Source organism: Monodelphis domestica, chromosome 1 (assembly GCF_027887165.1).
Source record: "Monodelphis domestica isolate mMonDom1 chromosome 1, mMonDom1.pri, whole genome shotgun sequence".
Classification (NCBI taxonomy): domain Eukaryota; kingdom Metazoa; phylum Chordata; class Mammalia; order Didelphimorphia; family Didelphidae; genus Monodelphis; species Monodelphis domestica.
The window spans coordinates 352,597,977-352,670,065 of NC_077227.1; the positions used below are offsets into that span (position 1 = coordinate 352,597,977).

General features: G+C 36.7%; 1 protein-coding gene across 2 annotated transcripts; it reads left to right on the forward strand.

Moving 5' to 3' along the window:
- The first annotated feature begins 13,533 nt into the window (after positions 1 to 13,533).
- Positions 13,534 to 50,657, forward strand: G3BP1 (G3BP stress granule assembly factor 1). 2 transcript variants are annotated; one of them, XM_007473913.3, is made up of 12 exons: positions 13,534 to 13,764; positions 37,109 to 37,222; positions 37,584 to 37,665; positions 38,337 to 38,510; positions 42,587 to 42,677; positions 43,631 to 43,724; positions 44,778 to 44,982; positions 46,393 to 46,494; positions 46,660 to 46,771; positions 46,974 to 47,102; positions 47,183 to 47,313; positions 49,555 to 50,657. In XM_007473913.3, the coding sequence occupies exons 2-12, from the start codon at positions 37,128 to 37,130 to the stop codon at positions 49,759 to 49,761; spliced, it is 1,422 nt and encodes a 473-aa protein (XP_007473975.1). In that variant the 5' UTR covers positions 13,534 to 13,764; positions 37,109 to 37,127; the 3' UTR covers positions 49,762 to 50,657. The 2 variants fall into 2 exon arrangements, with proteins under 2 accessions (XP_007473975.1, XP_001369530.1); XM_001369493.5 differs by having other exon boundaries at positions 13,592 to 13,764; positions 47,204 to 47,313.
- The last annotated feature ends 21,432 nt before the right edge of the window (positions 50,658 to 72,089 follow it).

A 72,089-nucleotide genomic window follows, 5' to 3' on the forward strand; every position in this document is an offset into this window, starting at 1 on the left:
AATTCCAATGGAAATTATGGTGATTATATTTAATATAGAGAGAAGGAATTAAGGAGAAGAGAGAGGGAGAGGAAAGAGTTAATTTAAACTGCTCCTGCTCAGGCTAAGCCAAGCAGGAGTTAAAAGCTTTGGCCAAAGGGGCCTCCCTGAGCCAGGAAGTCAGTTTTATCACTCACCACATGAAGGTCTCAAGGAAGCTGTCTGAGGGAGCTCCTCCAGGCTGCAGTTACAGGATCAAACTGGCGCCCAGGCTGCTCACAGGAAGTGATCATCAAGATCCACCTCTCCAGGGAAAGAGGGTGTTTTTTTCCCATTTGAATAAGTTTATTTAAGTCAATTTAGAAGATTATTCTTTATTTACAATAATCACATTATTTCCCTCCTTCCCCTCCACCTACTCTTCCTGCAGCCAACACCCAATTTTTATTGGGTATTACATGTGTCCTTGATCAGAACCTATTTCCATGTTGTTGTTTACACTAGGATGTTCATTTAGAGTCTACATCCCCAACAATATACCTTCAACCCATGGATTCAAGTAGTTGTTTTTCTTTGGTGTTTTTACTCCCAAAGTGTTTCCTTTGGATGTGGATAGTGGTTTATCTCATAGGTTCCTCCGAGTTGTTCAGGTTCATTGCATTGACACTAATAGAGAAGTCCATTATATTTGATTGTACCACCGTGTATCAGTTTCTGTGTACAATGTTTTCCTGGTTCTGCTCCTCTAACTCTGCATCAATTCCTGGAGGTTGTTCCAGTCCCCATGGAATTCCTCCACTTTATTATTCCTTTGAGCACAATAGTATTCCATCACCAACATATACCACAATTTGTTCAGCCATTCCCCAATTGAAGGGCATCCCCTCATTTTCCAATTTTTGGCCACCACAAAGAGAGCAGCTATGAATATTTTTGTACATGTCTTTATCTTTATTATCTCTTTGGGGTACAAACCCAGCAGTGCTATGGCTGGATCAAAGGGCAGACAGTCTTTTATCACCCTTTGGGCATAGTTCCAAATTGCCCTCCAGAATGGTTGGATCAATTCACAACTCTACCAGCAATGAATTAATGTCCCAACTTTGCCACATCCCCTCCAACATTTATTACTTTCCTTTGGTGTCATGTTAACCAATCTGCTCCTCAGAGTTGTTTTGATTCGCATTTCTCTGATTATAAGAGATTTAGAACACTTTTTCATGTGCTTATTAATAGTCTTGATTTCTTTAACTGAAAATTGCCTATTCATGTCCCTTGTCCATTTTTCAATTAGAGAATGGCTTGATTTTTTTGTACAACTGGTTTAGCTCTTTATAAATTTGAGTAAGTAGACCTTTGTCAGAGGTTTTTGTAATGAAGATTATTTCCCAATTTGTTAATTCCCTTCTAATTTTGGATGCATTAGTTTTGTTTGTACAAAACTTTTTAATTTGATGTAATCAAAATTATTGATTTTACATTTTGTGATTTTTTTCTAGCTCTTGCTTGGTTTTAAAGTCTTTCCTTTCCCAAAGATCTGACAAGTATACTATTCTGTGTTCGCCTAATTTGCTTATAGTTTCCTTCTTTATATTCAGGTCATTCTCCCATTCTGAGTTTATCTTGGTGTAGGGTATGAGATGTTGATCCAAACCTAATCTCTCCCATACTGTCTTCCAATTTTCCCATCAGTTTTTATAAAAAAGTGGGTTTTGGTCCCTAAAACTGGGATCTTTGAGTTTATCATAGACTGTCCTGCTGAAGTAATTTACTCCAAGTCTATTACACTGGTCCTCCTTTCTGTCTCTTAGCCAGTACCAAATTGTTTTGATAACCACTGCTTTATAGTATAGTTTGAGATCTGGGACTGCAAGTCCTCCTTCCTTTGCATTTTTTTTTTCATGATTTCCCTGGATATCCTTGATCTTTTGTTCTTCCAAATGAACTTTGTTATGTTTTTTTCTAATTCTGTAAATAAGTTTTTTGGTAGTTCAATGGGTATGGCACTGAATAGGTAGATTAATTTGGGTAGGATTGTCATTTTTATTATGTTAGCTCATCCCACTCATGAGCAATCAATGTTTTTCCAATTGTTTAGATCTAGTTTTAATTGTGTGGAGAGTGTTTTGCAGTTATGTTCATATAGTTCCTGTGTTTGTCTCAGCAGATAGATTCCTAAGTATTTTATATTGTCTAGGGTGATTTTAAATGGAATTTCTCTTTCTAATTCTTGCTCCTGAGATGGATTGGAGATATATAGAAATGCTGATGACTTATGCGGGTTTATTTTGTATCCTGCAACTTTGCTAAAGTTGTTGATTATTTTGACTAGCTTTTTGGTTGATTCTCTTGGATTCTATAGGTAGACCATCATATCATCTGCAAAGAGTGATAGCTTGGCCTCCTCATTGCCAATTTTAATACCTTCAATTTCTTTTCCTTCTCTAATTGCTACTGCTAGTGTTTCTAGTACAAAGTTAAATAATAGGGGTGATAATGGGCATCCTTGTTTCACTCCTGATCTTATTGGGAAGGTTACTAATTTATCCCCATTGCAGATGATGCTTGATGATGGTTTCAGATATATACTGTTTATTGTTTTTAGGAAAGGCCCTTCTATTCCTATACTTTCTAGTGTTTTCAATAGGAATGGGTGTTGTATTTTATCAAAGGCTTTTTCTGCATCTATTGAGATAATCATGTGATTTTTGCCAGTTTGCTTGTTAATATGGTCAATTATGTGAATAGTTTTCCTAATGTTGAATCATCCTTTCATTCCTGGTATAACCCTTGTAATGTCTTGCTGGAATCTTTTTGCTAGTATCCTATTTAAGATTTTTGCATCTATATTCATTAGGGAGATTGGTCTATAGTTTTCTTTCTCTGTTTTTGACCTGCCTGGTTTTGGGATCAGTACCATGTTTGTGTTGTAAAATGAATTTGGTAGAACTCCTTCTTGGCTTATTTTGTCAAATAGTGTGTATAATATTGGGATTAGTTGTTCTTTGAATGTTTGATAGAATTCATTTGTGAATCCATCTGGACCTGGGGATTTTTTCTTAGGGGGTTCATTGATGGTTTATTCAATTTCTTTTTCTGATATGGGGTTGTTTAGGTAATTTATTTCTTCCTCTGTTAGTCTAGGCAATTTATATTTTTGTAAGTATTCGTCCATTTCACCTAGATTGGCATATTTGTTGCTATATAATTGGGCATAGTATTTTTAATGATTGCCTTAATTTCCTCTTCATTAGAGGTGAGGTCTCCCTTTTCATCTTGGATACTGTCAATTTGTTTTTTTTCTTTCCTTTTTTTAATTAGACTGAGTAGTACTTTGTCTATTTTATTTGTTTTTCAAAAGTACCACCTTCTAGTCTTATTTATTAAATCAATAGTTCTTTGACTTTCAATTTTATTAATTTCTCCTTTGATTTTTAGGATCTCTAATTTAGTCTTCATCTGAGGATTTTTAATTTGTTTGCTTTTTAGTTTTTTAATTTGCATGCCCAATTCATTGACCTCTGCCCTTCTTAATTTGTTAATATATGAACTCAGGGATATAAATTTGCCCCTGATTACTGCTCTGGTTGCATCCCATAGGTTTTGAAAGGATGTCTCATCATTGTTGTTTTCTTCAATGAAGTTATTAATTGTTTCTTTGATTTGTTCTTTAACTAGCCGGTTTTGGAGAATTGTATTGTTTAATTTCCAATTAATTTTTTATTTACCTCTCCATGTACCCTTACTAATTATTATTTTCATTGCATTATGATCTGAGAAGGTTGCATTTATTATTTCTCCCCTTTTGCATTCATTTGAAATGTTTTTATGCCCTAATACATGGTCAATTTTTGTGAATGTACCATGTGCTGCTGAAAAGAAGGTATATTCCTTTTTGTCCCTATTTATTTTTCTCCACATGTGTCATGAGCAAAGTCCACCTTTTCCAGAGACTCCAAGGTATCCCGGCTGGTGGCGAATGATCAGTCAAAATAAATAACATAAAATAAATAACAAAAGGAAGACAGCTTAATCATTATGGCCATGGGACTGCTTTGCATCTCCAAGCTGCTCCGACATTCCCAGGCTTGGGATTTATTTTATATCCATATTCTTGGCATGCAGGTATACAAAATCAAAGAGAGATAATTGGAAAGGTGATACATTAACTTTTAACAAGTCACTTGATTAACATTCTATATTTTTGTATTGTGATTACAGACAGAATAAAGGTTGCACACAAGATAAATGATTTAATCACAGGTGGCTTACTAGGGAGTTTGAGTTATTGATTTGTGTAATTGAGTCACTGAGGCATATTGAAGCTTAGTGTACCTGTACTGTACCTGTACATATTGTATGGGCCTCTATGATTGATTTGTGTGCTGGCTTCATGAGAAAGTTTTGTGGTTGGCCTGTAGTGGCGGTTTCACTGGGAATTATGCACCTAAATAAAAGTTAACCCATGATAGTCTTTTGGGATTGGGTTTGAGGGTCTGATCTTTTGGTGATGTTTTGGAGAATTAGGGTACAGGTGTTTTGCTCTTGGATTATTTCTTTTGAGACTAGGGGGAATAATAATCATGTCAATTCATAGATAAGGGGCATCGATGAAAGAAGTCATGCAAGGGAGATAGAGTGGGCAGTCACATCTCGCCAAGGACCACTCTGTAGTCTCCCCAGCTATCACGCATGCCTCTGTCAAGGCATCGTGGTCTGATGGCTCCCAGCACACATGTCTACTAACTCTAATTTTTCTAAGCTTTCATTCACTTCTCTTACCTCTTTCTTATTTATTTTTTGGTTTATCTAGTTTAGATTGAGGAAGGTTCAGTTCTCCTACTAGTATAGTTTTTCTGTCTATTTCATCCTTGAGCTCCTTTAGTTTCTCCTTTAGAAATCTGGATGCTATGCCATTTGGTGCATACATGTTGAGTACAGATATTTCCTCATTGTCTATACTGCCTTTTATCAGGATGTAATTATCTTCCCTATCTCTTTTATCTAGATTTATTTTTACTTTGGCTTTGTTAGATATCATGATTACAATGATTGCAACTCCTGCTTTCTTTTTATCAGTTGATGCCCAGTAGATTTGGCTCCATCCTCTTACTTTCACCCTAGGTGTAGTATTTATCTTCCTCATGTGTGTTTCTGGTAAACAGCATATGGTAGGGTTTTGGATTCTAATCCACTCTGCTATTTGCTTGCATTTTATGGGTGAGTTTATTCCATTCACATTCAGAGTTATGATTACCAGCTGTGTATTTCTCAGCATTTTGATTTCTACTCCTGGTTGGGTGTTTTTTTTTTTTTTGAGAGATGAAAAATCCCAATAAACCTTTCACCCTTGTGTTTCCTCCTCTAAACTTTCATATTTACCAATCACATCAAAGGCTTTCTCTAGAACTGCCCATACTTTTAATTCTCACCTTCTTTGATTAGATTTTTGAGTTACTTAACACTTCTTTGTTAAGTTCATGTTTTGTTAGTTACTTGAACTTTTTTTGATTAATTTAACCTTTATAGTTACTTAACACTGTTAAGGTCCCGGATTTCACCCACCACCATGGAAGACCACGGACAATGCAAACAGGCAGGTAAAGGCCATTTATTGAATTGATACGCATCAGTGGGAACCTCTGCCATCAGAGTTTCAAGTTGCTTCTGAGAGGCTGAGCCTTAAGTACTCTCTAGCATGTATGGCCCCCTCTTCCAGCCCCTTAACTGCTACATACGATTCTTGGAACATTGCTGGCATGTTTGGCTCCCCCCAGGCCTTATCGGTTACATACTATTCTTGGGACCTTGACAATCTTATGTTATTGGGGTCTTTCTGGCCTTTATCTGGTACCTACTGCAGCTGCATGTTTATTGGGGTCTTCCTAATTTCCAAGGCCAGGCTGCTTGTTAAAGTTTTCCTGCATTTTCAAGGCTGGTCATTTTGGCCTCCCTCAGCACCTTTTTGTATTAAGATCTAAAAATAGACAGCTTTTCTTTTAGATTCACTATAAAGTGAGAACTAAGTACCTTCATTGTTCAATCATGAGATTACAACTTTATCTTCCCCTACAGTAAGTTTTTTTTTTTAAACCCTTACTTTCTGTCTTGTGTATTGGTTCCAAGGCAGAAGAGTGGTAAGGTCTATGCAATAGGGGTCAAGTGACTTGCCCAGGGTCACACAGCTGAGAAGTGTCTGAGGTCAGATTTGAACCTAGGACCTCCCATCTCTAGGTCTGGCTCTCAGTCCACTGAGCTACCCAGCTGCCCCCCCCTACAGTAAGTTTTAAATAGGGTGGAGCAATGTAAATTTCCCAAGACATTCCTGGAGGAGGAGATTGTAAAGAAAAATTCAGCAAATGATTCTTTGTGGAGAAGGATGACTCCAAGGTTGTGAGCTTACATTAAACTGTTTTTTTATGGAAATAGGAAGTTCTCCACTAATTGTAATATTGAGCCACAATAGATTCTTAAAAGGTATGCTATGAAAAACAAACTCTGAAAAGTACTACCATGTGTTAACTTGGAAATAACCCAGAACTATCAAATAGTCAGAAAAAATCAAGTCTTTAATAAAGATAAGGATATGCCCAGTGTTTCATTCTTAAATCAGAGTCTGGCTTCACAACTTTTACAGGGTATAGACCCTGGACTCTGGGGATGTTATCCTTGGGAGTGCCACCACACTAGATGAAGACTCCAAAGAACAAAAGAATTTGGGGAACCTATATACCATTTGGGGGGAATCCTGGGGCAGGAAAAGATGATTGACATTATTATAGCTACAAAGAAAATGGGAGTGTTCAAACTACACTACAATCAACCTTGGGAAAGGAATCATAGCTATAGGCTAGGGTATATGAGAAGGGGCTGCTTACAATGAATACTATAGGATGGTTCTTGCTCAGATGTGGATCTTCTTGGAAAAGGGTCTCTGATACAATAGGGGAGACTGCCTAAAACAAAGAGGGTCCTTAGCATATGCTTAGTCCCACCCAACTAGGATTGTCATTCACCTGAGGTTCTCCCACTCAGTCTGAAACTGCTACCCTGGGATTCCCTTCAGGGTGGACTCCCATGGAAACAGGGACCAAGTACAAACTTTGGGGTCTCCAATTGTGAATTTTAAAAATACTCCACCATACTCAGACCATACTTTAAGAAAATTTGATTTAGCTATTTCCTGATTGTAATTGCTCTTGAATTCAGAACTACCATGTGGGGTGAGTGAAAGGCTGACTCCTTTCCTGGATTTTCTGAAGGGACTAGCCTCAGGAGAAGCCTACCCTCTTGAGAGAGGCTTCCTGCATCCCCAGGTCCTCTGCTTAAGGCTGAGGACCCTCCAGCTAAGGACTAATTAGCCCTGCCTGGGTTGAGCCAGGGGTTAGAGCAAAATACTTAGTGTATAGGTTAGATATCTTATCCTATCTTCTCTCTGATTTTTTTACTTTCACTCTTTCTATACTTTATAAATAAATTGCTTAAAAAATCATTTTGGAATTGATTAAAATTCCTGGTTACCCTACTCTTGAATAATCCAGTCCAACCTTTTATAATAATCCCTTACATTTCTGGCCTTTACAGTTGGAAAGCAGTAGTATTTTATGGTCCAGAAAAGTATACCTAACAGCAGTAATAACAGAGAATATATTCACATTACTTTCTTTATGATGACTTGTAAAGTAGGTAATCCAAGTATTAGAATTAATATTTTATACAAAAGGGAACCGAAGCCGCTGAGTGGTTACCTGATTCCAAGTAAGCAGTTTAATAATTAGCTGTTGAAAGGTTGAAAATATGACTAACTATATGACATCCAGGAGAGTACTTTGGGGGAGATTTGAATTAACCAATAGAGAAGAATGCCTTGAGAGGGCAGTTAAGTGGCTCACTGGATTGAAAGCTAGGCCTAGAGAAGGAAGGTCTTGGGTTCAAATTTGGCCTCACATATTTCCTAGCTGTGTGACCCTGGGCAAGTCATTTAACCCCCATTGCCTAGCCCTTACCACTCTTCTGCCTTGGAACCAATACATAGCACTGATTCTAAGATGGAAGGTAAGGGTTTTAAAAAATGGCTTGAATTCTCAAAATTGAATGGAATAGTGGATAAAGTTCTGTTCTTTGAGTCAGAGAAGGCCTGGGTTTGAATATTGCCTTTGACCTTGGGCAAGTCACTGAATCTCTCAGAGTCTGTTTCTGCATCTGTAAAATGGAGATAAAAAATGGAGAAATAACCTGTAGTACCAACTTCATAGGATGATTGTGAGGGGATAATGTCTTATCATTTATAATGTATTATGAAGCATTGGCAAATATTAAAGCATTATATAAATGTTAGTTATTATTAAATCAACATGTTTGTATGTTAATAACTCAACTGATATTTTTGAAAACACTTGCTCAAACTGCCATTTTTTTCATTATTCATTTGCCTAGCCATTTCTTTATCATGCTATCTTGTATTTGTATAGTACTTTATTCTTCTCAAATAATTTTCAAATACGTTTTTGTATGATGGGAATCCTGTTCAGGTGTGGGCCATGATTTGTTGGAGTTGAATGGATGTCCTCTAAGGTCTCTTCCAATTGAGAGACTGAATATTATCTCATAACTTGTGAAATTGGCAAGGCAGCCATTATCTTCATCTTACAGACAGGGAAACTGAGGTTTATAATAGTTAAGTGATGTGCCCAAAGTCAACACAACCAGTGACAGAACTAGGACATGACTCTAGGTCTCCTGACTGCCATTTCACTCACCTAACTCAGAGGGATGTTCTGAAGAAGTCACTTGGTAAACTATTATTAGTTCTCAGGACTTTTTCTATTATACTCATTGTTGACTGTTCAGAGGTGTGGGGGTTAGATAGATTTGACAATTTAATTTTGCAGTGACTCTAGGGAAGAGCTTAAGAAGGAGAAAATGATTTTTTTTAGATTGTTAGATCATCATAGATTGTTAGAGCTAAAAGAAAAATTTCTATGATCTAACCCAACGGTCCCCAAACTTTTTACACAGGGGGCCAGTTCACTGTCCCTCAGTCTGTTGGAGGGCCAGACTATTAAAAAAACAAAACAAAACTATGAACAAATCTGTATACCGCTGTCTGGGATACCTGAGGCTGCAGAGCTGGCTGTGATGGGCCTGTCACACACCTTGCACAGCCCCATCACTGCCACCACTATACAGGGCAGCAGTACACACACAGTGTGGAATCCCCTCCTCCAGATCACCGCTCACCATGCTCACGTCTTCCATTAGTGCAGCCACATAATCCTTTGCGTGGAGCTTCGTTCTTATTCAATTACTCTCAGAACAAGGAGCCATGCAAAGGAGTCTGTCACTGGAAGTAGTACTTTATGTGAGTGATGCTGTGCTTTGTGGTGCCACCACACAGTGCTTCTCTCACTGACCACCAATGAAAGAGGTGCCCCTTCTGGAAGTGTGGTGGAAGCAGGATAAATGGCTTCAGGGGCCTGAACTCCTGATCTAATCCCTCCATTTAGCAAATAAGGAAATTGGGATAAAGGGACTTGCCTTACAAACTAATTAGTAGCAAAGCTGGGACTCTAACTTAGGTCTCCTGACTTAGTGTTTTGCATGTGGGTTCCTTTTAGGTCTTTGTCTTTTGGACTTGAAGCCTGAGTCTCTAAATTTACAAGCAGCCAACAGCTGGTAATATGCTGGTGATGTATTCCAGTTCATGTATAAATAGCATGCAGCTAAGATGGTAACACAGAAGATGGCTTAATGCCAGTCCAGGGCCTGGAAGCTCAGGAAGAAAGAACATCAGACAATAGCTTCTCTATAGGGTAACCCAGTTTCTTTATGGGATGCATGTGAGGAGAAAATTTTTTTACTGTTGTCCTTCACCATTCTTTTAGTACCCACTAGTATGTTGAATTTGGTGAAATACAAGAGAAGGTGGAGGAGTTTTTCTTTTGTTTTATTTATTTCTTCAAGGTGATGGTTGCTCTAGAGAAAAATCTATTTAGTATCACAATCCATTCATGTTTAGATAGGTTAAAAATATATCTCCTAGTAAATGTAGTAGGTGGGGCTCCTAGAAAAGCTTCTTTACCTTCAAGGTATTCCATGGGTACACATTTTCTAAAAAAAACAGAGTATTTAATGAAAAAAATGAAATATAGCAAAAAAAGTAGCAATAGAATATTTCCCTCATAAATCTAGAGCACTGTCTCCCACAAATATATATTCTATCAAAGGAAAAGGTAACAGTCCTCTTTAGAAGGATGGGTGGAATATTTGTGACCAGGGTTCATATATATAAGGAACAAGTATAGTTAGGGTATGTGTGTGAAGGGTTATTATTATAGGGAATGTATATATACATATAAATTTGTGAATTGGGTTACTCATACCTCTATAGTTGCAGAGCTTTAGTCTTTTGGAGATATTACAGTCCTGTTGGATCTACTTCCTGTTAGGTATTGTGGTGTATGGTCTCTGACCAGTATCCATCCTGGTATCACTGGTCCTCTGGTTGACTTTGTTCCAGTTGTGGTTCCATTGAGGAGAAAGTTATGGAGCTGCTTTGTTTCTCATGAGTTAGGTAGAGTCCTCAGTTAAGGTGTTACCTCCTCTACATCAGAAAAAGTGGGCTCTGTCATCTATATCCTATAGCTCAGAGGCCTGAGCTTCAATTCTATTCCGGAAGTCAGGCATTACCATAGCTAGTCCGAAAGCTAGCTGCTTGTCTCACCATAAGCAGAGTCTATCAATTCTCAATGCTTTAAGTGTGGTATTTTCTGTCCCCCTCTACCTCTTTAGGAACCAAGCTCTTTTGGAATATAGAATAGTTATCCAAGTGAGTAGTGCCTGCATCTTCCTTTACTTGCAGGGGGTAGAGTATTAGAAGTTGGGAGGGGTAGATCTATATCACAACTTTTTCAGGGTTCAACAAATTTTTGTTGTATTTGAAAATATTAAAAAAAAATTCTTAGTTTGCCCATAAAAACAGACCTTGGGTAGTTTGTTCACTGCTGTTCTATTTAAGTTTAAAAAATCCTTGTAACTCCAGCTTAATTTCTTATTGGTAATCTGCAGTCCTTCACGATCATTTCAGGGTCCCATCCTTTTGACAAATTGCCAAGGCTTTTCTGGGCCTGAGGCTTTCTAGTTTTTTCAACCCCAAGATTCTCTTTGGTTTCCCAAAAGAATTGGAGGAAGGCAAAGAACAAAAGTCCATATGTGAACCCTTAGAGGCAACATGACCACTTTAGTCTTTTTTTTTTCAGATGTCTGACTTTTTTATATCTATGTGGCAGGCAAAATTTGAGTCATACTATCAGAGAAAGTCAGTTCTTGGTAATATTATGTATGGAAAGAGTGTTAAGTTGGAAAAATACCTGGTTTTGAATCCTAGTTTTTCTTTAATGCCTATGTGACCAAACACACTTAAGTGTTCCTATTCTGTAAAATTATATTACCCCTAAGGTAACTTCTAGCTGCCTCTTCCAAATTTCTAAAGCATTCTGGGTCACGCAATCATTTCTGGGTTTTTTCAGAGGTCATAAAATATATGTTTTACTTCAAAGCAAAACACTTAAATTCAGATTTTGGATCCTGCTTTTCTTAGAACATATGAGAGGAAGGCATAGCTTCTAAAGAATACTGAAAGACTGACCTACTGAATGATCTTTACACATTTTCCCCAAACTCATATTGAGTGGAGGCAGCAATTTCTCTCCCTCCTTTCTACCACTATGGAGATAGCTTCTTATAATGGAAAGAACTCTAAGCACTGGAGTTAGATTCAGGGGAATTCAAGTTCTAATTCCACCACTTATTGCTTATGTAACACATAGGTAGGGAGGTTGCTAAAAGGTATTTGGTTGATAATGAGTAATTGTAATTACATATTGCTTTATAGTTCTAAAACTAATACATTACTGTATCTCATTTAATTGTCAGGAAAAATCCTATGAGACAGGGAGATCAGGAAACTGAAGTTCAGTGGTTGGTTAAGTTCAGTGCTACTGGTTGTGTTAGGAAGAATGTAGTTCCTCTCTATATGCAGTTGTTTTTTTTCTCCAAGCTCTTTTCTGTTTGAGGTTCCTTTGTATTCCCAATGCTTAGTTTAGTGCCTGTCACATAGTAGGGACAGATGATTTATTGACTGACTGACATATGATCTTCTGTAAACTTTGTTTTAAAAACTTATTTTCAAGTTTAGTAACAAATTCCAAGATAGAAAGGGAACGGTTAGGCAAAAGGGGTTAAGTGATTTTCACAGGGTCATACAGCTCGGAAGTGCCGGAGTCCATATTTGAACCCAGGTCTTCCTGGCTTCAGGCCTGGCACTCTTCCACTATAACATTTAGCTGCTCCGGTAAAGGTTGTTTTTAAAGAGTACATTTGCTAGAGGTTGTGGGCCTAGAGGAACAGAGGAAGTCAAAATAATACTCCCTAGTATTAGTGGGATTAAGAAAAAATTAAACTGCTAAGCTTCTGCCTCTAAACAAAATTCCAGTTGGAAGAAACCATCATTAATTAATATTTGGTGTGTCCTTTACAAATCTATATTTTTATTAACGTGATACTCTGCCAAACCTATCTCTTTTCTTGGAATTCTGTGCTTTATATATGAAAAGTATCCATTTAGTTAATGGATCAAGTTTACAGACTTTAGCAAGTTGAGGGTGATAGGTTAAGTTGGTTAGGGAAATAGTCCAGGGTTCCTCATAAGGTTGTGAGGATCAAATGAGATATACAGGTAAGACACTTTGCAAATCTTAAAGTGCTAAATGAATGCTATTGTTATTGCTGATTCGCAAAGGAATGGGGAAGGTTAGTCACTTGCGGTTTTTTTATTTTTTGTGGATGCTCGTGCGTTTGTGTATGCGCGTGCATGTGCGTGCCTGCGTATGAATTTACGGGACGGCGCGGGGTGCGGAGCGCAGCGTTAATCCAGGATAGTCCGGTGGGTTCCATAGGGCTGGAGTCAGGGTGCGTCGGGGCCCAGAAGGGAAGAGAGTACTCTTAGGGTTCTTGAGTACCCAGTCCACGCAGTTGGCTCCTTGGCCATTGCCCCAAAGCCCTCTGCGGCCTTTCTACTCTTGGAGGGGCTGTCCCGCCTTCTTCCTCTGTCAGAAGAGCCCAGGCCTGGGATGAGCTCGAACTCCAGGCCCTCAGCGACGTCGCTTTCCAGAATTCTAGGAAGCCTGTCACTAATCCCCTCGCCCCCCCCGTTTCGGTGTCAATCAACTGCTGCTCGAGCCTCAATTGGTTCTAATGGAGCCATGGAGCCTCCTTGTCCCCGCCCCTTGATGTTCAGGGTTTCCTACGCCGATATACACGGGTCCCACATTGCGGAGCAACCGCTCCTGCATGGAAAACAGTCTCCGCCCCGGGGAGTCGTTTCACCTAACAAGGGAAGGTGTATAAATCTATTGGCCAAGAAGAGTGTAGATCAAATCTCATCCCACCTTCGTTTCCGCTTTGTTCCTCCGCTACTGGTTGTTATCTGTGTCAATCTGTTACTAGGGAAAACCACCTCCTCCTAGTGTCACAGGCTACTTCTCATGTCAATCAATAACTGCACCTCCTTCCTCGAGTTATGTCCAATTGACACTCGTTAAGAATTGAGGGCGTGCTCCAGATTGGCTATTGATTCGAACGACCCGGCAACAACAGGGTAGGCTGAGCCCTGGTATATGTACCGGCGGCTGAGCACGCGTGTGTGCGGACGCCGTTGCGTGAGAGAGTTTTGCCACCCGGCCTTCTTCCGAGTCAAGACTCTTCCTCTCCCGCTCATCCCTGCAGGTAAGTGAGGGAGGGCCACTGAAGACAGGGCAAACGAGAAAGGAACGAGTGAACTAATTTTCGCTTGGAGCCTCGCTGCTACCCGCAAAAAAAAAAAGGAAAAAAAGAAAAGGATAGGAAAGGAAAAGGAAAAGAAAAGGAAAAAGAGGGAAATAGCGCGATAAGGAAGTAGCAGCGCGAGCGCCGCCGCGAGGCGCATCCCCTTTTCCTCCCTTCATTCCAACGGCCGCGAGCGCGCGAGCCCCCCCCCCGCCCCCATCCACCCAGAGGCCTGCTCTACTTAAGCGCCGCGTGCGCGTCTCTTCGCGACTCGTGCTACTCCTTTGCGGGACCCATGCGGCCTTTTTAGGCACCTGCGCCGCTTGCTTGTTCAGCGACCTTAGCTCCTTCGAGCCCGGGGATCTGGGGAAGGGGGGGGGTGTCTACGGAATAAGTGTGGGATGGGATGCCGGGATTTTTTGATCTTGGGCGGGAAAGTGGGGGGCGGCCCCCGGCCCGACCGCTGGCTTTCTCTTCCTGGAGGTTCTAGGGATCGCCTGCCCCGCGATCTTTTTCCCTGGCCTCCGCAATGAGCGTGGGTCTTAAGATGGGTGCTGAGCGGAGTCGCTTCCGGAGGGGTGAAAGTGGCCTCTTCCCTGCGGAGCCTGGCGACACCGCGGGAGTTTACTTCCTCCTCTCACGTGTGCTAATGGAAAAAGTATACCCGGCCGGAGAGGGAGGCCTCCGGCCCGCGCCTCCCTGCGGGAGTGGCCGTCAAGAAGAAAGCCTTCTGCAACCATTTAATGATTGGAAGGATAGGCTGCCTGGGAATAAATATGGAGAGTGCCATTATGGAGAGGGTTTTTCTGGGATTTTGGGGAGAAGAGTTCATTTTTGCTAAGGGAGGGGAGAAAGCAAATTAGGGCAGAGCATGGGTCCGTTAGTTTTCAGAGACAAGAGTTAGCGTGGGAGAGCGGAAAGAGCCTTGGATCAGGCAGATCCTTTGCATTTAGAACTATTAGGATCATTATAGATTTCTCCCACAAGGCCTTATTTTACTCCTTAGACATCGATTTTCAAAGATAGAGATTCTTTTTTTTTTGTTTTGGGTGGGTGGACTGGACACCATCCCCGGCCTCTATTCACTAAAGTTTTCCCATGTGTAAAAAGTGGTTTGAACCAGATAAAATATAGAAGATATTTTCATGGATTTCAATATTGGCACTTAATTGGGAATTGGCAAGGAAAGAGTTGTTTAGCTGGAGGAAAGTGGGTAGAGAAATTGTGTGAGGGAGAATTTCAGAACATGGAACCTTGTATATAACTCAGCAACTTAAAAATTAACCTCATCTTAACCTATGCTCAACTAAATATGCTATGGAGATACTTTGTTAAAGTTTGCTGGTGAGCAAATAAAAAAAAAACTTCTTGAATGCAAATCTTAAGTTCAGAATCCATGAATAATCTGGTAAGGGGAAAGGATTTTTTAGACTGTTTCAACCAGCACCTTCAAGAAGTGGAAGCCTGCCCTACTGAAATTAAAGTATTATTGGACAATTCTTAAAACGCCTTGAAAATAACCCAGTAATTCAGCTAGCACAAATACACTCCCCATTTTTCAAATTAAAAAAAAAGAGTCGTAGAGACTTGAACTTGAATTATGCTTATTTTATAACTTGTCTCCCTAGTCAAACAGTATTTCTTGGGCTAAAAGGATTTTTTTTGGAGGTCCCCTTATGAATTATAATTGGATTTGATCTGTCCTATTTGGAAAGAACTGTTAAAATATAAATTTGATAGTACATTTTTGTCTTAAGAATTTAAAGTCATTCTGCGGTTTTCAAAACAAATTGAGTATAATGCAAGTAAATAAAACTAACATCTTTGTTATAGAAAGTCAGTATTTGTATATAGCTGCCCTACTGTATCCTTTTTTTGCTAACCTAATTCTTAAGGGCAGAGGTTCTTAAAACAGGTTTAGAAACTTGATTGTAATGGCTTTAATTGTAATGGCTTTAATAACTATTATTGATTTCCTTTGTAATCCCGTGTATTTTATGCATTTAAAAACATTTTGGGAAGGTGTCCATAGACTTTTCCAGAGTTCCAAAAGGAGTCCAAGACAATTTTAAGAAACTGGTTTAGAGGAAGTACCTTTTGAAAATAAAGATAGAACTAATCAGGGTTATGTTTCCATTATGCTAAGTACATTGATTTAGCATAAAGATTCAGTATATTGGGGAATTCCTTTGAAGTTGCAACATTAGGATATAAATTTATACTTAGCCTTAGATCTGAGTTAATACACAAAGCATTCCTTTGTGTGTTTATACTTGTGTACATGCCTAATCCTCAGCTCCTTACATTGTAAGTTTTTTGAGGGCTAGGATCTTATCTTTTAAAAATCTTCATCTCTACTACCTAATTTACTCTTGGTGTTCTATACATGTTGGAATATTATTAGAAATAACTTGCAGTTATCCTGCAAGTGGCTTATCTGCAGGAAAACTGAATTAAAAAAATCTTTACCTTCCATTTTAAATTAGTAATGTGCTGGTCCCAAGCCAGCAGAGTGGTAAGGGTAGGTAGTGGGATTTAAAGTGACTTAACTAGGGTCACACAGCTAGGAAGTATCTGAAGTCAAATTTGAACCCAGGACTTCTGTCTGGGCCTGGCTCTCAATCCACTGAGCCATCTATCTGCTCCCCAGAATAACTGAATTTATTTATTTAAAAGCCTCTTACCTTTTGTCTTAGAATTAATACAAAGTATTGGTTCCAAGGCAGAAGAGTGATAGGCAATTGGGGTTAAGTGACTTGCCTAGGGTCACAAGTATTTTGAGGCCAGGTCTTGACCTCCTAATTTTTTTGTACCTGACTCTCACACTATGGAGCAACCTGGCTGCCCCAATAATTTAATTTATACAATCTTTAAGCAATAACATTCAGTAGGCAAGCTTTCTGAAACATAGAAGTCTTTGGATTAAAATATTCTGTGTATATCACATAAATTTTGTTTACCTGGGAGAATGCCCAACATAACACAGGGTGTTAGAGAATTTAATCATTGCTGTGATTGTGAATTGTGTCTTTGAGGAATTTTTTTGTTTAAGCATTTCCCTTGGTTTAAGAGAAAAGAGCAACTTTGCAATCAAGAGATACATTCTATTTTGCATAAGCAACAGATTTAAGAAAACTGGAGGTTTAAGTTTTATTGAAAGACTAAAATTTGGGAGTTTGATTTAATAGGTCAAAAGTAGCGATTTCTTTGTTCTATATTGAACTCATACTCTGGGATGGCAGCTCTTGGGGAATGCTAGGAGATTTGACAATATGTCTTTCTGACCTCCTTTTGGCTAACTTTCACAGTGTTACAGGTTTTTTTCCTTTTGTTATTTTAGCCTTTGTCACATCAAAGGATTTTAAAGATTTGCCAATGTTAGATTTGTTTTCTAGCATGAAGATAACTGAATCTAAGGTGGTGGGATTTCTAAGATTTGTGACAAAATCAGAAGGTTCCTATTATTCTTAATAAAAGTGCCTTCCTGGTCTTTCCCTTTAGATTTTACCATTAAGTAGACTTAATAATTATTTTAAAATGTCATAATTTTTTTATTACTAGTCTCATTATGTATTTTCTCGATTTTGGAATGCTTTTAAGGCATCAGTTGAAATAGAAGTCTTGACTCTAAAATTTTATTTTGCAGAAATAGTGTTTCTGTTAGTTAGGAAAGTTTGAAGCTATCTTTTATTGGTCAACCATCAACTGGTGAGAAAAATTTGTTGACTCCTTTTGAGTCCTCAGGTAATTTCTGAATTTTCTCAAACCATAAAAACAAAATAGTGTTTTCACTTAAGTATATTAACACCCAATAATATCCAATGGTATTAAAAGATAGTGCTTGTCTTTTTAAGATAGACCTAGCAGTTCAAGGTATAGTAGTGGTTTCTCTATACAGCAGTGCTTGAACTTCAGTTGTGACATGACCTTGTCATAGATTCAGGGTCAGAAATGGCAGTTGAACTTGGGATAACTGAATTTTTCTCATTCTAGGTCTTGTACTATCCAAAAAAAAAAAAGGGAAAAAAGAGGGCCTGAGAGATCAAACAGATAGTGACAGAACTGTCTCCTCATTGTTTTAGTTTAATATTTCTGCCATGGCATATTGCTTCTTTATGCTTGCAGAATGCGGCTTGCTTAACATTTTTGATTACCAGAAAAAGTAGGACACTACAACAGACAGTAATGAAATGCAAGGGAGAAGAATTGACATCTTAGGATACTATTTTAGACATTTTGTTTTGCATCCTAAATCAACTTACTTGAAAATGTGAAAACTTTATATTCTGGTGCAGTTTGTTATAATGTACAAAGAGCTTTAATGCTCATTTGATCCTCATAACATGTGAAGTAGGCAGGAGAATCAGTGCAGTTAACTTAAATTTTCTAGATAAAGATGATGGCTGGAACCATAACCCAGGTCTTTTGAATCTTTAGTATTGCTAGCATTTGTAATTTTTTAAATTGCTTGCACTAAACTTCTTAAAGAGCTGTTTGAAAAAAAGTTTGGTTCTAATGAAGAATTATAGATATTGGGAGATAGAGATTAATGTGCTTTAGTTTTTATGTGAATTTCTGTCTCAAGTTAAATTCGTAAACTAGGAAAATCAGGACATAGTTACACTTTTATCACTCACAAGCCAATTTTCACCTTGAATATGAAAAATGGGAAGCTGGTCTTAAAAATTATATTGATTATGCCCCTAAAGGGAGAACAAAAAGATTGCTTTTTAAAAACGAATTTAAAAAATTGCTGAATAGCTTTATATAGGTCTGTGGCTTTTAAGAATTCTATTGAATTATAATATAGGTGTTTTATTCCCTCTTTCAAGCTCTTTCTGTTAGGAAAAAAGGAAATGGAGATGGCAAGGGTAGGTAAAAGGAGACTGAAATCTAGTGGCAGTGATGCTATATAGCCTGTGCTTGATGCTGTGTTGTGGTGAATCATTTCAGTCATTAAATTTAAATAATCCTTTTTTTTTTTAAGTTTTTTCCATCACAACTTAGAGACTGTCTAATCTAAAACATGTTAAAGCTGAAGGAGACTTCAGGTCATGGAACACAATGTTAGTACTTGATGCTCTATTTGCAATTTAGAAACCTGAGTAAAGTTTAATGGTAATATGTAACTCATAAGAGTAAATTGCAGTTATTCCATACTGCAGCAAACGATTACCTCCTTGAATTTCATTGCCATTAATGCTTTTAAGATACATTGTTTTTAATTTTTGAGGACATTAATGTGTGTTAAAAGTACAGACTTCCCAGAAAATGCATAGGTCATTTTACACTCCTTTTCAAACTTTTAATTCAATGAACTTTGAATAAAATGTGTTATGAATCCCTGAGAAATTTAATATATAACTCATAATATTCTTTTAACTACGTAGAATAACTGCAGAGATTTGTCCTCAAAAGTTCTAGCTAAAAGATTTATGTATGAACTACTTAGGAATGTATGTATGAATTCTACTTAGGAAAATTTCAAATATGAAATTATAAAAGTAATTTAAAGTGATGAATATTTTATCTGACATTCTGTAAGAATTGATGTACTTCAGTAAGACCTGCATGTTCTGACTCTTATAAAGTTAAAATTTGTAAGTTAACATAATTTTGATATTGGAACCTTTTATTTATGATTTTGCCATTTTTGACCCATCACCAAACATTCTTAAATCTGGTTCTGCATCAAGTGTATTTCTATATTTTCATTGAAAATAAGAAAAGTGAAAATGCTCATATAGATGTGATAGAATTGGTAGGATTTTCAAACCTTTGCAGAGAAATTATTTTTATCAACCTGACGAAAATAAGTCATGATATAAAATATTTACTTTTCTAATAGCTAATGACATATTCAGTATTAAATAAGACGTGTTAAATGTTCAGTTGTGTATGTTCATTTTTAACAATCTATATAAAAACTTACCTTATTAAGATGACTCTCTTAATGGGGGCCACTGGGTAGCTCAGTGGATTGAGAGCCAGTCCTAGAGATGGGAGGTCCTAGGTTCAAATCTGGCCTCAGACACTTCCCAGCTGTGTGACCCTGGGCAAGTCACTTGACCCCCATTGCCTAGCCCTTACCACTTTTCTGCCTTGGAGTCAATACACAGTATTGACTTCAAGATGGAAGGTAAGGGTTTAAAAAAAAAAGAAATGACTCTCTTTTCCAGTGTGACTTTCTAAGCTTATAGAAACCCCACTAAATGAATAATGAGAAGTGTTGCCAGCCAGTTCATTTGAAAATCTGTCCAGATAGCATCAAAGGATAATAATCAGAAAACAGCTGTAATACTGCAATGCAAAGCAGTAAATGGATTATTTCTTGAAAAAGTTTGTGATGGTTTCAAGATGTCTTGTAGAATGCATGCCCAGTTTTCAAGGGGCTTATTATTTGCATAGTCATACAAAGTAACATCTTGATCAAATAATTACAGACTAATTAACACTAACACAAAGGAACTAGTCTTGTGCTCTGAATATAAATGAGGTATGCCTATGCATCTGACCATTACTATTGTATAGAACACAGTGTGTACATGCATCCGATACTTGGTTTGCACTCATGGAAAACCCTTGTTTTTAGCAGGTTTAAGATTCAAACCTTCAGATCTAAATAATTTCCTTTGCTACCCTTCTTTCACACATTGAGAAGGCAAGAAAAAGAACCTGTTACAAGTATGTGTAGACTTGCAAAGCAAATTTCCACATTAGCCATGTTTGTAGCAGTTTGGAAACAGTTTAATGATTTGTTGAAAATGTAAGAATGCATTGTGTTTAGAAGTAGTCAGTTTGACTAAATGCAACCATTTAGTTTGTGATTATGATTGCAAATTGCTGCAAAAACAGACCTATGCTTCAAACATGCATGTGCTTGTTATCATAGTAAAAATGTATCTGTAAGATGGACAGCTATTTACTGCTTGGACCAAATTGCAAATACTCCTACAAATTCATAACTAGGAACCACTGGTCTAGATGATAGTAAATTGTGTCAATCCATAACTTGGTCAGTCAAGAGACATAGGACACAAGACTACTGTATAGCAATGGTTATGGTCTTTTCTTGTCACATTATTTACAAATTTGTAAAATGAGGAAGGTGATTTTAGGTTTTCATCTTTTTGCTTTCTTGTCTTAGAATCAATACTAAGGGTCCCTTCCAAGGCAGAAGAGCCTTAAGGGCTCTAGGCAGTTGGGGTTAAATGGCTTGCTCAGGGTCACACAGGTAAGAAGAGCTGAGGTCAATTTTGAACCCAGGATATCTCCCAAGTCTGGCTTTTTACCCACTGAAACACCTAGATGCCCCAGTCTTTTTCATCTTGTAACAAAATTGTTCCCTAGGACATAAAATGCTAGCCTCAGTTTAGGTGAGGATATAGTAGAACATGAAATCGTTTATAGGTGGCTAATGTTCCAGTTGCCAAAATATTATAAATATATACTAAATACTTAAATTTTTTTAGTGTTTTGGATTTTAGTATATTGCTAATTAATTTTTGGCAAAGTAATCTTAATTCATTCCACGGATAAAGAAGAAACTCAGATTTTCAGAGAAAAATCTGCTTGCTGTTCAATCAATATTGAATAGATTTACAACAGTTTCTTTCCTGAGATATAAAAAAAGCAAAAATAAACTTGAAAAGGTACCAGGTGATGGAGTGGAAATTCATGAGACTTGGGTTTGTTTGCCTGGAATCTGCAACGCACCCATTTGGCCTTGGAAAGTTACTTTGCCTCTCTTCCTCAGTTTTAATTAAATGGAGACAGAAAAGGGAAGGATCTTACTAAACTCTTTGGATCTATGACTGAAATTATAGTTAAAGTGGAGTTATATTGCTAATAACATGTTAAATCGCTTATATATAAATTTCCATTATAAATCCTTAAAGCTCTTTATGGGGATCGTAGGGGAAGACTCATACCTTAATAGAGAGGACAAAGACCTTGAGAGGAAAATGGAAGCCCATTTTGCATATTGAAACTTGGGATTGGGAAACTTAAGAGTATCCATAGGATCAAAGTTGGAAAACACATCTTGTCTATCTGATCCTCTTGATTTTTGTATATGAAAACACAAATAGTTAAATATTGGAGCTGGAATTTAAACCCCAGGTCTTCTGACTGGAAATTTTGTTCTTCTACACCATACCTCATTATTAAAAGAGGTTAATTACAGAGTCATAATCTGTTTCTACTAGGTATTTGGATTTTAGTGGCTTTTTTTTTTATTGGTTTAGTATCGGGAAGGATAAGCTCAAACTTAGTTTTATTCCCAAATAGATTGAGATTGATATTGGGGAATTTTTTTTACTTAGAAACTTACAGTGGTTGAATTGGATAAAGTGGGAGGGAATATAGTGATTAATGATTAGGTGGCCTGTTTTTTTTTTTTTAATTTTATTTAGTCAATTTAGAACATTATTCCTTGGATACAAGAATCATTCTTTCCCTCCTTCCCTTCCCCCCACCTTTCTGGTAGTGGACACACAATTCCACTGGGTGTCACAGGTGTCCTTGATCAGAACCTATTTCCATGTTGTTGGTGTTTGCATTAGGATGTTCATTTAGAGTCTACATCCCCAAATCATATCCCCATCGACCCATGTGATCAAGCAGTTTTGTGTTTCTACTCTCACAGTTCTTCCTCTGAATTGGATAGTGTTCTTTCTCATAAATACCTCCAAATGGTTCTGGATCATTGCATTACTACTAATAGAGAAGTTCATTACATTCGATTGTACCAGTGTATCAGTCTCTGTATACAATGTTCTGGTTCTGCTCCCTTCACTCTGCTGCATCAATTCCTGGAGGTTGTTCCAGTTCACATGGAATTCTTCTAGTTTATTATTTCTTTGAGCACAATAGTATTCCGTCACCAACATTTACCAATTTGTTCAGCCATTTCCCAATTGAAGGGTATCTCCTCATTTTCCAATTTTTTGCCACCACAAAGAGCGCAGCTATGAATATTCTTGTAGAAATCTTTTTCCTTATTATCTCTTTGGGGTACAAGCCCAGCAGTGCTGTGGCTGGATCAAAGGGCAGACAGTCTTTTAGCACCCTTTGGGCATAGTTCCAAATTGCCCTCCAGAAGGATTGGATCAATTCACAACTGGTGGCCTGGGTTTTGAAATGTTGTTTGACTCAGAGGCACTTAAATATTTCTTCATTTTTATTGATGAATTGCTTTCTTACTACATTTGTTTTGGAGGTACCATAACCTTCTCTTCTTGCCCAATGAGCCATCCCCTTATAGAGTTTTTAAAAAAGGGGAGGAGGAAGCAGTTCAGCAAAATAAAGCAATATGTTTACCCATCTGCCAACATTTTTAATCTATATATTTTACATCCAATCTTCTAACTCCCTAATGAAGTGAGGGAGATAAAAGTTTCTCTCCCAGGATTTAAAAAAAAAACTTGACCATAAACAAGGTTGATGTTACTCTTACATGACCATTATTTCTGTCTATAATCTCTCCCCTCCATTCGTTCCTATGTGAACTCTTGTAACAAAGTTAAGCAAAACCAGTTAACCATGATTGTATGACAGTGTGCAACAGTATTCCCTACCTCTTCTGAAAGGAAAGTCGTGTCTATTTTAATTGGGAAAGGTTGCATTTCAGGCATATACAACAGTGATTTCTAGTGGGAGTGTAGGGAAAGTAACCTGCTATTTGGAATACTTTTTAAAATGTAGGACCTAATTTCAGGGCAGTTACAGTTCTTTAAACTGCATATGTAAATATGTAGCAAGCTTTAAAAAAAAAACAACTTTGTTTCAATTACTTGTTAAATGCTGAGTTTAAAAAACCACAAATGCCCTAAGTGTTTTAAGTATTTCAAATGACTTGAAGCATCAGAATAGTGAGTGGTAAGGAGACTCATTCTGACTTCTAAATTAAATAAAGTGTCCATAATCTACCTAGTCTTTCCTATCAATTTTAAATTTGAATCCCCAAATTCTTTTATTTTTTTAAACCCATACCGTCTGTCTTAGAACCAATGGTACTAAGGCAGAAGAATGGTAAGGGCTAGGCCCAGTGGGGGTTAAATGACTTGTCCAGGGTCTCACAGCTGGGAAGTGACTGAGACCAGATTTGAACTTATTGGCTCTGGACCTAACTCAATCCACTGAGCTACCCAGCTGCCCCTCCCTCCCCAATCCCCAAGTTCCTGAAGTATACATTCTATCTACAAACTGTGAAGATTGGATTTGGCTCTCCCCTGATTGTAACAATGAGAGAAGGTATTATGAAGATTAAATTGTAATCCCCTGAATTTTTAGATTTTAATCCCCCAAAATGTAAGCACAGTTGTGTGTTACTTAAAGTACTTAAAGTTGAATATGGAGATCTTCCCATTCTGAATTTTTAACCACAAAAAGGTATGACCACCCATTTGATACTTTGAGTGGGAGGTCTGACTCGTGTGAAAGAGTGGGCAGTCCTGGAGAGGAATGGGGGCTGTGATTTGGGAGACCTAAAAATTTAGGGGAAGTGACACAAGAGAAAAAGGTCTTTAAAAGTGGAGAGACACTTGGAGTGAAGACTCGCACTTGGAGTGGAACCTCCTATAAGAAGCAGTTCTACTGGAGTTGAAAGGCTCATAAAGAATCTGCTGATTGAACTGACTGTGGTGAGTGTAAAGGCTACTTCCTTTTTCATGGTCTTTGAGACTCCTTTCCCCTGACTGGGGACTTTGAATTTCCTACCTGGCTCAGAGGAAGCTAGAGCTCTCTTTTCTCTCCTTTTCTTCTTTCTCTCAGTCCAACCATAAATTTAGCAAAAGTTTTGTTAAACTATAACATTTGAAAGTTTTTTATTTTTTAGGTACCTTGTGACTTTTCTAAATATGATATTTTCTATTTTTATAACATTTAATTTATAATAAGGCAATTTGTACTCAGCTTGGGTTGAAATCAGTCAGACTTGACCATTGTACAAGGGGAAGCCTGGGCAAAGGTAGTAAATTAATATTTGAAAACTGAATTAGTTGGTATGAGTCAAGCATCATAGAGCCTTTGGGCTAATTAATTTAGGTACCCTGGGGAATTTTAAGGGCCTCCAGATCAGTCACTTTTAGTTTTCCTTTCCCATTGCTACTGTAAAATTTCAACTGAGTCATCTGTCTACTTTTAATTAGCTCTTAAATTAAGGTAATTCACTTAAAATTGGTGTAATGTACCTTTTGCAGTGGTTGTTTTTTTTTTTTAGACCCTTAACTTTGGTCTTGAAATTAATACTGTGTATTGGTTCCAAGGCAGAAGAGTGGTAGGGGCTATGTGGTGGTTTTAATAATCTTAAAAGGATTAGGAAATTGGTGACTTTTGCAAAGAGGGATGCATATATATTTTTTGAATTTTATTAAGATTGTCAATACCTATTTCTGAATTGGGCAAGTGGGTGGTACTGTATAGAGTGCTGGGCCCTAGAGTCAAGAAAACTCCGAGTTCACATTTGATCTTGGACACTTAACAGATGTGTGATCCTGGGCAAGTCACAACCCTGTTTGCCTCAAAAACATTTTAAGAATTTAGAGTTTTGATTATGACAGGCTGCATGCTATTGTGGAAAGAGCAATGGTTTTGGAATTTAGATAATCAGCATTAATCATCTTTGTGTCTGGTCAAGTTGCTTCACAAACTCTCTGGGCCTCAGTTTCCTCACTTGTAAAATGAGAGGCTTGTACTAGATATTATCTAAGGTCCCTCTCATTCTAAATTTATGAACCACAAAGACTGGTATTTTATTTCTAGACAACAAAATACTGTAAAATTAACAGGCATTTGGAATAGTTTTGAGCACAGGTCCTTTTTTCAGCCAAAGTTCATTTCCTTTATTACTTTTACCTTAATAGACTTTACCATTTTCCTTCTAGTCCTTTTAAAGTAATAACCTATGTTAAGTGATTTTTTTAAAAACTGTATTAATGGTAAGAGGGTAATCACAAAAATAGAGAATCTCATTTCAAATTCATGTTTTGGAGAAAACCTATTAGAGGTCTTTTTTGAGCTGTTTGAGTGTCTGAGCAAGTTCCTCCTTTACAAAAGTACAGAAAGTTGGGAAGAGAGGGTGCTAAGTAAGGGCTTAGCTTTTTGTCACTTGAGACTAAAGGTCATTTGCCATTATTTGGTGTAACTCGGGCCTCTGGAATCATTACCAGAACTTTGCTCTTGAAGAGCTATGGGAAATTTCCATAGTAATGCTCCAGGTAGTCTACCATAGAGGGATGGAAAAATATGAAGTTCTGGAGACCAAGTGAAAAATTTTTTTCTCTTTTCCTTTTGGCAATCATTTGCTTTTTTTTTTCTTTTTAACTTTGCTTTTGCAATTACACTCACATAGAAAGTATTTAACAAATTGTTTTCTGGTGTTTTGTGATTCAGTTACCCTCCCTTCCCTCCTTTCAACATAGCAAGTAGTCTGTTGTTGTAGGTTATACTGGTGTTTTATGTAATTTTCCCATGTTCTCAATATTTCCATGTTCTCCATGCCTTGACAGAAGACATGTATCACATGTACAATAGGAAAAAATCCTCACGAAGGGAAAAAAGTGAAATATGGCATGGTTTGATCCTCAACCAGAATCCAACAGTTATTCCTTTGACTTTGTTTGGTTAACATATCATTTTGTCATCATTTTTATCATATTCCTTGAGACCTTGTTTTACTGATAATAGTTTAAATTTCACAGTTGATTGTTGTGTTATGTTTCTGTTACCATATATACTATTCTCCTGGTTCTGCTCACTTTACTTTGCATCAGTTCCTAGAAGTCTTTCTGAATTCATCCTGTTCATTTCTTATGGCACAATAGTATTCTATTATATTTATATATCACAATATGTTCATTCACTTCTATTTGTATGCCAAATGCCTTCTATCAGTACCTGATAAGAAGATGACTTAATAATTGATAGATATGTCCTCAGTTTTCAAGTCTTTGTGGGATACGATATTGGTAGGTCAAATGGTATCCATGGTTTTATATGGGCCTTTGGGCATGGTTCCATTGCTCTCTAGAATGGTGGTATCAGTTCATAGTTCCACCAAATAGTGTATGTGTCCCAATCATCACCTCCCCCAACATTTTGTTTTTTAGTCATATTAGCCAATTTCATAGGTATCAAGTGGTATCTCAGTTCTTTTAATTTGCATTTCTCTAGTCAAAACTGATTTGGAGCATTTTTTAAATACATGTTTTTGAAAGATTTTTGAGTCTATAAAACATTGCAGTAGTGGCATGCTAGCATAATGACTGAATATTGCTTTTTTATGGTAGATGAGAGTCTGCTTCCTGACTTTTTAAGCAGATATAAAGATTTTTTTTGGGGTTTTCTTAATGTAGGAAGTTAGTGTTCTAGAGTACTAGGTGATAGACATTTCAGACCAAAAAAAAAACCACAACCTCTGACCAGTGCCCTTGAAAGTTATCATCATAGCCTTTCCTGGTATCTTGGTTCCCTACTTGTTGCTCTGTATTTTCTCTTCAGTCTATCACTTTAAAACAAGTTTATTTTATATGGATCCTGTTATTTGTGAATGTTTTATTCCTCTATTTATATTATACTATATTATAGGGGCTGTCTTGACTTCTTTGTATTCCTATTGTCTGCTCTCAGTGTCTGATTGCAGGGCTTGATACCTAGTAGGTAACTTAAAATGCTTATGGATTGAAGAAGTAATTTAGATTGCAGAGATGAATGTCATTATGAATTCAAGGAATTTGTGGTAAATAGTATGACATATATAAAAATGTATTTAGAATCTAAACAAGATAATCCTTCCTTGCAATTCTGAGTTAACTAGGTGAATCTTTAAGAGATGGGAGTGCTGGCCCTTCTCTCCTCCCCACCCCCCCTAACCACCCCACACAGTGGAAGAAAGTGCTCAAGTGTTCCCTTTGGGCTACCAGGCAGAGGGGCTGGTGAAGTAAGGAATGTCCTCTGTGAGTGTAAAGAGCTGCTGGAGAGGAGTGACCTGAGCACTCTGCTCCCCTTCAGGTCTGCTGCCTGTGAGCTGCCCTTCTTTGTTCCCATTGGGCTGCAGAGGGGCAGATAATGTGAAAAAATGTCCTGTGTGGTGGGAGAGGGGGAGGGGAGCAGCTCCCTAGTCCCTCTGCCTTTCTAGTAACCAACTTTGATGTGGTAGGGAGGAAGGCCACAGGCCCATAGTGAGTGCTCTGCACCCATGCCATAGGTTCACCATCACTGATCTAGAATCTAACTGAAATTTTTTTCCTCTTTTGATAAAGTATCTAGAATGGTTTGTGGAAATGTGTTATATTGTGAAGAAGCAAGTTGAAATCTGTTACTTCCTACCCTTTGACCTTGGGAATGCTAGTTGACCTCTGGACTTTTGCTTTGTTAAATTTGTAAAATCTTTGCTCCCATTGATCCTATAAGCTAATAAAACATATGCATTTCAGGCAGGTATTCAGTTCAGTCTCTATCTACTGGCACTAGTGAGCCAAGCAAGCTGAGTTATTCCTGCTTGAGTAGAAGCTGGGAGAAAGAATAGTTTCAAAAAGCTCATCCCAGAGGAGGAAATACCTGCACTTTACTTCTTGGACTGAGATACTTGTTGCTGAGATGACTGGAGGGAATTTGACCCTAATGACATTCACCATTTCTCTCTAATACTCATCAAAAAAAATTCACATTAAAAATGTGAATCAAGCCCCTCAGTCCCTTTTCACTGACAAAATCCAAAGTAGAACAGTACTTTTTACCTTCTGCTTCTCTTCCCAGTGTCCTCCCTCTTTATCATCTTGCTGATAGTTTTAAGTAAACAGAATTGGCCCAGATTCAGATGGCCATTTGGATTTTAATTTGTGCATATAGAAAAAAATACCTAAAATAATAGCATTTATTTGAATGTCAGGTTTAAAAATAGTTACAGTATATTACCTCTTAGGGAGGGAGTAGAACAAAAGGAATAAATAGGTCTGAGTTTCAGGAAAATATAGGATGAAATTGTCATGGCAGTTTCATGGTAGTTGGCCAGCTGGAATTCTCTACCCATTTTCCTAGGGCTGATGATCATCTACTTAATGCTGGGTGAATTCCGTAGGAAGATTCTCTAGTTGACCTACTCTTCTCTCTAACCTCAACATTCTTGGCCTGCTGATGCCAGTCCTTTTGTCCATCTTGTTGGTTACAAGCTTCTCTGAAGGTTAGGGTTAAAGACCAAAAGGGTAGTTTGTTTTCAGGTGAAGTTTAAAATAACTCTAAGACTTGCTTACCCTGGTAAAGGGGAAGACAACTCAGAACACCCCCCCCCCCATGCTTTTGTATTTAAGCCTTTTGGCAGAATGCAAAAAAAGGTTTTTTTAAATATACACAATATACATTTATATGTTTAATGAAAGATATCTTGATGTGGTGAATAGATAAGTTGGCCTTCAGGTTGGGAACACTGTTTTGTCTCTGACACATGACTATAATTCTGGGCAAGCCATTCAACCTCAGTGTCCCAGGCAACTTTGAAGTCAAGTTGTAGAGCCGGTGCCCATGTGCATGGGTAAGAAAGGTGTAGTATGTAGGGTATAGGAGGATTCCAGCCATAGGTATGGTCCAAAAAAAATGTCTCTACAGAAAGGATCTCTGCGACTTTCTCTATGGGTGCTTTTTTCTCATACAACTCATTCTGAGAATTGACAGGCAGCCCTATACACTAAGTTAGACTGATCTATTGACAACATAGAACTGGATATAACCTATGTTCGAATAGCCTAGGACATTAGGGGAGGATATTTACATTTATTTTCCTTTTGAAGTTAAATTTCCTTTCATATTATGAACTCGATAAACACAAGCATTTCTATACATAAGAGGATTGTATGTGAAAATGAATTGCTATTTACATATAACTTTTAAAAATTAAAATATGGCATTCATCCTGCTTATTTGTCTTATGACTCATTTTAAAAATATTTCAGTTCTTTGATTTATTTTTTTCATCATCACTTTCTCTACTCCACTCCCACAGTTATCCTACCAAGTCACTACTTTTTGTTTTATACCATTTCCAAATGAGTTAACACCATTTGTTTCTAGTTCAAAGTTCTGCTATTTTTATTTTTTTTATGATCTCTGTAAGGCATATACCTAGTGGCATTACTTAATATATGCACATTTTGGTAACTTAGTTCTAAACTTTGAATACTTGCTCCACTAGTATTCTTTTTTTTTAACCCTTACCTTCCATCTTGGAGTCAATACTGTGTATTGGCTCCAAGGCAGAAGAGTAGTAAGGGCTAGGCAATGGGGTCAAGTGACTTGCTCAGGGTCACACAGCTGGGAAGTGTCTGAGGTCAGATTTGTAAACCTTAAAATTTATTAGACTTATAAATGTTGAAAATTTCACCATTGGGAAATTTCATACTTGAAAAATTCCCTATTGATAATGTGAACCCCATTGGCATGGGAGGTTCCTCCTCCTCCCTTCTTAAGATTACTTTAGGACAGAAACCTTTTGCTGAACAATGGAAAGGGCTTTGACCTATGCTTAAGTATAGAACAGGAATTTCTTTGAGTCATGATTGATTTTAGAATTGATACAATAGAGATACTTGGAATGACAGAACCAGGTCTTGGAAAATACAATTTCCACCCCACTCAGTCCTAACAGGATTTAGGAAGGGCTGCAGTATAGATCAAAATTTAATTATTCCAACCTCTACCCTACTCAGGGTAACAGGATTTAGGAAGGGCTGTAGCAAAGGATCAAGATTTAATTATTTGAAAATATGACCTTCAACAGACATGTGCAAAGCCACAGACCTCTGGGCGGTCCTGGGTTAAGCTAGAGCCACCATTGGCACAGGGAAGACATGGACAGTGATTGGTAGATGTGAGAACTGAGGGGAGGGAACTTGGATGGTTGGCTTAAAGAGAGAGGGGTCTGAGGACTGAGGGTGGTTGGTTGGAGAGTTTTTTTTGCTCTGAGAGGTTGTGCTGCTCTGAAGGAACCTGGAGGTGGAGGCCCCTGAGACTGTTTCTCCATTTTGGTCACGTGAGTAATAGGGACTGATCTCCTTTCTTTGCCCCAGCTATCTAAGGGCTTGGGCCTTTTGGCCCAGCCTAAACAGAAGGGGTAATTAAGCCCTATTCCCTTCTCTCCCCTTTCTCTCTCCCTCTCTCTCTATCTCTAATTCCTTTCTTCCTCCTGTTTGTAATTAAACTCTATAAAAGGTTGACGGCTGACTTGAGTTTTCATTTAGGAATTACATAGCTGAATTCCTTGGCGACCTTAAATTAATATATATCAGTCTTTTAAAGTGATTTCCTTGTCACAGATTTGAACCTAGGACCTCCTGTCTCTAGGCCTGGCTCTCAATCCACTGAGCTATCCAGCTGCCCCCTTTGCTCCAATTGGTTACTAAATTGTTTATTTGCTTCATAAATAAAAAATCTGCTCATGTCTTGCTATATCTGCTTTTTATCAACCAGCATGTAAAATAAATAATGAAGAAAAGCCTTAGGTGACTTACCTGCTGCTTTTTGAATATTGCTTTTTATTAACTTGTAAGGGAAATGACAAGGATATTTGAAGGAAATTGATACAAACAAGATGTCAACATCAGAACTGCCTTATTTGAAAAAATTGGGTATGGTTTTATCTTTCAGGTACAGTGAAATGAGCATCTGTTTGCTAGAATTCAAAATGCTAATAAACTTGGTAAATTTGAGGCTTGGTTTGCTTTTAATATTTCATTTGCATTATTTAGAGACCTGCAGTTTGTTAACTTAATTCAGACTATATTGATTTTCTTCCAAACTCCAGAAGTATAACAGATGGTAGAAAAATTGCACACAAAGCAGATAAAATTATTTTAGCACAACTATAGTTATGTTTATCAATGTAGCTTTATAAAGATGTCTGGGTTGATGGGTAGTTATTTTAGTTGTTTGGATTACCCAAATCTCAGGACTGGGATTCTTGGTAAAGTTTGTAAGTTATATAATTTACCATAATTGGTAAAAGTTTTCAGATCTTTATTTCATTTAATTTAAAAATTGTGAAAGTGAAAAAGTCTTACTTTTTTCCAATTATATATACAATTTTTAACATTTCTTTAAAATTTGAAGTTCCAAATTCCCTTTTTCCCTCCTGAAATGACAAGCAATTTGATAATAGATTATATAATATCTATATATAATATGAAGTCATTTAAAAGAAAACATATCAAAAAAACCCCACAAAATATTATCTTTAATATTTATTCAGACTCATTCTCTGGTAATGGATAGCGTTTTTCATCATAAGTCCTTCAGAATTATTCTATTGCTGAAAATATCTGAGTCATTTACAGTTGATCATCATATAGTATTGCTAGTATTATGTACAATGTTCTCCTGGTTCTGACCTTCACTTGTATCAGTTTATAGAAGTTTTCCCAGGCTTTTCTGAAAGTGCCCTGCTTACTTGTTCCCTATTTCCCCATTTGATGGGCATCCTGTCAGTTTCCAATTCTTTGCTACTACAAAAAGGTGTTTTGTGTGTGTGTGTGTGTGTGTGTGTGTACGTACATACACATAGTCCATTTAAATTTCTTTGGGATTCTGACATGGTGGTAATATTGCTGGGTCAGTATTATGGATGGTTTTTATAGACCTTTGGGCATAGTTCCCAATAGCTCTTCACAATAGTTTGACTAGTTCAAAACTCCATGAATGCTACTGTCTCAATTTTCCCACATTCTTTCTAACATTGTCATTTTCCTTTATTGTCATATTAGCTAATCTACTATGTGTGAGATGGTACCTTCAGATGTTTTAAATTGCATTCCTCTAAATCAGTAGTCATTTAGAGCATTTTATGACTGCAGATAGCTTTGATCTCAGAAAACTGTTTATGCTTTTGACCATCATTTGGAGAGGATGACATAAATTTACTCAGATCTCTATATTTTGAGAAATAATAAGAAATGAGGCCTGAAAAAAATCTTGTGAAGTTCTTCCCTTCCCCGGCCCCAGTTTTTAATTTTTTTCTAATCTTTCCTGTACTGGTTTTGTTTGTGCAAAATTTTAATCTAATCCAATTTGGCCATTATGTATCCATTAATGCTCTATCTTGTTTGCTCAAAAGTTCTTCCCTTATCCATAGATGAATCATTTCATGCCCCCCTAATTTGCTTTATGGTATCAGCCGTTGTCATATACCCATTTTGACTGTATCTTGGTATATGATGTGAGATGTTTTTGACCTAGTTTTTGATAAACTGCTTTCCAATTTTCCTAGTAGTTTTTGTGAAATAGTGAGTTCTTGTTCCAAAAAGCTGGGATGTTTGCATTTATCAGACTTAATTATATATGGTCATTGCCTACTATGTACAGTGATCCCTCACCTATCGTGGGAGTTACCTTCCAGAGACCCCCTGCAATAGGTGAAAATCCTCAAAGAAGTGGTTATATATATTTTATTATTTACGTATTTTTTTAAGGCTTTATAAACCCTTCGCACTCTCCTGTAAACCTTTTCCACAGGCTTATAAACACTGAGCCAATCAGCCCAGGACACAGAACCCAGCATGATTCATTTCATCAGCCAATGGATAAGTATATATAAAAAGCCATGGTACACCACTTATTTTTAAACCACTACCAGATTGTTTTGATGATTACCATTTTGTAATAACACTTTGAAATTTGATAATTCTAGGTTATCTTCACTTTTTTCCCCATTGATTCCCTTGTTTTTGACCATTTATTCTTTAAAAAAATTTTTATTTTTAAACCCTTACCTTCCATCTTGGAATCAACAGTGTTCCAAGGCATAAGAGTAGTAAGGGCTAGGCAATGGGGGTCAAGTGACTTGCCCAGGGTCACACAGCTGGAAAGTGTCTTAGGTCAAATTTGAACCTAGGACCTCCTGTCTCTAGGCCTGGCTCTCAATCCACTGAGCTACCCCGCTGCCCCCTTACCATTCTTAAAGATAGTTTTGCTATTCTCTAGTTCTATGAAATAATTTTTTTCATTCCTGCTATGAATCTCATAATGCATCATCTTTGAGAAATATTTCTGTAATCTTATAATTACTACTGACTAGTTTTTGTTTAACATTTTTGCATCGTTTTTTAGGAATACTGATCTATAAATTTCTTTGTTATTTTGTTCTTTATGGTTTAAGCATTAGCACCAAAGGAATTTGGCGACACTCATTTGCCTGTTTTTCCAAATAGTTTTTGTAGTATTGAAATTGTTGTGTAAATATTTGGTAATTCACTTGTGAATCTTCCACTTGTGATTTTTTTCTTAGGGAGCTCAATTTCTTTTTAGAATATATTTATTTAAGTATGCTATTTCCCTTGTGTTAATTTGGCCATTTATATTTTTGTAAGTCTTCATCCCTTCCACTTAGATTGTCAGATTTATTGACATATAATTGGGCAAAATTATGCCTAATAGTTGCTCTAATTTCCTTTTCATTGGTGACACATTTGCTCTTTTTGTTTTTGTTACTAGCAATTTGTTTTTTTCCCCCATAAAACCAGCTCCTAGTTTTACTTAATAGTTTAAAATGGTTTCTTTTCACTTTTATTACTTTCTTCTTTGATATCATATTTTCCAATTTTGTGTTTAATTGGGGATTAAAAATTGTTCTTTTATTATGACCATTTTATTGATCTGTTTTGTGGTTCCTTTTTCAAAAAACCCCTCCATCTTAGAATTGATACTAGACAGGCTAAGTGGATTTGTCCACTCACACAGAAAGCATTTGAGACCAAATTTGATGTAAATTTCCTCCTTTTTACTGCTTTGGCTGTATTCATCTATTTAATTTCAAATTTTTAATCTGTTTCTATGGCCCTTTAAATGTGATTTTTGTTGTATTATGGTCTGAAAAGGATTATTATTTCTTGATTTTCTACATTTGGTTAGGAGGTCTTTATGCCCAGCCATGTGGGTCATTTTTTGTGTAGATGTCATGTACTGCTGAGAAAAAGTTAACATTCCTTTCTATTTCCATTCAGATTTCTCCAGGTGTTTGTCATATCTAATTTCTAAAATTTTATATAATTTTTTATTTTTGGTTAGATTTATCTGGTTAGGTGATTTGGTTATAGATTTCCCTGTTACCTGCGTCCCTGCATGGGCAATATAAGAGTTCTGGGCCCAGTGCTACCAATGTGTCCCCTGTAGTCTTTTTCTAACCAGTTGTCCAGCCCCCTAGCAGGCTGAAAGCTCCAAAAGGCACATATATGATTCACTTGACCCCAAGACATGCTGGCTTACTTTACTGCTGGGGTTATTGCTTGTGCTTTACTCTCACCCCAGTGATGCTGTAGACCATATCTCTTGTCCTTCTAAGTTGACTAGGGCAGCGTTTTATTCTGTCCTTTTTGTTGGTTTTTACAGATCCATAATTTGTTTTGAGGTGTTATTTATTTCAAAGTTGTTTAGAAGGGAGAAATCAGGAAAATCCTTTCTTTCCCTCTGTCATCTCGACTAGGACAGATGCTTTTAAGAAGGCCCTGGGATATAGCTTTAAAATATTGGCAACAGGAGGCAGGACCTAGGTTCAAATTCAGAATGCTGTTTAATGTTACCTTGGGCAAGTTAGTCTTAATGTCCTTAGTAAAATGAAAAAGTTAGATTAAATGGTCCCAGAGAGCTCGAAGTCTGATCCTGTGATACTGAAGGAACCTTAAAATAAAGCTGTTCTGTAATGGCAATTAACCACTGGATACAATGTGGTACATCTAAGGTTTTAGTTATGTAAAGATGAAGTTTGTAAAATTACAATCAGTTATGGGGTAGAAAATGAGCGGATGTTGTTGGCACACAAACAGCAGGTGCATCTAGAGGGAAAGTTTGGAATCCACTTAGTGTCCTGTGTATGATAGTCTACCTGTCTCTTATTTTTTGGTATTTGGTTTTGCAGATAAGAATGGGTTAGAAGAGACCTATGAGTATCTTGAATTAGAACATTTGCTAGTGCCATATGTAGTTAATGCTTGTGTTTAGTTGAGGCTTCCTTGTAGATTATTATTGAGTAGAGATGATTTAAAAAATATTAAAAAAATTTTAAAAATACTTTGCATTTGTAACCAACTCATCTTATAGAATTTTAAAAAATTGTTTAGTTTATAATTTTGTAGTTGGGTATAGAAAAATCTTGCTCTTTTTGTTCATTTTTTTGTGCTTCATAATTGCACTTGACAAATTAGCCTAATTGCTTTTGAAAAAATGGTTACTTTGTAGATTGAGATCCATGTGAATGAAATACTGTTACTAAACTGTTAAATAGCCATCATATGTCATAAACACATAAAAACTTAACTATAACTCTGAGCCTTTACTTAAATAAAGTAGTAAACTACAAGCAGAAAAAAAGATGATCTGCTTACTCTTACAGGCATATCTGAAATATTGAATTTGTTAGCTACTCAGAATTTTTTTAAGTAGATTTAGCCATTCACTAGTTTTTGGACATGCTGTTTCCGTGTTTGTATCACTAATGAAGTGGCACTCTGCAGATAAGGTGTTTTTTATTTTGATAGATTCCTAGTAGAATTGTTGGGTTAAAAAGTATGATCAGCTTTGTGATTTAATGATTGTTGCTTTTCAGAATATTGACACTAATATTTAATATACTCTTTCCCTTTAGGTCAAATTGCAATTCTTCAGGAATTGTTTTGTAGATTGTAATATATTGTGACTTGGCACCATTTCTAAGAAGTTTTATTTATAAATTCCATTATAAATATATTCATGTTCCATATTTGAAAATTTCATAATTAAAATCCTTTTTTAAAATTTTAGAAAAACCTAGTGTAAATCTAGTCATCTATTTTTCCTTCACTGATATGTGTATATGTAGAATCTCAGAATTGGAATCTAGTCCAATTTTAGTTTTATTACTTCCTGAGGTAGGTCATTCCATTGTTTAAAAGTTTAAAAGAAAGTTTTTCCTTATTCACTTGAATGTTTCTTTCTTGGGTTTTACTTTGGTTATGGCCTCTGCCCTCTCTCCAGGTCATTTCTCAGATATTTGAAGGGCTATTTTTCAAGTATTTTCTCATTCCCTGACTCACATTACATTGTTGCCTCATTTATGCCCCGCTTGTACAGTACAATAGAAAATATTCTTTCTTCCATCCTAGATTTTATAGGAGTTTTCTTACCTCAGTATGGTACTTAACCTGTAGCTTTTAAGTTTTATTCTGATTGGTTTTGGTCTCTAATATTTAAAACTTGAATATTTTTGGAATTCTATAGTATATTGGCTAATATCACCATTCTGGATGCAGAATGAATATAAATTACATCTGTTTGTCATATTTTCTCTTAGATTGCAGTTGACCAAAGAGATGGTTATGGAGAAGCCAAGTCCCCTGCTGGTCGGGCGGGAATTTGTGAGACAGTATTATACTCTGCTGAACCAGGCACCAGACATGTTGCATAGGTAAGCATTCCTTTTTGTTGAGCTAGACAGTTATTATGCATAATGTGTTTCCTATTGATCAGTAGAAGTGGCATGATATTTAAACCATTATTTCCTTATCTATAAAATGGAGGTAATGATGCTTTTACTGATTGATAATATGGCTGTGGATTAAATTGATTTTCTAAATGGTAAATAGCCACCGTGACCTTTTTGAATTATTCAAGTAAAATAGGCATTGGTCCTTTAGGAAAAAACCAAAAAACCAAACATAAGGCCACATTTTAATTTAAAGAAAACATGAATAATTGAATTAGAAGACAGATTTTTAAGAATAAAAAATTGAGCAAGGTTTTTTAAGTTATCAGATTCTGTCTTATAGGTTTTATGGCAAGAACTCATCTTATGTTCATGGAGGTTTAGATTCCAATGGAAAACCAGCTGATGCTGTCTATGGACAAAAGGTAAGCATTTTGAAACAACTGCCAATTTTTCTCTTAGGTTATTATGCAATAATAATAACCTAATATAATAAAATAATGTGGAATTGTGAAAAATATCTCTAAATATACTGCTTTTGAACTAACCAGAATTTGGATGCATTGAATTTTAGGACATGGCCCAATTGGTTTTAGAGAAGAAAATCTTTATCAAAATAATTTCAGGATCATTGTTTTATGCAAATTTCATAATGTCTAGGATTTTGGTTGTTTTCTTTTGTGAAAACTTTTGTGAGAGTTGAATAATCTTAGAAATCATGAAATTTTCAATGTTTTTCAAGTACCAATTATTCATTACACTTCAGTTATTCATTGAAGATATCTTCAATGATAAAGAGAATTCCTGCCCTCAAGTAGCTTAGAATCTAGTAAAGCTAATTGGGATTTCTATATAAGTGGAGATAGAAGAAATCAGTTTTGGGAAATAAGGACAAGGTGTCATTTTAGATAGGTCTGGAAGATTTGTAGTGAAATTATTAACAAAACCTAGATCTTTTAGGTACAGGTAAAGGAATTTTTTAGGATAAAGGGAGGGAAAAGGGTACCCATGACACACCAGACTTACAAATGAATGAACTTGTTGAAACTGACAATAAATTTATGTGGGTTAGCTGATTAATACTTGGGTTTTTTAGGAAATTCATCGGAAAGTGATGTCCCAAAACTTTACAAATTGTCATACCAAGATTCGTCATGTGGATGCTCATGCTACCCTCAATGATGGTGTTGTGGTCCAGGTGATGGGATTGCTGTCTAATAATAACCAGGCATTTCGAAGATTCATGCAGACATTTGTACTTGCTCCTGAGGTATGTATTAATGTGAACTGTCATTTTTAATGTTATGACAACCCCAAATCTAAGGAATAGTCAATTAGCACATAACTACTGAAAATAATTTTTAAGACCACAGGATATTAACCTCTTTTTCTTGTTTGGTTTGTCTTGATATTACCCTTTTGTTACAGTTGTCTAATTTGTAATTCCTGTCTATTGCTTTGGGTTTTTTCCATTGGTGGACAATTAAAAAATTGGAAATATAAAATCATAGGATGGAGGCATTGAATTCTTTATCTGTAACTAGACACATGTAAAATTTTTGTCAGGGGAACTATATTGTGAGACAGTTTCACTGTTTGGCAGCTCTGATTAGTGGGAAATTCTTGGCATTTTCATATTGGGCTAGTATTTCCAGCTAACTTGCCCACTAGCAGTCTTAGTTCTGTACTTTAAAGCTAGAATTCTAATTATTTGGTATGACAGTTCTTCAGACACTTTGTTTCTTTCCTCACTTGTGGGGCTTCAGTTTCCATTCTATGTCCCCAGTTCTTTCAAATTTCTCAAAAGTTATGTTGAATGCCTTCTTAACCATTGTGGTTAATTTCTCCTAGATAATACTCTAGTTTGTTAGTGTTCTTATTAAAAAGTGAGAAGAATGAATTTAACACAACGAATTTAATAAGGTACTGCTTTAAGTCTCAGCTTAGTGGAAGTCTTTTTTTTTTCTTAAAACCCTTACCTTCTGTTTTGGAGTCAATACTGTATATTGGCTCCAAGGCAGAAGAGTGGTAAGGGCTAGGCAATGGGGGTCAAGTGACTTGCCCAGGGTTACACAGCTGGGAAGTGTCTGAGGCTGGATTTGAACCTAAGACGTCCCATCTCTAGGCCTGGTTCTCAATCCACTGAGCTACCCAGCTGCCCCCTTAGTGGAAGTCTTAAGGCTTGACACTCACAAATTTTCCACTTTACCAGACCAACATGAAAGTCATGGTTCCCACATCTGGTTTAATGGATCCCATAGAACCTGGGAATTGCAACAATTCCTCATTTCCTTATCAACCCTAAGAGATTTGCTTTAAAGCAGTATGAATAAGTGAAAGGCTCTGGCTGATTAAATTAAAAGTAATGTTCAAGGAAGTTCTCTGATATCTCAGGAACTTTCAATCAAAATCCTCAAAAATATTTGTCTCTGCCCAAAGAGCCCCATAACTGGGTCCCAGATCAATTGACCTGAGAGCAAAATTAACACAAAACAATTCCTGGTCTCCTGCTTTTTTGGTTCTTGGCCTAGAACATTTCTGACCCTTGATCTCCAATAATCTGGAATAACAAAAGAGCAAGAAAATCAAAGGAACTAATGAAAAAGTGAAGTATGGTACCAGAATTTAAGCTGTACTATAAAGCAGTAATTGTCAAAAGTCTGGTACTATCTAAGAAATAGAATGATGAATCAATGGGATAGATTTTTAGAGCTAAGTTACTAGTAATCTAGTGTTTGATAAACCCAAAGATCCCCACTTTTGGGATAAGAACTGATTTATTTGATAAAAACTGTTGGGAAAATCAGAAAACAGTATGGCAAAAATTAGATCTAGACCGATATCCCATTTATCCTATGCCAAGATAAGGTCAAAATGGGTATATGATTTAGTCATCAAGGGTCATATTATTAAGTAAATTGGGGGAACATAGTATAGTTTACCTGCCAGATTTATGGAGAGGGGAATTTATGACCAAATAAGAGAACATTAAAAGATTATTTAATTATATTAAAGCTTTTGTACAAACCAATGCAACCAAGATTAGAAGGGAAACACCAAACTGGGGGGTTAATAATAAATTTCTAATATAAGACAATTCCTCCAATATTTAAAGAACTAGAGCAAATTTATTCATTTACTTATCTGTCCATTTATTTATTTAATTACTTGTTTATTCATTCATCCATTCATTTATTTACTTATTCACCTATTTATTTGCTCATTCATTCATTTATTTATTTCCCTTCCATCTTGGAATCAATACTGTTTATTGGTTCCAAGGCAGAAGAGTGATAATGACTAGGCAATGAGGCTTAAGTAACTTGTCCATTGTCATATACCTAGGAAGTAATTGAGGGTGGATTTGAACCTGGGACCTCCCTTCTCTAGTCCTGGCTTTCAATCTGCTCAGCTACACAGCTGCCTCACTAGATCAAATTTATAAGAAAACAAGTTGTTCCCTAAATGACAAAGAGTCAAAAGGATATGAATAAGCAGTTTTCAGATGAAGAATTCACAGCTATTATTAATCATAAAACATGTTCTAAAGCCCCCTCTTGATTAGCGAAAAAGAAATTAAAACAATTTTGAGGTCCCATCTCACAACTGTTACATTGGCCAGTATGACAGTAAAGGAAAGTGATAAGTGCTAAAGGGATGTGGCAGAATAGGGACACTTAATTCATTGCTAGTAGAGTTGTGAACTGATCAAACCCTTCTGGAGGGCAATTTGGAATTATGCCCCAAGGCTTATAAAACAATGCATACATACCATTTGATCGGTAATACCACTACTAGTTCTGTATCCCAAAGAAATTTAATAAAAGGGGGAAAGGATTTAAAGAAAAATATTTATAGCAGCTCTTTTTGTGGGTGGTAAAGAATTAGAAATTAAGGGAATGTTCTTCATCAGTTGGGGAATGACTGAATAAATTCTATATGAAGATGATGAAATGCTATATTATGCTATAATGATAAACAGAATTTCAGAAAAAGCTAGAAAGGTAGGGGCAGCTGGGTAGCTCAGTGGATTGAGAGCCAGGACTAGAGACGGGACATCTTAGGTTCAAATCTGGCCTCAAGACACTTCCCAGCTGTGTGACCCTGGGCAAGTCACTTGACCCCCATTGCCTAGCCCTTACCACTCTTCTGCCTTGGTGCCAATACACAGTATTGACTCGAAGACGGGAAGGTAAGGGTTTATAAAATTAAAAGAAAAAAAGAGCTAGAAGGACCTACATGAACAGAGTGAAATAAGCAGAACCAGGAAAATATTGTACATAGTAACAGCAATATTTTGAATGATCGATGTTATAGACTATTATTGGCAATACAATAATCCAGGACAATTCTGAGGGATGTAGGATAAAGAATCCTATCCGCTTCTAGAGAAGGAACTGTTAGAGTCAAAGTGCATGTGAAAGCAGATTTATCGTTTGTTTATTTGGGTTTATACTTTGGGTTTTTGGTTTTATGACATTATTCACAAAAATGAACAACATGAAAATATGTTTTGCCTGATTTATATATATAAAATTCACATTCTCTTGCCAGCACTGGGAAGTGGAACAAGGGAAGGGAGGGAGGGGGAGATAAGTTCGAGCATATAACTTAGATGTTTGGAAATTTGTTATTACATGCAATTAGAAAAATTAACCAAATCCTAAGTAGTCAGGGTCACAAATACCAGCTTTCTATTATAGCACAGCAGTTTCTGCGCCCTGATTCTTTTAGCAAAGTTTGATGTATTGATGTAACCAGCCATCTGAGACTCTTGTGGAAATTTCTGGGCATGTGTGGCCCAAATTGGGACCTGCCTGTAGCTGGTGGTATTCTATCTACTTGTAAACCAAGGTTCTACTGCTCTTTCAGTTCTGCTTCTTGCAGGCTGTGTCTCACTGTTGGAGGTGCCAGAACATCATTTATTTTCCTGTTATTCTATTATCACTAATGCAGTCAGTCATTGCTTCCTACACCTACTTGAAAGTCCCTTTTGTGGCTTTCCTTATTTTTGCCATTGGTCTTGTTTGATCTACCTGAGTATTACTTATTACTGCCCTTGTCACAACTGTATAGAGTGAAACTCAGTGTCATTTCATTCCCTATTCCTAATTTAAGGTATCATTAAATTATAGATCTACATGGATGTTAATATAAACTATTCAAGAATCTTTGTCTCTGTTTCTTACTGCACTTATATTTTAAAACATTACTAATGTTTATAATATTGAATATATTTAGATTTTACTTGTCTGTTAAATGGTATAAAGTCCTTTACTTGTACTTATATAATGATCAGTTTTTGAAATGCCAGCTGTGTAAGTAGATGTCTTTCTTCTATTTTAGGGTTCTGTTGCAAACAAATTCTATGTTCATAATGACATCTTCCGATACCAAGATGAGGTTTTTGGTGGCTTTATTACTGAACCCCAAGAAGGTAAGGATTTCCTTTTTATATGTGAGGTTGGCATTTTTAGTTCATTGACTACTTTTTTTACTAATGTTCAACTGAAGAAAAAGTACTTTTTTTTTCCTATTTAATTTGATTGGCAGGTCCTTTACTGTTAACCACTTTAAAAGATTGCCTTTTAGGGTGCAGCTGGGTAGCTCAGTGGATTGAGAGCCAGGCCTAGAGATGAGAGGTACTAGGTTCAAATTTGGCCTCAGACACTTCCTAGCTGTGTGACCCTGGGCAAGTCACTTGACCCTCATTGCCTAGCCCTTACCACTATTTTGCCATATACCAATACACGGTATTGATTCCAAGATGGAAGGTAAGGGTTTTATAAAAAAAAAAGTTTGCCTTTTGAGTTCATGCAGGAGTATGCTAGAACTGGTTTATGGAAGCTGTTTTGATATATATTACATTACTTTGAAAATTTGCAAGCCTACAAATCAGGACTTAGTTTATTGTTTTATTTGTCTAGATTTAAAAGGTATTGAAGAATAATGGTAATTATGCCATTTAAATAGCTAGTTAACATTAATAAAGTATTTGCTAGCAGATTTAACAAGACCCATTTAATAGGCTCCTTATATTCTTTTTTGGTGTGTGGATAACTCGGTCCACTTCATTGAGGTTTAAGATGATCCTTCCAAATATGATAAAAATGATAAAAATGATAGATAAAAATGAAAGAATATAATGAATATTATGAATGTTAAACATTGCACCATACACTGGGCCTTACCTTATGAATTCTGTCCTTTAGTAAAATTATAATTTCCACTGAGGAATGCTTCAATAAAGAACTAAAAGCTTAAAACAATTTCTAAGGAACTGGGATTGCTTTCTCATAAATATCATATTTCAATAATTTTTCTCCCCAAATTTAAATGTTTATTAAATAGCTGCATAATTACTTTAATTATACTTACTCTCTAATATAGAATCTGAGGAAGAAGTAGAAGAACCAGAAGAAAGACAGCAGACCCCTGAGGTTGTTCCTGATGACTCTGGAGCTTTTTATGACCAGACTGTCAGGTAAAGAAACTTCCTTACAAATAAAAACTTGTTTCTATAGTCAATTTTCTTGAATTCTAGTAGGAATTTGCAAATCGATTTTCCTTGAATCCAGGATCTCTAGCATTCTCTGAGACTCAAAACAGGTCTTTGACCTTTTAATGGTAAAATAACCTTGTATTTTTGTTATAAATTGTTAAGAGAAAGCAGCATAGTGAATAGCATGATAAATTTGAGGTTAAAAAAAGTTCAATTCCCACCTCTGATTGTTCTGTCATTTTCAATCATGTCTTGTGACCTCATTTGGGGCTATCTTTGGTAAAGATACTAGCATGGTTAGCCATTTCCTTTTAGCTCATTGTATAGTTGAGGAGACTAAAGCAAACAGGATTAGGTGATTTGGAAGATGAGTACCTCCTGGCTATTCACACATAGTCAAATCACTTATTTTTCAAAAGCTCAGTTTTATGATCTGTAAAATGGAGAGTACTTTTCTCAGGATGAGTGCTCTGCAAACCTAAAGGACTATCTTAGGTGAATTGATATTGTCCTAATACCTTCAGTGTATCTTATATTTGCCTTACTATGTATAAAATAAAAAGATTGAGACAACATTCATGTTGCTTAGTCATTTATTGAGCATTGTTTTAAGTAATTTTGTCTTCATTGACCTTATATTAGATTGACCTTCCTATTAGATTATAAATAGGAAGAAATAAAACAACATGACAAACAGAAGAATTAAATATTGTAAGACAGGATTGTGCTGAATGAAAGTTTTTGATACATTGATCCAATTTTGAATAGCTATAAAATATATTTTATATATTGTGCACTGTACTGAAGGAAGGAAAGAATGAAGACTTTATTTAAAAAAATTATTTTTAGTTTAGAAATAAACCAATAAGCACTTAAAAAATCCAACCTGCAATTTTCCCCCCTTCTTTCTTCTGAAGTATTATTTCTTGTTTTTGGTTCATGACTATGGTCAAAACCTTGGAATTAAGACAATAGTCAGCTTTATTGTTGGACTCTAGGAAGTAGAATGATTTAATTAATGCATTATATTACAAGCAATGACCTGGAGGAGCATCTGGAGGAGCCTGTTGTGGAACCAGAGCCTGAACCAGAACCAGAGCCTGAGCAGGAAGCTGAAACTGAAAGCCACGAAGAAAAGTCTGAACCAGCTTTGGAAGAGCCTGTTTCTGAGGAGACTCAAAAGAGTTCATCATCTCCTGTCCCTGTAGATACAGCTCCAGCAGTACAGGAGGACCTGAGAGTAAGGAAGATTAGTAATTACTACTCTCTGGCAACACCTATTTTTAATGTTTGATGATTTGTATAGTGTCTGTTTAAACTTGCATGAGTTTTTGAAGAAAGTTCCTCCATGTTCATATTCGCAGTTTGTCTTTGTCTAACAATTGAAGATGCTTAATATCTTTTTAAAAAGAAATCTTAGTTATATATTTTAATACCACTAAAATTCTCTTCCTTCTATCCCTTTGTAGAAAGTCATCTCATAAAACAAGTATGTTTTAAATAAAAATAATGAAGAGGAAAAGAAATGACTCCTTGAAAAAGTCTGAAAGATGTTAAATTTATCACATCTGGGGAATTCACCTTTATAGAAGAGTACACTTTGCTTTTTTATAATTTGTAGCATGTTTATCATGTTTTTCAGTTCATGTAAATCCATTCTTTTCTGTCTTCATCCTATGTTCTATTACATTCATGTACCCTAATTGATAGGCATTTGCTTCCTTAATATTACTAAAAAGTGCTGCTATAATTATTTTGGTCTTTTGGACTTAATCAGTGGCCCCTTGGATTATGAGACTGGATTGAAATCTATAGGCTAAAGGACATGAAATGAACATTTAGCCACTTTATTTGCTGATTCCAAATTGCTTTCCAAAATGGCTGTATTCTACTAATAATGCACCGATTGTGCTTATATTTCTATATTCCCTTCCCACAACAGACTTATTCCCATTATATACATATATATTATTTTTTATTTGTTGCTATTTTTATAAACGGGGGGTTACGCTATGAATAGTAGATGGCATATGAAAACTCATTCTGGTATCCCTGTGTAATGCTACTTCATGTGTTTTATAATAATTTTTTTTAATAATGTACCATAGCCTCATAACCAATCCTTCATCTCTTTAGTTTATTTAACTTAATTTGATATATTTTCAGTGTACTCTGACTATAGCATTCTCCAAGGCCTTCTATTTTGTTGCATTTTTGCTGTTCATTACTCATTGTCCATAGGTGTTGCACCTAATTAATCCTTTTCCTTTGGTAGGGGCACATAGTAGTTATATTCTCCATATTTATTCCATTTGCAATCATATTTTGGTTGAGTCTCTTGTCCCTATCTTCCCCCTGACCCCTGTTCTCCCCCCCCCCCCCCCCCCCCCGAGTTCTAGAATCCTTTTCCTCCCCTAGTTTTCATGGTTTGTTATTTGATTGATTCTGTCCTAAAAGTAGATGAGACCATGGCCACTTGTCATTTTTAAGGATTGGCAAAAACTACTCTTGAAAGATGGTGTGAGTGGGTATGGGAATTTGTTGCTTTGAAAGTGCCTACAGTATTAGAGACTCACTTCTAAGGAACAGAAGATGATTAAAGAAATTTTGTATGTTTTGGCTGATCCTTTGTTTACACCATTTCTTTTAGACATTTTCTTGGGCATCTGTGACCAGTAAGAACCTCCCACCTAGTGGAGCTGTTCCAGTGTCTGGGATACCACCTCATGTTGTTAAAGTACCAGCATCGCAGGTGAGGTCCTAATAATGTGAAAGTTAGATTTAATTTTAGAAGATTTTTTTGTTGATACTCTAGAGGAAAAAACATGATCCAAGGTTGTAGCAAATAACTTACATTAGTTAGCAAATCAAACATGGCGAGATTTACTTACTTGCATATAAATTGTTTTTAATCCAGGCTCGCCCAGAATCAAAACCGGAATCTCAGACACCACCACAGAGGCCCCAAAGGGACCAGAGAGTAAGGGAACAACGAACTAATATCCCACCCCAGCGGGGACCCAGACCAAGTAAGAGGATCTTAGGAAGTATAATATATTTAGAGATTTTGATTTTTGTGTTTCAGACTAAATGATAAGTGAGTCTTTTCTCTTGTTAATGATGGTTGACTTGAGAGAGCCTTTAGTGATATGTGATATTAGGGCCAGTGGAATCAGTATAGGCTTTTATTGTTTTTTTTAATTTGACTTGAAGTATTTTGTTTCTTTTAAGTTCGTGAAGGTGGTGAACAGGGTGATATGGATACAAGGAGAATTGTACGATATCCAGACAGTCATCAGCTTTTTGTTGGAAATCTTCCACATGATGTGGACAAAGCAGAACTAAAAGATTTCTTCCAAAGTAGGTTACTGAATTGTAGAAACTTGAATTGAAAGTGTAAGTTCTCTTGGCATAACAACAGGTCTAACAAGTGACCGAAGGTTTCTGTGTTTCGTTCAAAGGTTATGGGAATGTTGTGGAACTTCGAATTAATAGTGGTGGAAAGCTACCCAATTTTGGTTTTGTGGTGTTTGATGACCCAGAGCCAGTTCAGAAGATCCTTGGTAGCAGGGTAAGACTTTCATATAAATAGTATTCTGTTTGTAAGTAAACATGACATTGGTAGTGAAAGGTCTCTCATTTTATGATAATCATTTTTCTTTGATTTGAATAAGTGAATACTCCATTTTGGTCTCTAAAATTATTAGATACATGTACTGTATTTTGCAAAAGTTACTACATATGCTTTTGATATGTGATCACACAAAAATGAATTCTAAACTACTGTTTTTACCACTTGCAAGGGCAGGAAGGAGAGACTAAAATTATGACATTCATTATCTCAGAAACCCCTTTAATTTTTGTGTGAGAGCTGAAATCTTTACAGAAAAACTTCTATATAGCAATCCAATCATTTAATTTTTACACAACAGAATAATTAATGAGCACAATTATAAATATGGAGGTTTTAATCTGATAACTTGTAGTACTTCAAAATAGGAAAGCCTACTAACATGACCTGGCTCAGGAGGAGTTAGAAAAGACAAATTCCTTATTTTTTTCTCCTTAGTCTTTACAGAATGCTAGGCATGAATAAACTTCACTCCAGTCTCTAAGCACTGGAGGAAATTGGTCCAAATAGGGTAATCATCCTTTTATAAAATTCTGTTAACTAGTAAACACAATTTTCTCCCTTAGTTGGCTGTCTTTCTATTAACAATCTCAGTGTATGGTAAACAGTATTAATATAGTTTACTCAAACATTTCATTTTAACCACGAGTAGGCCCATAGTAAAGGTGTAATATATCTGTAATTACACATAGTTTAATGGCCAAACCCATTGACCCCTCCTTGGTCTCCCACCTACATGTCCATTAAGATAGGTCATGTCTGTTTTTTTTTTAAATCCTTACCATCTATCTTAGAATCAATACTGTCTATTGGTTCTAAGGCAGAAGAATGGTAAGGGCTAGGTCAAGTGACTTGCCCAGGGTCACACAACTAGGAAGTAAGTGTCTGAGGCCAAACTCCCATCTCTGGACCTGGCTCTCAAATCTACTGAGAGCCCCCCCCCAAACCCCCTCCCCCAAGATCAAATGTCAGTATGCACGTCATGTTTAAAATAAATTGTTCTTCTGCAAGATTTAATTCTTTTTCCAGTCATTTTAGGCATATAATTTTAGGATCGATCTGTTTAGCATATTTTATGTTGTGAGGATCCTAGGAGCATCCTTTTCATATTGATAAAAGACAACTGTAGCCTCATGGTAGACTAGCACATAATTTCCTCCTTTGTTGCTTTATATAGTTTGTTCTTGATTTCAAAATAAAGAAGCCATCCTTAATTCCCTTTCCAAATATACACATATACGAGTGTGTGTGTTTATAAAAACTTAAATTCTGTTTTAGAAACTAGTTAGTGCTAAGGGCTAGGCTAGGTAGTGGCTGAGGCCCATAGTACCCTCTTCTACATTGTAAGGCTCTAGCTATACAATAGTTTCTTAATTTTTTTGTCTTTATTATATTATCTGGTTCCTAGCACAGTGCTTGTCTACACAGATGGCAGGCACTTGGTAAATGGTTTCTGAAAGAATAATAGAATTCCAGAATTGAAAGGGACTCAAAGATGATATAGGCCTGAACCTCTTCTAAAAGATTCTTGGTAAATGATTATCTAGGTTCTACTTGAAAACTTGTAAAAACATTTTACCCTTTAAAAGAAAACTCATTCCATTCAGTTGTTGGTTTGCTTTAATCATTAGGAATTTCTTTATGTCTCTTCCCTCTCCAGTCTCTCAATTTTTATCTGTTTAAATAAATGCCTGCATGAACCAGACATATATTAAAAGAAATTAAGCATTACTCTCAGCTTCCCTTTTCTTACCTATAATAGCTCAGGTTCAGTAAACTCCACTGTTTGTGAAATTTATCCATTATCTTATCACTCAGTTTTTTCCCCCCTTCTTACCCTGCTGCCTGCCACATCAGGGCCTAACTATAGATTTTATAGTTAAAGAGCTGTTGGGGAAATAACAATAATATCTTGAGGTCATTTTTTTTTTAGGTATTATGAGAGATTAAGGCTTTTTTAAGGCTAGCCTAGGAATTCATCTGAAGTGCTTTGGAAATCTCAAAGTGCTAACAACTATCATTGTTCTTAGTACACTTAACTTTTGCTTCTATGTTCTTAATTCCAAATAACCAGCCTATAAATGAATTTTGAGAACAAATGTGGTATTTTGTCAAACTTATACATTCAATATTTGGTGGCATTCAGGAACTGTAATTTTAGAAATCTTTTAACTTTTACAGCCCATCATGTTCAGAGGTGAGGTGCGTTTGAATGTTGAGGAAAAGAAGACAAGAGCTGCTAGAGAAGGTGATCGTCGGGATAATAGACCACGTGGACCAGGAGGCCCACGCAGTGGCCTAGGTGGAGGAATAAGAGGGCCTCCCCGTGGAGGAATGTCCCAGAAACCAGGATTTGGAGCCGGAAGGGGAATTGGTCAACGCCAGTGAATTCGGCGCACAGATCTTCACATGATGGCACAAATCTTTGCTCCTGCAGCGTTGTGAATTTCAGCCTTGGGTATCTTGGAATGTGACCCTAGCCTGTTATATAGACTGCCTACGTTTGATACAATTTCAGGCCCTTTTTTGTTGTGTTAATGGTTTTTTTGTGTGTGCTGTTTTCATTCCCCGCTGCCCCCCTAAGTCCTTGTCCCCAATTCCATTTTTGTGGAACAATATTTTAGGAAAAGTCGATTTTAAAAGAAGAAAAAAAAACTGAAATTCTTGCTCACCTCAAATATACGGACTAGATTTTTTCTTCTTTTTTTTACAACAGCGGTTTTATCCCAAAGGACTATCTCTTTTGCTTATAACTGATATTGGAATAATTTTTCTTTCCTTTTTCCACGTGTTCCAAGAATCTGTCAGAAACCCAGGGTTTGGCAAACATTTTGAGGGCAGGAAAAAACCCCAGTTGTTCATTGAGGGCCATGACTACTCTCTGGTTTGGAGTTGTTGCCACTGGAAAAATTGACAGTCACACTTTTCTCTGTGGCATGGTTAAAAAACGGAATAAAGGGTATTCATAGAACTTTTTTTGCTTTTGATACGTGATCACACAAAAATGAATTCTAAACTACTGTTTTTACCACTTGCAATTTTGGATTGCGGGATAAGTTTTAAATGTGTAGAATTCAACTCTTTAAAAACGCTTTTCCTGAATTTGTGGAAAAATTTTTTTATTGAAGTAGGGAGTTTTTTTCATGTTTAGTTTGTATTTGTAAAAAAACAAAACAAAACAAAAAAACAGCAAAATTGTTGTGCCTTCTATTTATCTCATTCCAGTCTTGGCAAATTGTTTTAAAAATAAATAAAAAATAAAAACATCTAGATTTGCTTTATCAGGTTCAGAGTATATGGGAATTTTTCCCTGAAATGTTTTGTTAGTCTTTTCATCTTAAAGCATCATCTGCATTATGATGTTTTATCTTGTGTTCATAGTTAACTACCTGGTTCTTATAGGTACACAGAAGATGGAATCTAAGCTAGAATGCTTTTGGTTCAGTCTGGATTGAAGAGTCTTTTAATTAGTCATCTTATAAATTAGTCATGATCAATATCTGGTCCATAAGTATAGCATGCTACAAGGAATTTGAAACCCTTGTGCTGGCGTTCTGGCTAGCTATCACTGAAATTCATAGGTAACAATAAATTTATCTTTTATAGTAGTTTTTATTAATGTTTTAGGTCTTGCTTTTTTTGTAAACAGTTAAAATTTTTTTCCTGAATGGAAGGTTCTTGTAAAGGTAAGAACTAAAGAAGTATAGTATATTTTGTGATGTAGTTGGTTATGGGAGGTGGTTTTTGTAGGTTTTTATTTAGATACTTGGGGAAACCTAGCCTTCATTTTTTTTTATCTTGTTATTTACCCATAGAGTAAAGTTATTTCACTCCGAATACTTTTTAGATTCTCCTAATTTGAAGGGGATTGGAACAGTACACTTTATTCTGAAATTGTTGAACAGATCATGCTATAAACTGGTTAGTAGTATACAGTTTTTATTGGAAACAGGTTGAACAGTCAATCCAAAGTGTTATGGTTAATGGATTGAACTCAACCTGGATAGGGAGAGATCTTCAGTGTCCCATAGGACTCTGTTTAGTGTACTTGAATCCATATTTTCATTCTTAACTTGGATGAAAGGCATAGAAGACTAGAATGGACCAAATTTATCTTTAGGTTTTCTTAACAAATTCAATCTCATTTGTGTTAAAAAACAAATGAGGGAGCAGCTGGGTTGTTCAGTAGATTGAGAGCCAGGCCTAGAGATGGGAGGTCTTAGGTTCAAATGCAGCTTCAGACGTTTCCCAGCTGTGTGACCCTGGGCAAGTTATTTAACTGCCATTGCCTAGTCCTTACCACTCTTCTGCCTTGGAACCAATACACAGTATTGATACCAAGACAGAAGGCAAGGGCTTAAAAAAATAGCTACTTTTATCTGATTAAAAAATTTTCTTTAATGAGTCAAAAAGTAAAATCAATTTATAGAATGAAGGAGCTATTAATTACTAGCAGTTTTTTTCTTTAAACCATGTCTGCTTTGGGTACTATAGTGATAATCTGAAACATGTCCATGGGAGCCTCCTGCTATCTGTATATATAGGACAAGGGAGCTATCTGAAAAATGTGAAAAGGGAGGGAAGATTCAAGGAAGATTTATTATGAAGCTAAGTTTTACAATACTATTTAAGGAATGAATGCACTGAGAATCGATGAAATCTACTCTTTGGAATTTATAAACCTAATTTCTGTGTATTTGCATTTGAAGATTGAACCTATAAATAAGATATATTCAAGAACTCTTGTTAGGATTTTCATGTAGAACTTTTTTCCTCCTCAAGGCTAACAGACTTATTTCATATCATATACCAATGATGGCAAAACTTTTAGAGACTGGGTCCCCGAACTGCAACCCTCATGCCACATGTGATTTGCCCACCTACCCCAGACAGGGGAGGGAGAAGCACTTCTTTTGGGCTGCTGGGCAGAGATGTTGGTGATCTGAGAATTGTCCTCAGGCATGGTGGAGAGGGTAAAGGGAACAGCCCCCTCCAGCATATGTGCCATAGGTTCACCAGTACATCCATATACAATGCAGCAAAAGGATGCCATTTGTTGTATTTCTATTTGAACATAAATTAAAGTTTGGTATTAGTTGTAAGAGTTAAGATTAGTTGGTTGCTATAAACTGTAGTGATTAAAATAGTGGAAGACTTAAATTGTTGTAGATAAAGAGTGGATGAATAAATTGTGACGGCAGAAATGTTTTTTATATTAAAAATAAAGTGGTTGACAGGGAAATATTCCCAATTATGAAATATACCCAAGTCAACTGGGTTTTATAGAGATTTTAATTAATTCAATGAGGAATTAAAGGAGAGAGAATAAAAGAGGAATAAGTATGAAGGGCCTTAGCCAACATGGCCTAGACCTGAGTCTTAAGAGAGAGATTAGTCAGTCTTTAATCACTCACCAGAAGATCTGTCCAAGCAAGGATTCTAGTGATCAGAGAGGCACCAGCTGCAATTCAGACTTCCCAGCTGACTGTCCTGAGAGAGGCCCAGGTGAGACAGTCTCCTTAGAGGGAGTTCCAGCCAGAGTCCTCCTCAAAGGGAGTTCCAGCCAGAGACTGTCCCAAGAGCCTGTTTGCAGAGCTCTCTCCCAACAGTCTCTTTAGAGACTGTATTTAAGACTGTCCTTCAACAAACAGACTGCTCTTTTCCTTATAAAGGGAATTTTCTCCTATGTCACCTCCCCTAAGTTATCCCATCTACCAAAATCACAGTAGGCATTTTTCAAAGGACAGACCATTCTTAGTTCACACCTGAGTAGATTAGAATCTCCAAGTTTTCACCTCTTTGCTCCTTGTAAGTTCACAAGTTGCTTGACCTTTATAGGTACTTAGCACCCTTTTGTATTAGTCCCAAAATAGGCATGGCTTAAGTATGGGTTTAAGTACTTTTCATTGTTTAGCAAGGAGTTTTTTCCCCTAAAGCAGGCCTAAGTAGGGGTGGAACAGAGCTCACATTCCCGAACTAAGTTACTTTCACTGCCCAAATGGAGAATGGTCCCAATGTGGAATTTTCAAGGTTTACAATCCTAACCCCATGTTGGGGGCTGTTCCTGGGTAGGTAAAACTGGCTTTATAGGCCCGTGGATAGAACTGCTTGTGTGAATTCATCTGACACTATAGAGTATATTAAGAGGTGTGAGGCCTGGGGAACCAGTAAGTACTGGAATGTGGAGAGGGCTTGCAAAACTATTGTGTTATGACTCCTACTTTGAGAATCCATTGAACATAGAGAGGATAAGGTGACTGGAAATAAAATTTTACCTAAAACAACTTTAGCTAAAGGTATTTTGAACTGGATTAGTAAGATAAGGATTTTTTTTTAAACTTTTACCTTCAGTATTATCTATTTAGTATTGGTTCTAAGGTAGAAGAGTTGTAAGGACTAGGCAATTGGGGTTAAGTGAGTTGTCTAGGGTTACATAGCTAGGAAGTGTCTTGAGGCCAGAGTTCAACCCAGGACTAAGCTAAGGATTCTAATATTTTAACTCTTTCATAAAAAATTGAAGGGGGAAAGTGGTAGAATCTAGTATATTGGATTTAGGATGTGGGATTCTGAAAATTTTCAGTTTTCTCATTTCTGATTTAATACTTTAATACTAGTTTAGTATATTGATTATGTTTTAGGAATCTTGGAGATCTGGTTCTAATTCTAGTTTATCACTAATATGGAGCCATATTTCATTATTTGTAAATGAGGGAGAGAGATCTTAATGAAGTTCTTTATTATTACTTCATTGTGTTAATCATTTACTGGAGAGCTTAGATCAGGGGTCCCCAAACTTTTTACATGGGGGCCAGTTCACTGTCCCTCAGACTGTTGGAGGGCTGGACTATAAAAATAACTGAACAAATTTGTATACCACTGTTTGGGATAGCGGAGGCTGCAGTACTGATGGACCTGTCACACAGCAGTATATACAGTGCAGAATCCTCTCCCCCAGATAGCTGCTCACCATGCTGACTTCTTCCATTGTGCAGACACACAATCCTTTGTGCTGTGACATGGTCAGTTACTCTCAGAACAAGGCACCACTCAAAGGATTATGTCACCGGAAGTAGTATTCCACGCTTTGTGGCACTGCCACATACAATACTCCCAAGATCACAGGATATAGATGCATCTTATGATCCTTTCACTGACCACCAATGAAAGAGGTTCCCCTTCTAGAAGTGTGATGGGGGCCGGATAAATGGCCTCAGTAGTTTGGAGACCTCTTGGCTTAGTTCTTAAGGTGTTCGGTAAGTGTTTATTGTTGTATTGACAGTATAAGTATTGGCAATTTATACTTGGCAGAACCCTTTTTTTTGCAATTTCCTTTAAAAACCAAAACCGTAATGCATAAGACTTAGAGTCTTTCTAGAAATGGGTTCTCTGAATGTTTTAATTTTTTAGACTTGTGAAGTCTAAATTAAATTAGTGTTTTTATTTTGGAACATGTTTAAAAGCAATTATGGGCATTATATATTTTCGTATACTTTTTATGTCAAATAATGAAGTCACATGCCAACTTCCTGTGCCCTGCCACATTGTAACCAACACTTCTAACTAGGCCTTATACCTTGCATGTATTTAAGGAGAGATTAGTTAAAGATTTCTGACTTGACGGACTTCTGTTGAACTAGAGAGGGTTCATAGCATAGACTAAATAAGCAACTGATGGTGGATTTTTAATGATGGATTTTCTTTTTTGTGTAATTTAATTTTGTTAATCAGAATTTGAGGACTAGAAAAATGTGACATTCAAGATTTCCTTGTCAGTATGTCCCAGATGAAGTTATATATATTCATTTTCTTAGGCACTTGTGGATTGGGGGATTGGGCTACATCAATTTTTATTATAAAACAGTTGAGTATGAAACTTGAATTGTAGATAATAACATTTATTACTCTTACTAAATAGAAAACATTATTTTCTTATATAACACATGTGGAAAAGTAACTTTTGTGGTAAATTATAATTTCTAATTCCAGCCTATTTTTTAATCTGGTATTTTGTTTCTGTACTTTAAAAACTTTAGTTTTTCTGAACTAGATTTTTATTGTTGGGGACCATTTTTAATAGTGCAGCATTCCATGTGAATGTGGGACTAAATTAAATGTCTTCATGCTGAGTTACTGGTCAAATCGCATCTCTGAGCTTGTTTTCTGACTTGTAAAATGATTGTAAAACTATTTTAACTTTTATATTCTTAGCTTTAGCATTTTATAAAACAGTTGTCATGTCTGTTTCCATGATCTATTTAAAGTTTTAGAACATTTGAGAAACAAATATCAGTAATTAAACACATGCTAATTATCATTTACATAGTATAATCAGAATAGATTAGTTTAGATACCTAAAGAGATAAAAAAAATTTGTAATGCCTCGTGTATTTTCTGGAACAGAAGATTGAACCCTAAGGACTTTTTAAGACACCATGATATTATTGACATTAAAACTATATACTATTATATACTATCTACTATTCTACTTTGTAAAGTCCTGCAAAGTAGATAGTGAAATAAAGTGAAATAATGATGAATAATTACTCAACTTGGAGAGGTGAAAGTTTTTATCCATATAAAAAATGTGGGTCAGCGTTTGAAGGGTTGAATTAGGTCCTTGGGAAACAGCCAACAAAATAAAATGTTTAAAGGTTTGTCAGTTAATATAATTTTAATATAAAATTATAGGAGACATATAGGAATTGGATTTTTTGGTGGGCATTGCCTCTGCTTTGACAGGAATGCTTTTGTGATTTGTCACGGCTGAATTCTATCCAGATGAACTTGGTATACCTTGGTAGTTTTGTAGTTTCTGTTCCATTGTGGCATGAGAGATTATTGAATCCCCAAAATACAGAATGTGAGGGTAGGGTAAGTAAAGTATGAAGAGGGAATGAGAAGTGTAAAAAGGGTATGACCAAAAGCATAACAAAGCTGATAGGGGTTTTTGGGTCAGCACTAAATAGGACTTTAAAGCTCATTTAGATGAATCCTTTTTAACCCAAGGGGGAATTTTGGGCTTGGAAATGAATATGATTTAGGCATAGTTTAGTGGCTAATACTGGAACTAGTATCTGTACTTGAGTCTATAGGTCTTGGTTATATCAGTAACAGTAAACTTTCAGGAAATTGTAATTTGGGTTGATTTATTTGCCAGCTTCATTTGATGAAATTAGTCAAGCATGAAATGCTTCTTGTGTTAGGCATTATGCTTAGTGCTGCTTAAGGTGAAGTTCAGAGGCCTTCTTTCTCATCCTCTGCCTTGTGGATCACTTTTCTTGCAAAGAGAAGTAAAGATAACCGGGAAAATTGAGAAACTAAACATATCTCTAAATTCGTGTTTTTATGTTAAGAAAGGTAAAAATAAGAATTCTGGATCTTATGTGACTGTTGGAGAACAGGCAAGGTAGGGATATCTTTACAGTGAGGAAGGGTGAGTAGAGGGAACCAATCCTAAAGCCTAGTTCTTAGGAAATTTTCTAGTTTGTTCTTTATGAGTTATTTGGAACCCAAATTGATTCTAGTGCTCACTTGGCTACTTAGTTAATCTGTTCATGACTTTCCTACTTGGGAATTATAGAACCATGAGAATTTGGCTAAGATTTTAGGTCATGGGTATTTCCATACTGTTCTACCACTTCTCACCCCCTATTCTGTGTTTTAACTCATGTAGTTTTCTGAAATGTGTTTTGTTTTCTTAGTACCACCAAGATCCAGCCATCAAAGATTAGTAATTGTAAGTCCAACCAGTCCATTCAGAGAAAATTTCAGAAAACTTTTATTTTTTTCTTTTTTGTTGGAATCAGCATGGATGGGTGTACTGCTGGTTCAATAAATATATTTTTATATACATGTATCACAGAAATCTTACATTCCATTTTAAAACTGCAGAAATAGATTTTTTTCAAGCCAAAAAAATATCTGCCATTACTTTTGTGAGTTCATGCAAAAAAATGGGGTAGAGTCATACAAGTTAGTTTAGTTGGAAGTAAAAATATTGCATTAAGGAAGCGGTTGCTTGATGTGCTGCCAAACAGGTCCTTAACTGTGGCATTAAGGCCATACCAATTTTATACATATATACAAATAAATTCCCATATAAAAGATAGGGATATCACATTTTCTTTAGGGAAAAAACATGGCAGGGTTGCTTACGGGTTATTCTGCACAGGTTTTTCTGTCCAAACATTTTTTGAGGCTCCTTTTATGTTGATGCATTTTTGTTGACAGTGGCTTTATTTTTGGCCTCTGCCTTTTGAGGTGGAATACTCTTGTTTATGAACCCATCTGTATTCTGCAAATATTTTTGGACATTGTCTGAATTTTTTCCTACCCAAATCTGTATCCAGGGGTGATTTCACTGGTGATAAACTATAACTTTAAGGATTCAGACCTATTAGCTGAGGTTAAGATCTTAAAAAAGTGTAAAATGGTGAATAGTGAAAAATGGCTCTGGAAATTTCCTTCTCTTCATATATGCTTGGGGAATGAACACTGTAATGGAACTAGTATGATAGTTGCTTTTTCTTTTTGTAAATGGGGGAAAGATGTAAAAATTCAACTTCAAGGGCTTGTATCCTACTTAACCTAATCCTTGACTTCAAGGAAGGAACTAAGCATTTATGAAGTACCTACTATATGCCAGGTACTGCTAAGCACTTAAATATTTCATTTGATCTTCACAACAACCCTGGGAGGTAGGTGTTATTGCCCTCTTTTTTTGTAGCTAAATAAGCAGAGTACTGGGTTTTATTTTGGGCTGTCCCAACTACTCGTGGCCCCCCCCCCCCCCCCCCAGGTAGATGGCTTTTCCAGTTATCTCTTTTCCATGACTTTTTGCAGTGTACATAAAAGGAGCAAATCCTTTGAAGATGATCTCCAAGATTGTTCTAAGTTTTGGTTGTTGTCTGCCATGGATGAGTTATGTTATGGCCTGTCTTTGACTAGCCAATGAATCCAAGTCCTGACTGGAGCAAATTAAGCTTTTTTTATACACTACAAGTCTGCAGCCTTTTGAAAATATTGAAAAGGTTTTGCTGTTCTTTGAAGACAAGATTTATTTTTTCCTTTAAATTTATCAGATTTATAACTTTAAATCAAATTAAATTTGGAACAATTTGGAAGTGGTAGGTGGATCCTGGCATTTTTTTTTTGTTTGTTTGGCCAGGGTCAAAGAATTTAAAATGTGTTCAATCTGTGATGTATGGAACCTCCTTGTACTTACTTAAATTCTATTTTCTGGGTACCAGACACTATTGTAGTAAAAGCTTTTAAGTGACCAGCTAAGAGTATGTGTTCTATTGAGATAGCCTTTGGGAGCCTCCAGGTCACAATGAGGTACTGGAATTTCAGGTGACCCCAGAAATGGAAAGAAAATTGTGGAATAAAATGTTTTTGCATGGAGTGATTTAAAAGACATCAAGGATAATATTGGAGAAATAGGTAGGCTGGTCAGGTGTTGGATCCCGCTTGTATCTGAAAGGTAAAATGACCTAGAAGAAACTCCCTTGCATTGGCCAGATCCTCCATGGAGGATTTTTAGAAGTACAAAGACAGAAATTGCACACAAGAATATATAGTTGGGTTGTGTGATATGTACTGAATATAGGGACATACTTGTACTGATCCGAGTTATTCTCGATCAATAAGTATTTGTTGGCATTACATGTTTGTCTTGGCCTCCTCTTTCCCTGTGTGTTGTCTTTTCTTATTTAAATTAGGAATCCTGAACCTGGGCAGGTCATATGCTGTCAGTTTTACACATGGGCTGATGGGTCTTCTGGGAGAAGGCCCATGAACTTGTAATTAAAAAAATATTAAAAAATTTAAACATCAATTCCCATCGTAACCCTAGATTCTATTTTGTGCATCTTAAGACATTCTGAGAAGGTATTCTAGACTTTACTAGACTGTCAAGGGTCTGTGACAAAAAAGAACCTCTGGCTTGTGGCATTTAATCTGTTCATTATTTTGATACTGTGGTAATGCATAAGTCTACGGGTTTATATAGATAAAAATACAGACTTTTTTATTGTTAACCTTTGGGTAAAGTCAAAATGATGTGCTTCTCCCCTCTCTGCCCCCCCTCCCCCTCACGCCCCTCAAACTGGTTAGTAAGAAGATAGAAATATTCCCTTTTGGAGAAGGGTCAATGAATAGGAAGTACTGCTTTTAAACTTAGTTTAGTTGAAAGCCCAGGTCAGTCCCAAGGGCATAGATTCCCCTTCTAAACCAAAGTGGCTCCTATTTGTGGTCAGCATTTGGAATGATTCTGGCTTGAACATTTAGGGAAGACTAAATGGAAACTAGCCCAAGCAGTAGGTACCAGATATAGTGACCCATTCAACATCCTATTTAATGCCTAATATAATGTATGCTATTGACAGAAAGGACTCCAATATGGTTACCAGTCATTTCTGACTTTTTCCTCTTCAGTCTTTTTTAGGTGGTAATGAATCCAACTTAAGAGTCTAAATGGAATGCCATTTGATTCACACACTATTGTTTGAGGGCCCTTATGATTTTAGAAGTGGTTTTTGCTGTTGTCTTCTAGACAGTGCTTGTATTATGTGCAAACTTATTTGATGCCATTGATAAGAATAGGAAGGAAAAACTGGAAATTTAAACCAGGGAGAGGACAGGCTGGATCAGGGTCAGTCCCATCACTAAAATTATTATTTTTACAAATAGAAGCTGAATATTCTGGAATTTTTAGTTTGAACATTGAACAGTTGATTATGGAAGCACTTGGATTTCCAACATACAGATGTTTCTGAGGATGCAAGTTTTACTTAGGCATGCTATTACACTTTGAAATGAGGTAGAAATATTTCTAATTTAGAGGAAATTGAGCTGATTAAATCACTAGCTGCTGAAATATCTTCTCAAAGAGAGCAGGACATTTCCTTTTCTGTCCCTCAGTAGTGTAAAAGAATTCTACAGGTTTCTTATGATTTTGTTTAAAGCCTCTTCCTTTGAGAGATCATTTTTACATTTTCAGAAAGCAACCTCATTAAAAACTTCATGCCAAGCATATCTTCATATTTTCCCTTTATAATTTTCATTGATTCTCCCTTCATTCCTTGTTGTCATTGATCCCAAATATCCATTTTCTTAAATTTCTATCCTTTACCTTGAAATGCCATTCCACTAAAGGAAAGTTAATGAGTCAGTTTGATAAGTGACTATAGAGTGATACTTAAAGCAATCTTTTTAATCCTAAAGCTTGAGCACAGGAGCAAAACTCATCAAATCATATCATCACTTATAGCTGTGACCAGCTGAAAAAAGTTAGTAAAATTCTCAGAATGCTTAAGAAATAGAACAAATCGTAGGAACATGAATTCCATGTTTACTTCAGCCATATTTCTTTTTCAACACGAATTGAGATATGCAAGTTTTAGGTAAATTGACTTTAAGGTAGTTGTTGGCAGCCACTCATAACCTACCTTAGGTAACAGATTCCTAGGAGACAGTGTTGCTAAAAGCTATCTTCTTATAGTATTCATTTGCATTTCTAGTTCCCCACCCTCAACACCTAATTTGCTGTTGGTGAGATTTGGAAATCCAGTGTCTTTAAGAACAGAGGGGTGGTGACCTGGGGAAAAGGCCAAGAAAAGGCAGTTCATAAACTTGTTCAAGACTACATGCTCCCAGTTCACCAGATTAATGGCACTGGATTCCATCTTGTACATCCCCTTGTCCTTGACAGATGCCTCCCTCTTGTTAGATCTACCTTGAATATTTTAAATACAAGGAAGAAAAAGGTAAAGGAGAAATTCTGGAATGGGATAACCTCTACTCCTTAATCTGGATTTTCTGAGATCCAGTTTATGCTTGGTCTAGGAGGAGCTGCCTTTTGTTTTCCCAAGGTTTGAAGACAGACCAAATTTAGTTCATGAGCCATTTTGAGCCCAGCCAAGGCCTATTTTAATCTATGTTCTACTGATCATGTTCCAAATAAGGAAATAACACTGAGGTTTTTGGGAATTGGAAGGGGACCCCAGATTACTTGTCTCTGAAGCACACAATTTCATCTGCTTTTCCTTTAGACAGATTCTGAGCCTCAAGAGACTCAACTCCATTTTTACCATGCTCCAAACTCTTCAAAGCTCTTTATCACACACTCTAAAACTTTCCATATTTTCTTACCTCTGTTTTCCTCCTGTCCTCCCTCTTCCCAACACTGTCAAGATTCTCAAAATAGTTCATATTCTTAGATTAGGGTATATGAAAGCTAGTAAAGGATCTTACACATTTTCCATTTGCTGAATGATGTGAGAGCACCCATCTCTTGTTTTTATATTTGATACACTGAATCAGAACATAGGGAAGGGGCTTTGGAACATAGAATATTAAACCTGGAGTAGATCTTATAAAGACCTCTTACAATTGAGGAAAGGTACAGAAAGGAAAAATAAAACCTTGTCTAGGTTTACACAGTGTATGTCTAGGACTAAAAGGCGTTGCTCTTAGTCATGAAGGACTTAAGTCATTCTAGAGATAATTGTTTCTCCTAAGAAGGTTCCAATCTCCGTTTCATTTATCTTAGTAGTTTGTTATCCATATAGATGGCAAGTAGCTCAGGAAGTTGACTCAGGTTCTTCCTGCTTCTAGGACAGATAGCAGTTTTGGAGAGAGAAAACAATTTTACAATGAAGTCCATTAATTTTAAGGGCAGTCTTTGAACTTGAGGAAAGGGCTGAGGAAGATTGGCTTTGGATCTGGAAGACTCACCCCTAGTAATGGGCTCTATGGTGCTTTTGGTTTTAATTTCAAGAAACTACCCTGACAAAGCTTAGAAAATCTTAAATCCTATTGGTCATTGTACTGCTTTTGGGCAAGTGTCCATACTTGTTTTTAAATGAGTTACTTTTGTATGCCCAAATTCTCTGCTTAGTTCTGATGTGAAGGTGACCCCTGGAATTTTAGAAAGTTATGCCAGTGGAGGACACAGTTCTGTTATGTCCTGCCAAGTTGGAGAAACTTTCAGTATCAGCTTAGTGATGGACCATATTACTTGTCAATGGAGCATCATCACTTTGTGTGTTGAGACACATTACCAGAAGGTTAGCTATCAGATAAGTTTTTTTTTTTTTTTTTTGGTGCTATATCTGCTCCTGAATTGGATTTTCAAAAGTGCCCAGGTGGAAAGATTGCCCTCACGGATGTGATCATAGACCTTTTTGAAGAGCTGAAGAATAGATTGATTTGGACTACTCCAAAAACATTTTGCTGCTTGCCTTTATGTAATTTTCTTCATTTGATCTAAGACTACTGGGGAGTCCTCACAGATGAATTGAAGTTCAGAGGGGAGAAATAATTTGTTTTTTATCACATGGGGAGTTAGTGGGAGAGCTGAGTTTAGAATTTAGGGTTTCTTGATAGTAGGCTGTCAAGAGGGGAACTTGCTTTTTGGTTTCTGGATTGCTACAGATGTTTTAAAACATGAGGTTGGTACAAAGCCTCATTTCAGAAAAAGCTTGCCAGGCAAGAGAACAGTTGGGAAAAGGCATTTAGGAAGACTGACCTTTTTTGCATCAGGGAAGGGAGGTGGGAAGCAGGACTTGTAGAGTAGAGCGGGGAGCTAGCTACTTCTTACTTTAAACTGAGCTGGAGAAAGTTCTTTTTTGAAACTGGCTTTATATCACATTCTCAGTTGACTGGTGGTTTGAGTCAATTAGTTGGGTCTTAGGAACAAAGAAAGAATGGGGAATGAGAGAATGACTTGTATTTTATTCTTGGAAAGAAATTACGATGGTAACAAAGGGAAAAGGGTACCTATTGGTCCTTTCTGTAGATTTATATGTTATCATAGATCATAGTTCACAATGCTATATAGTGCCTTAAGATTTAGAAAATGCTTTTCCTATAACATTCCTATAATTGTTGGGGATGTAGCTGGTAGAAAGATTGTTGTCCCCATTTTACAAATGAGGAAAATCAAAAAAGGATATTGTTGAAAAAATTTAGATATCTAGTTTAACTTTTTATAGGTGAGAAAATAGAGGTCAAAGGGATAAATAATGACATGATGAGGGTCAGGCAGCAAGTTAGAAACAGAACATTAGAACTCTGCTTTTCCAGGTATCTTTTTTTCTGCATCATGCTGACCCTCAGCTAAATTGTATAACAAACATGTTCCATATTTGATCCTGTTAATGAAATTACAGATTCAGTCCCTATACTTTGGGTCTGTGCATATATTGAGTTTATAAATTAATGTCTACAGATTTCCTACTTTTAACTAGGGAATATACTTAAAAAGATTAAAGGTAAATGGAAGTATCTCTAGACCTTTGATACCATCAGTGAAATGAATTACTGGATTACAGAAGAGACAGGTCATTCTGTCCATACCTCTCTGGTTATTCAAAAAGAGTAGAACTCTCACATGTTTTCTTCTGATCAGTATCTCACCAGTTCTTTAAAGAGCCCTAGGAAGAAGAGTTCATACCACTTTCAGAGGAAACTGTTGCAGCCTTCGCAAGTATAAACCCTAAAGCTTGAGTAGAACAATTTCCTGATCCTTTTTGCTTTGTGAATAGGACATGGACCTATTATAGCAGCATGTTTTATAGGTCAAATATGCCTCCTCTTTAGTAGGGAGGCCTATTAGCCGAACTGTAATTAAGAGTACTAAAGTGAGTAAGACTATTTGCTAATTAAAAAGAGAAAGAATGTTGAAAGTTTGGACTTCTGCATAACATTTAGGCTATCCCCTCCCACTCTTAACAACTAATTGTGTGTGAGTTTTAAATGATTGGCAGTCATTTCTTTCATTCCCTTATTTGCCTTATTGCCCTGAATATACTATTCCTTCTTCTGTCCTTTCCAGTCTTCAGATTTTGCAAATCCATTAAAACAGCATCAATTGATACTCATGTATCAGTAGTCCTATACTTGCTACATTTATCTCCATATCTTAGAATAAAAGAATCACAATGTTAAAACTGGAACAATGTAGAACAGAGGGCATATAGAATGGAGTCTGTTAGAGATGAAAGGGACTGTAGATCCTAGGAATTAGGAAGTTTGTTTAATGGAGCCTTGCAGACCTCATAGTTTTTGCTTCAGACCAACTGAAACCAAAGAAAGCCAGGACAACAGGTGATGCAATGATTCAGAGAGCAGGAAGGGGAAAAGCCATTATGCTCTGACTCTATGCTGCTTGCAAAACATCTTTCATCCCTAGATTATTTAGCTACTGCTATTCTGTAGCTGGCTAATGGCCTTCTGAAGAATATAATTTTCATCAGAGGGCTCTCTGAAGGGTGTATTTTTGGCTTGCCATTCTTTCTGCTCTGACTTCTCGACCCAATGTTCTGATGGAAATTTTCCAGAGCAATGAAATCTCAAAATGCGGGGGAAAGGGAGAGAAGCTCCAAGGCCCATTCCTGTTCCCCCTGGAAATAAATCAGCATCTTCAGGCGTAGGTTTGTCTGACAAAATGAGATGCTGAAACTGATGAAACAGTCGATGCCAACAGAGAAAAAGGGAGGAGGGAGAGATGCAGAGGGAAATATAAGAAGGAGGGGGAGAGAATAGCAAAAGAAAAAGAACTAATGACTCGGGGCACCATCTGAAGAAGCCTTAATGATCCCCCAAGTTATTGGGCAATAATTTCTACTTTGGAACTCAATGCGCTGTCCCTAAGAATGATCAAGTACTTTAATTAATGCTTTAAATAACCACACATCTCCATCAAAATGGCACTAAGCAATGTCTGCATATTAGCAGTCTTAATATCTCACCATGCCTTTTTTTGCAGCTTGAAATTATGAAATCATAGAATGTTAGCTGGAAGGAACTTATGAAGAGAGAACAGGGACTTGGACTTGGAAAGGGGTCTTGGGACTTAGAATAGAGAATTTAAGAGATGAATAGGGAGAACCTTAGAACATAGTGTTAGGCCAAAAGGATCAAAGGATGAGTATTTGTCAGAGCTGGAAGGGAGCTTAAACTAGAGTATAAGATGCCAGAGTTTGAGGAGGTCTTAAAGATGAAGGCTTCATCCAAACACCTTCATTTTAAAGAGAAAAACCTGAGAGATGGGGCGGGGAAGGGTATTCACCTAAGCCAAAGTAATGGCAGAATTGAAATTAGATTCAGGTTTGAAGAGTGTCAAATGGTACTAGCTTTCTGGATGGATATGGCTGTAAGAGTATGAAGATAAAGGTTTGACAAAGACTATCTTGGTTGGACGACTGAGGATCCTTAGAATTCTAGGATCCTCAGACTAGCATTTGGGGGTTAGTGAAAGGTCATTTTACTTATCCCTTTGCCTTGAAGTGATGGGGGAGGATGCTATTTCCTTCGAAATTTATGGAAAGCTCAGATATTTTCCTTCCTTTGTAGCTGCTCTGTTATCTTCAGAATTTTCATGAATTCTATTGCAGGAATAAACCTATTGCAGAAAAGGTAAGTTTTCTATACAGATAATTTAAAAAAGAAATACATCAGAGCAAGAAGCTTCGCTCATAACCATCCTATTGGACAGTATGAGTTCGTTCTTTCAATTTTTGATATGCCTTTGATATTCCAAAGGGTAACAGAAAGAACTTTCATTTAAAACTCCTTAAACTGGTTTGGGAGAATAGTGGCAAGGTTACTTTTGCAGAAGAAACAGATTATATCATTAAAATATAGTTAACTTGTTCAGAGAATTTTTCTAAGGTCTCCAGTTTGTTTTAGTAATGAATTAAAATGAGTATCTTGGAGTATAAGTTGACATGATATAAAAGTTGCCCTGAATTTTTCAGAATGGCCAGATAGATTAACCCACTAAAGTGGCAGTTAACAGACTATGAGATTCCCTTAGTTTACTTTTGAACTAATTGCTAATATGGTGAAGCTTACCCCAGTCATGAATTATGCTCATAGCATAATTCAGTAGAAACACTTTAAATTTGGAATAGGGAAGTTTCAGCTTTTAGTACACTGGGCTAGTTTGGGGGAAGATTTTTGTAATATTAAAAGGCCAACTTAAATACCATGATACATAATAACATAAAGAGGGGACCAGTTGAAAACTTTTCTCAGCTACTTTTTGGGGAGTTTCTATTTGGAAAATGAGATGATTGGTCAGAGGAGCAGAAGATATTTGGCCTGGAGAAGACAAGTTGTGAGAGGACGTGAGAGCTTTAATTATTTGCAGGACTGTCATGTGGAAGAGGGGTTAGATTTGTTTTGTTTCACTCCAGAGGTCAGATCCAGGAGTAATAAGCACAATTTGCAAAGAGACTAGGCTTGATGCTAGGGAAGCCTTTCTCAAAGAGTTATCTAGAAGTGAAATGAGCCATATCAAAAAGTGGTGGGTTCTAACTAATTGGAAATCTTCAAGCAGAGCTTGGATGATCCTTACTTGTCTAGTATCTTATAGTGAACTTTCCTTTTGTTTATGGGTTTGCCTGGATAGCTTGTGAGGTCTCTTCCAACTATAGAATTCTGTGATCTTGTAATGGGGCCTGTCTGGCCAATTGGATGAGCCAAACTCGGGTAGAGCCCATGTAGCTTGCAGTGGTAATGATATCACGACTCTTAAGGCCATTTAGTGCCATATTTTAGAAGGGACTTCTTCAGGACACTTAGCTCTCTTTCCCACTCAGATTTCTTCCAGGACCTTTTCAAAAGACTGGGACACATGTAGAAAATGGAGGCATAAGGATCAACCACTGATTTTTGTAGAAGCCATACCATCTACCTCCCCATCTCCCAAGATGTTTTATTGCTTAAATGAAGTGGAGAATATGGATATTATCTGGTGATAGTTTTGTATTCCCCTTCACTCTCCCCTAGAGCAGTGGAGAGTGTTGACTTCAAGTAGTTGTTACTTCCTTTGCTACTGTGAATTGTGGTTAAATATTCTTAGAACCAAAGTATATTAGATTTGAAAGTGATCTTATAGCATCTAACAGTAGTTTCCAATCTTTGGGATGAGCTGTGTGAACGGAATTACTGCAAATTCATATGCATCCTACAACTAAGCAAACATACTTTCTGTAGATTGAATGTCTCATACATATGCATTACTATTTTTCAAATAACATATTACAGAGATGCTATTATAATTAATAAAATACAAATTCACTTAAAATGTTTCTAAATTGATTGTAGTTTTTGTCAACATCTGTTTTCTCAATCAATGGATTTGAATAGTACAACTAATTCCATGGAAATGCCAGAAATTTTTTTTTAAATGAAAAAGTCTGGGAATTTGAAAAGAGTTAGGAACCACTTCATATCTAGCATAAAATGTCAGAGGTAGGAGAGACCTTAGAACATAGAATCATTGATCATTTTAAGGCCATCTAACCCGACCCTTTCATTTTACAGATGACCAGAGAGGGGAAGTTAATTGTTCAAGGTCACACAGTTAGTAGAACCTGGACTAGAACCCATGTTTCCAAACTCTGAGGAGGAGCCTCTTTCCCCATTCTATCACATTTGCCTGCCTCTACTACTTTCAGAAAATAGTATTTCTTCAAATATAATTCCCACCTCTCCAAAGACTTTTTAGCAAGCTTTGTTGTGGTTTAGGACCATTGCTGTGTTGTTTGGCAGAATCTAGTGGAAAGGAAATTATAGGAGAGAAATAGTCCTTCCTTATCAAAACTAGAACAGGGTAGACTAATGGTGGAGGAAAATGGAACACTATAAGTAAATTAGAAAATAATCAGGCTTTCAAAATGCCTCCCACATAACTCAAAACTGAGCACCCTGCTCAAAGATCCCTCATTGTTTGCCAGTATCCACCAGAAAGGATGTTAATACTGCAAATATACCAATACTCTAGCTTTTTTGGGTGTCATTGCATTACAGTTAAGGAAGGGACCTACTTTCCACCCAGGAAGAACTGTCTGGATGAGGTCATGTAGGTTGTGGCAGCTGTCTACTCTGCAACTTAACAAGAGAGCCAAACAGTTCTGTCTGCGCGATGCTTGTAAAATGACATACTTCAAAGACAAGAAATTGTCTGCATTGTACATCTTCTTGAAATCTGCATTTTGCAACTTAGCCGGGGAAATCATCTCACCTAATTTCATTTTGCAGATGAAGATACTGATGACCAGAATGATATGTCTTCCTATCCATTTTTTCCAGGTCTGAATTCTGTCCTAGAGCAAAGCAAATCTTTTTGCTCTTCCATGTGGCTTTGAGTTGAATACTTTAAAACAGCTATCACTTAGACCTTAGATCTTTTCTTCTTGGGATTAAACATCTCCAGTTACTCATGGTCTGGTTTCTAGTTCCCTTACCATCCTGTTCACCCTCAGAACACAATCCAACTCAGGCCTGAATACAGGGAGGGCAGTCCAATAAAGAAGAGTGAGACTCTCATTTCCTTGGTTCTGAATACTATACTTATATAAATGCAGTCCACAATCCCATTAGCATTTTTGGCTGCCATATCACACTGCTGACTCATATTAAGCTTGAAGTCCACTCTAACCCCCCAGTGTGATTAAAGATTCCTGCTCATCTCTACAGATTCAGCTGAAAAGTAGAATTAAGATCAAAGTACACCAATGTGCCCTTTCCTTATTTCTACTGCATTTCACTCTATCTCTTATACTTGACATACTCTTGATACTCAACAAAGCTAGACAATCCGGTTTTGTTCACCTTCATGTTTAACACTGATCTTGAGGGATCTTCCCTTTGGGATCTATTGTAATTGCGAAGACTAAAGAAATCAGACCATCATCAGCTTTACTAGGTAGTGATTTACTAACATTTTGAGGACTGGCCATACCAGGAGTGGGCTCTGGAGCCAAGTTATACTGGCTTTTTAGGGATGATGATTAAATTTTCAATGTGAGCATTTACATCGTAGAAATTGGCCAACACTACAAATCCAGGTTTGATATATTATTTTGTTGATCATCTAAATTTAAGAAAGGGATGGCGAAAATGTTAATGTAGATTAAATTTAAAAGTGTGTTTTTCTCTTTTGAAGAACTTATTTACTAACACACCTCTGGCTACCCATATGGATTGGTTTTAAAACAAAAAAAGAACATGGATTTTACATGATTTATCTCACCATGATCTATTTTTTGCATGTAGATACAACCATAGTTTTCACATGACACAAGGTGAGGTAGAGATTTGGCAAATAAGTTACCTAGAAAAAAGGTTTTTGATCTAGTTGATCCGGTTTGGTCATCTATACCAAAGAAAATGAATACAATGGTTGCTGAATCTCCCTTCAGCCTGGATACTTTGCCCTGGTATAATGCACCTTTTTGGGTGCTGCAGAACTTTGAAATAACTTTTGAGATCTCTATCTTCCTCCCCATTGCTTCCTTTGGTAACAGAGAGGAACAAAGTCTTCTAACAGACAGGGCCCAGAAAAACAAATCATATTAATACAGAATATTAAAACTAGAAGTAACTCAAAACTTAAATTTTCAAATGTTAGAACTGGTAGAGATCTTATCCAGTTCTACTCTTTTTTTTTTTTTTAAGAAGTAAAGAAATAGACATGAGGAGAAGGGAAGTGACTCTCAAGGTTACTCATGTAGTCAAGCAGAAGGCTTTGAAAATGAGAGAGAAGCAAAATCCAGGGTTAAATATGAAGTGAAACTTACAGTCTGAACAGTTTTCATCAGATGAATTTAAGCATTCAGATTTATTTTCCCTTGGTATCCTTGGTATTTCCCTTGGGAAAAATAGTCCATGAAAAGAGTCCAGCAGAATTCCCCCTTGTTCTCTTAATGTATCTGTGGATACAGCCCACTAATTCATACCTCTCCTGCTGGGCTCGATAATTCAACAAACTAACCGAAGGTAGTGGTAGCAGATAGCTTTGCTGTTTCAAGGTCCAGGAAAATATCCCTGAAATTTCTGTCTTCTGGGATTCTCAGAGGCCCAGGATGGAAAGGGGGAGTTTATGGGGGAAGTATGATTTGGAATCTGAAATGTCAGAGTAGTCGGTACTCTTTCCCCTGGGAGGGTCACAGCTCCCATTCCTCTATGGCCCAGACTTCAGACAAAATGATTGGTGCCGTGATGGGAAAGGGGACAAGGAGAGCCTTTTCCTTTTCCTTTCTTTATTACTTCTCTTTCCTTTTCCTTTGATTCATCAATGCAGTGTTGATGAAGGGGTCCAGAATAATAGCTCAGAAGACAGATATCAATTATCTTTCTCCCATGCTTCTGATTCAGGATTCAGGGTGCAGAAAAGAAATGGGAAAGTCTTGGTTGAGAGGAGGAATTGCAGATTCCTTTCCAAGCTCCCTACTCCACTGGCTCAGACCCAGTCTTGAATCATGCCTAGAGTGGAATTTCTCTTAGGTTTCAGTATCTGTGTCTATATAGGCAAAATGAATCAAGGGCAGGCAAATATTCAGAACTCTTTTGGATGTTTAGGTAGACAAAATTTTTGCTGCATAGTCTATTTTTCTATTCTTATTACAAGTCTATTTTTCTACTTAAATTTCTCAGTCACTTGCCTCAACTCTCCAATAGTCTATGGAGATCTAGCAACTGCGGTGCAGCTGACGAGAGAAATTCCCCCAAGAAGAGGTGATAAGAGTTTAGGGATGAACCCGTTTCCCATGATGTCCTCCTGTTTTGAGCAGATTCTAAGGACCCTATGTTCTCCATTACTAGAGACCATTGTTTCTACCTCATGAGCCTCCAAGATGCAAAGTCCTACACAGACTGATTGTCAACCACCAATCAAATCAGCTGCTGCTCTCATCTGAAGCCAAGATATTAAAGTGCAAAGGAAAACATGGAACCCCAGCATCCAGGTCCCTACAGCCAGGCTGGAGCCCCTACTACTTAAGGGCAGGAGGGCTGCAAAGATTGATGCCATGCATTCTCTAACAGACCTGTTTCAGGCCTGGCAGTGCCAGGGGCCAGATGGCTTCCATCCTTTAAGCCCTCACTTCCCACCGTGTAGCTTCCTTGTGAGGATGACCCGCTTTGGGCAGCAGTGCCCCCGAACTCTTTCTCTCTTATAGAGAGAAATTCAAGTCTGACTTTCTTAGACATTAAAGCTAAACAAAACACCAGACTAAATGGCACCAAACAGAAAACCCCTACCCCAAACCCAAACTGACTTATAAAAATATAATTGGGTTGCTTCCCCCAATCTCCATATTATTACTGATCTATGAAATGTCAGAAAATAATGACTGGCCTTTCTTTGACAGGGTAGGGGCAATTTCCCCACTGCCCTTTCCTCTTTAAAGCTAATTGTCATAGAATGCCTATGTTATGTCTATTTCTTTCGAGATACCTCGTGCATACACCTCCTCAAAGTTCCAAAGAGACTTGACAGAAACCTAGACATTTACAAAAAATGGCATCCTTTTATGCTCATTCTAGCCGCATTTTTTGGAAAACATTTTTTAAATTATAAAAAAATTGCATATTGGCCACATTTCTAAGGAGAAAGTTGTGACCACCACTTTTGTGTTTGTTTCCCTGGGAAGAAGGTGAAGGAAGAGGTGGGTGGTATGTGGGGTTATGGGAGTATGAAACTCAGAGACATGGGCATGCTGCAGTCTTTAGCTATAGAACTTGAGGAACAAGTAACCTTGATCTCCAAGTCTTCCCATGACCCTGGACTTCTCCATCCATTCTTTTCTTTTCATTCTAATGCTTCCTGGTCCCCACCCCAAGCAACCTTCTAGAGCAGAGATAAATGACTTTGGGACAAGACATTTAGTTTATCCAGGCCCATTTGGAAATAGGAATGACCT

What these genes read in the sequence shown, in the direction of transcription:
- G3BP1 (XM_007473913.3), top strand. Translation starts at nt 37,128, where the DNA reads ATGGTTATGGAGAAGCCAAGTCCCCTGCTGGTCGGGCGGGAATTTGTG. An exon ending in CAGTACAGGAGGACCTGAGA is followed by an intron (nt 44,983 to 46,392) that starts GTAAGGAAGATT and finishes CATTTCTTTTAG; the next exon opens with ACATTTTCTTGGGCATCTGT. An exon ending in ACTAAAAGATTTCTTCCAAA is followed by an intron (nt 47,103 to 47,182) that starts GTAGGTTACTGA and finishes AAGTGACCGAAG; the next exon opens with GTTTCTGTGTTTCGTTCAAA.